Source organism: Macaca thibetana, chromosome 6 (assembly GCF_024542745.1).
Source record: "Macaca thibetana thibetana isolate TM-01 chromosome 6, ASM2454274v1, whole genome shotgun sequence".
Lineage (NCBI taxonomy): Eukaryota > Metazoa > Chordata > Mammalia > Primates > Cercopithecidae > Macaca > Macaca thibetana.
Genome location: NC_065583.1, coordinates 161,049,556 through 161,121,644, shown reverse-complemented (window position 1 = coordinate 161,121,644; position 72,089 = coordinate 161,049,556). Strand labels below are relative to the sequence as shown.

The 72,089-nt window shown below is 39.3% G+C and overlaps 1 long non-coding RNA gene across 1 annotated transcript; it reads right to left on the bottom strand.

Annotated features, from left to right (window-relative positions):
* Nucleotides 1–29,597: 29,597 nt before the first annotated feature.
* On the bottom strand, nt 29,598–70,911 carry LOC126957190 (uncharacterized). Its single transcript, XR_007726687.1, has 3 exons — nt 70,804–70,911; nt 70,451–70,543; nt 29,598–29,674 (listed from the first exon to the last, which is right to left on the bottom strand). It is a non-coding gene; the product is annotated as an uncharacterized LOC126957190 (long non-coding RNA).
* Nucleotides 70,912–72,089: the final 1,178 nt, after the last annotated feature.

Below are 72,089 nucleotides of genomic sequence, written 5' to 3'. Positions count from 1 at the left end.
ACAAGAACATTTCATTCCTCATCTAATCATTTGGAATTCACTTATAAAGTATTTTCAGGTTTATAGAAAAAAATTCATAAGATCACAATGTGCTTTGGGACAGCTTAAACTGAAAACTTTCTGTCTTGTGGACCAAAGCAAGTATTTTTTATTTTCTAGTCGCTCATTCTGAATAAGAAAAACATGAATGGTCTACATTTCTAATTAAGGCTCTAAGAATGTCTACTATACATTTTCTTTTCCCTGGAACCTTTCTGACAAGGTTAAGAGAGGCTGTGGTAATTGCCAGCACATTGCAGATTCAATTTGGTTTGAGGAGAGAATTTTAAAACCCAAGCTCAGCAGGCCAAACCTCACAAAAGGTTTAAATTTTGAAATAAAGGCCCAGGCCTGCAGTCATCTCATTAATACCCGTGGACTCTGCTTGTGTATGTATCTCAGCGACAAGCCCTATGCAATCAACTATAAGCTTCTACCAGTAACCTTTGTGTCTGGATATTTTACTTGAGGGGAAAAATAATAAGAGGCTGCTGGTTTTAGAAAAGTCAATAAAGCAGGTACTTCCAAAGGAAGAACTGATGGTGAACTTGTGAGGCACAGGGCCATTCTTGGAACTGACATGTCCCCAGGGTTACAGGACAAAACAGCTCAGGAGAGAGAATTCTCCCATGGTAATTTTGCATGAATTACACGGCACCTTAAGTGTTTCTAGGACACCCAAGAAAAAGAATTATTCATGCCTCCTTGATCATTTCAGCCTAACAGCATAAACCAGTATAAAAGAAGGGCTGCAGTGCAATGCTGTTGGGCCTGGAATGATTTGCGGAGCAGTTTTTCCCTCAAGAGACTCTCTAAGGGGAGTTGGGGATGGGGAAAGTTGCTGCAGGTTAATTGTGAAGCGGTTCCAAGAATTACAATTGGCATGCAGGCAGAAGGTATTAAAGGCGACAAAGTGTAGATGGGGAGATGCCTGGGTTAGGGAGGGGGAAAGGAGGAGTGTATAAAAGCCAGGATGTTGCAAAGGGTTTACTTAGCTGCCAGGAGCTCTGAAAGTGAGAAAATGGTGCATTACCAAGGTAGAAAATCACTTAGCTACCAAGAGCAAAGAAAGCGTGCAACTCAAAACCAAAAGGAGTTTTGCTGATGGAGGTGTGAGGCCAACTCTGGTACCCAGTCAAAGCGTCATTGTGCGTGGTGAATAAACATGAAGTCTTTTTGTGTGAATTGCTGACTTTATCATTGGTTTCAGGCAAATCTATCTTTGTGTTTTGACTCTTTCACTTTCTGTTTAAGCCTCTTTTACTAATACTTGATGTTCAATAGACTAGCCTGTCAAATAATATGCGCTGAGATTATCTATTCTTTGGAATGGTCCACAACTATTTTAGATTTCTAAGAACTGTGTCTTTTAGATTATATTTTGAGTGTTTCCAAAATAATTGTCTTTCTCTGTAAAACTCTAAAAGCTACTAAAAATAAAACATGTGAGAATCAATTACACTGAGAACTACATCAAACAGCTTCTGTTTGGAGAACTCTTTAGAGAAAGTGGGGAAAAAAGGAATTTTCATAGATATTCATTAATATTCATAGAATAAAAAAAGTGTAAATTTTTCATGCACATTTTTCCCGGAAAAATACTATGGTAGCAAAACAGGGAATTTTTAACCTCATCTTTGACTTTTTAAAAACAAAATCAAACAAAAAGATGACACTGTGAGCTTCTGCCTACTTGCTTTGTTCGGGTTTTTCCCTCTAAAATATCCTCTCTTCCCTTTTCTATGCATCCTAGGCCCTTTGAACTCACTGACTTTTCCCCTCCTCTGTGAAGCTGCTGTTTGCAATCCTGCCTATGGCGATTCAGCACTCTTATACCATTTATTTTCTTGTATAGTAATTTAATGTTTCATAAATGTGTTTTGTTTTCATAGGTAGGAAAAGCTCTTTGTGGAAAGAGAACCCTTCAAAATGATGATTATTTTTTATTTGCCTCTGAATTCTCCTCTCCATTCAGCTTTGCAAATTGGTGCTAGGGATGTATAGTCAATTCGTATTTATTGATTAAATAAAAAAATGCAGTAGCTGGAATGCTAACATAATTTCTTTAACAAAAAGTATATAAACCAAAGTTTATTCTCTGCCAAGACATATGTTTCTATCTACATGATTCATTTTATTGCCTCAGGTTTAAAAGCCCTAATTTCCTCTCCCCCGCAGGAAGGCATTGAATAAGAGAGATTTTAGAAAATCTTATAAGCATATGGTGTAACATGCTTGTCTCCTGTGCTGTAAATATTGGGAAAGATGCATGGCATTCACATTGCCACAGAAGTACAACACTGCACTGGTTTCCCCACAAAGAAAAATGAGTGAGTTTAGAACTTGTCAGGTTAGTGAACACACATTTCACTTTGCAAATTTCACCTGTCCATCACTTCATACAATATTGTGCAGGGTCTTCCTTTCCTAAGTATATACTTGAAACATTATCAAGAAGGAAGATATTGCCATAACCCCAAAATACTGAAACATGCTCTTTGATATTGTTCTCTTTTTGAAGTCACCCATCTTCCAATTATGTCAATATCTCTGCCCCTGTTGGCTCTTAGTTGATGGGCAAATGTTATACACTGTTCAAAATAAAAATGTAAAACTTATGCAAATCTATTTTAGTGAGAATTGCAAATCTTGCAAATGATTCAGGATTTCATAAAGTCAATGAAAGTGATGTTGGAGAAATATGATACCACACAGAAAAATAAACTCTACTTTAAATGTCTAAATTTTACGTCAAGAAACTTAAGTTAGAAAGAAAATATATAAGAAAATTCTTTCCTAATTTGGAGGTGGCAAAGGTCTCAGTAAGACAGAGAATCCAGAACCCACAAAAATAAGGACTAAGATCTTTAATCACACTAGAAGGAAAGAAAATATCATGATTCAATTAAGGATACAAAAAAATAAAAACCAGCAGGGCAGGCTAGGAGAGAGGATGAGTTATTAAAGGTTAACTTTATCTGATTCTAACACATTTATGCAGTGTTTATGGAGAGAGGCTATTTCCTCCCCTTTCCATTGTCTAGAGAGAAAGACACTAAGAGATTCGCTTACAAATTATAAGAGGTATCTGCAAAAAAAAAGATATATTTAGTTCCTGAGTTAAATGAGTACTTGGTCATTACGCTTATTAACCTTCACTGGTGTTATTCCTGCAGGGGACTGTGCATTAGAGAGCAATGGCACAAAAGCCTGACCAGGTGGAGAAGAAATGGGGTTACCTTTCTAGGTTCCTGATCTTGAGAGACATGGAAAATGGATCCTGCAAATTGTTGGTGGATACAGAGCCAGAGATCAAGATGCTAGAGAGAACCTGGATTTAGGAATCCTGATGCAATATGAGTCTCTATCAGAGACTAATTAAAATCTCTGGAGTGATTCATTCAAATTTGAAACAATGGCTGTTTGAAGTAGACGTTTGAGTACTGTTGGATAATTTTAATAGTGAATAACTCAAATCCTCAGAAAATAAAAATTGGTTAGAAGAATGAGCTTACTTGAGTTGTTTAATTTCTCTGTGACCACCAACTCTTTCTGTCTGATAATTGTGCAGGGGAATGCATGAAGAATTAATTTTGACACTCTTATCTTAGACCGTCACCCTAAGCCTGGAATGTATATCAGAAATATGGCCAACACACTGAGACGGGAGATAGGTGAGGTCATGTTGTCTATGCAGGAAATAATGATGCATCGGAAACTGAAAGTATTTTCAAACGACAGAACAGCTACCCAGGAAGAAAAGACATTTGAACCTTGGCTGACCCATCCTAACAGAAATCTGCAAGAGTAGTGGTGAGTGGAATGTGAGAATGATAGGCACTAGTGGAAGGCTTTAAAGAGTGTGCAGCGGAGGTCATCAAGTTTCCCGAGATAGGCAATACCTATGTAGCTCTAGCCACATAATACACTGGCTAAGTATTTTAAGAATTGCAAAGAATAAGAAAGAAGGCAACAGCCTCTCAGAAGCGTGGCTCCAGAACGTTTTAGAAAACATTGCTCTCACATGGCAGGATACATATTATCAGTTATTGGACTACTCTCAGTGAAAGATTGTTATGCAAATTTAGGCACAAGACTAATTCTTGAGCTTCCCAGAGCTGAAAGAAATGCTTAGATCATTATCTGGAACTTGAGATAGAGCCAACTCGGCTGTGACAGCAGCTCTGAGCATTGTTCAGTGATGAACTTGAAAAGATCCGTAATTAGAAGACTCAGTGTCCTAACATAAAAAGTGTTTCTGAGATAACTGCTGAGGATTTAGGGCAACAAAAATGCCCATGTTGTTGTTTTGCTTCTGAGGAAGATGGTTACTTCCCTGTAGCCTGCACCTAGGAGACTCTACTGCTAATGATGGAAAAAGAAGGTAATCCTGAAAACCTCACACAATGAGAGGCACTCAGGTGAAAGGGCTTTGATTTTCCAAATGATTAGGCTCAGCGGTGTTAAGGACCTCTTATTACACAGCCCACAGGAAGCTGAAGAAGGGGGTGTGGTAGACTGAGTGATATGGTTTGGCTGTACCCCCACCCAAATCTCATCTTGAATTGTAGCTCCTGTAATTCCTATGTGTTGTGGGAGGAGCCCAGTGAAAAACAGTTGAATCATGGGGGCAGTTTCCCCTACATTTTCTCATGGTATTGAATAAGCCTCATAAGCTCTGATAGTTTTATAAGGGGAAACCCCTTTCCCTTGGTTCTCATTTTCTTTCTTGCCTGCAGCCATGTAAGACACGCTTTTCGTCTTCTTGCATGATTGTGAGGACTCCCCAGCCACATGGAACTGTGACTCCATCAAACCTCTTTTTCTTTATAAATTACCCAGTCTCAGGTATGTATTTATCAGCAGTGTGAAAACAGACTAGTACACGGAGTAATCATCCCATAGCTGTCTGTCTTCATTGCATAGTCTCCAGAACTTGTCAACATTATGGGACTTTACAGACGTGACCAAGTTAAGGATCTTGGGATGGGAAGGTGATCTTTGTGGGCCCAATGTCATCACAAGTGTCCTTATAAGAGGGAGGCAGGAGGGTCCAAGTCAGCGCGGTGTGAGAACAGAAGCAGAAGTCACAGTGAAGCAGGACATTGGACCAAGGAATATGAGCAGCCTCTAGATGCTGGAAAAGACGGAGAAACGATCTTCTCTGAGAATTTCCAGGAAGAAGGCAGCTCTGCTGACTCATTTAGGACTTCCGACCTCCAGAACCATAAGTTAATAACTTTGTGTTGTTTTAGGCAGCTAGGTTTGGGGTCCTTTGTTATAGCAGCAGTAGGAAGCTAATGCAGGTGGACAAGACTAAAATCCCCACTGAGTGATCAGAACTTGTCAGTGAGAGAGGCTGACCACCTCCACACTGGCCACCCTGTGCTAGGCCCCCTCAGAGTGAATTCAAAGTTAACTTCACTGCTGATGCCCTGAGTTCCACAGCAGGGGTCAGGCCCCCACACAGGAGCAAGAGCTGCCTGTTTCAAGGTGATGTCATTGGGCCTGTTGCTTGGGGGCTGATTCTGACTTTGGTTAAGAAGAGAAGACAGCTAGAGGCTCACACTGCAGACAAGCCCTCTCTGTTGGATACACCCAAATCCTTAAATTGGGAGATCTGAGCTCAAGGAAACAGTTCACTCTTAGGTTTCCCTGGGTTCATCAACAAATTTCTCAGTATCAGGGAAATCCAAGAAGGAATTAGGACCCTTCAGAGTTGAAGAAGGCAGAATTGGAGTTGAAGAGGCTGCAGAGGAGGATCTGTCACCATGAAGAGAGAGGTCTAGAGGTGTAGCACTGCAGAGTCATCTGGAGAAGTACCTGGGAAATGCCAGATACAAGACCAGACATTGCTGTGCCTTTGAGAGGTGACCTGCACTGGTGGTGAAGGACCTTCTGGTGAGCCAACAATTTGGTCACATATGGTAACTGTGAACCAAGAGTGGCCTCTGGACAAGTCACACCCAGCCCCCAGGTTTACCAAAAGCCCAGCTCTCATCCTACCACCAAACTCTGCTCTATATTCTACAAATTTAGCTCTAGGTTGAAGCTTATTAATCCTATTCTGCAAAACACAGCTCCTTAAAAGACAGCATCATTGACTTCCCTTTCAGACCTCACCCTCACACCAAAGTGCATCCTAAAACCCTGGCCGTCTCCCTGGACAGTCTTGGAATAGGCTTGGGGGGATGCTGTGCGTGGATGGATCTGAGAAAATAGGGAGAATGAGAAGTCTTTGGGAATGAGTTATGTGGGAGGGGCAGTGGGGAATCAGTAAAATTTGCTACGTGATATCTGCTGTGCTCATAAGATCTTTAGTGTCAACTCTAATACTCATGACTGGACTATGCATTTCAGTTTCCCTTTAAGAGCTACACTAAACTGCTGCACCTTGGCCACTTCAGGTTTACTGCAATGTCTGCATGATACAAGTATTCAAATGCAGAGTGTAGCTTTAAAAGCACATTTGTCAGCCCCTTTAAAAATAAAAGAAATGTTGGCAAACATTTCACTTTTTTTAAAGTCATATTTAAGCAACCTGAGTGTTCATCAACAGATGAATGGATAAAAAAAAAAAAGTGGCATATACATAAAATGGAATATTATTCAACCATAAAAGAGAAAGAAATCATGCCATTTGCCACAACAGAAATGAACCTGGAGGACATTATGTTAAGTGAAATAAGCCAAACACAGAAAGACACATACTGCGTGAGCTCCCTTTTCTGCAGAATCTAGGATAGGCAAACTCGTAGAAGCAGAGAGTAGGATAGTAGTTGCCAAAGGCAGGGAGGTGGGCGACACAAGGCGATGTTGGTCAAAGGGTACAAACTTGCAGTTATAAGATAAATACATTCTTGGGATATAATATACAACATGGTGCTAAAGTTAATACTACTGTATTATTTACTTAAAAATTTCTAAAAGAGTAAATCTTAAATGACCTCATCATATGCAGTCACAAAATGATAATTATGTGTGATGATTGACATGTTGATTAACTTGATTATGGTAATCACTATACGTTATATACATATATCAAATCATCACATTATACACCTTGAATATATAGTATTTTTGTCAATTATATTTCAGTGAAGCTGGGAAAATGTAGTGTTTAAATTTCCAAGTCTTTATTTATTCAATTGAATTGAATAAATACCTAGTGAACGCTCAAAAAAGGATTTTGTTTCATTTTTTTTTCTTGATTTGTTTTAAGTTGATCACAGCCAGGCTGTTCACTTGGGCTGTGCATTTACATCCCCCCACTGCATGTCCACAGCCAAGGCCATTTTAAAGTTGAGAAACCAAGACTTGGGTCAAAGTCACTTTGTGCTTTCCATTGCATATATGTATCGACCTTCTGTAGAGCAGCCTAATGGTCTAGCCAGCCATTCCTCATTTCCTATTTTCAAATTACAATACTCACATATGTTTTGGGAGCCTCAGCACACCTATATTAAGACTTGAATGAAGCATTTTCTGTGTAAAGCAACCATCATTAATATTTGCAGTAGAAAGAAGCAGCCACACAAAGTGTGGTATGTCAAATTTACCAGCCCTCCAGAGGCCAGTTTCCTCACAGCAAATCCTAGTGCGTATTATCACCAAAATGCTGGTGCCTATGTTTCTAATGCATATAAAGACAGGCAGAGTACTCCTCAAAGAAAAAGAATAGAGCAAACTCAGAAAAATTCTGAAATAAAAATGTAATGGAATGAAATCCAAGGCAACCAAAAAAAGGAAGAAAAGAAAAGGAAATTCACTCCTCAGAATTCAGTAATAAAATACCAATGAAAACATAAATATATGTAAAAAGTATGCTGTTCTACCTAAATACTCAAAGCAATGGATTCCAACCATAGCTAAAAAGCATTGGTTCCTAATAGAGGCAGGACTCAAGTTTTACAGAATGATTAATCTGATAGTTAAACATACTTGCTTACAAAACCAAAAGCGGAGTGAAAACACACAGTGGCTTGCATCCCACAGAATGGGCCAATTGAGATATATAAACTACAAGAGGCTGGGTTTAAATAAATTATGGTTAAGTCAAGCAGACAAAATGCAAGGCATTCCAAGTTTTTCTTGGGAGGAGACCTCAATTGATCCAAGTGGCCTCCCAGGTCAAGCAGTTGCATCTTAGTTTATAACCACTGAGGAGGAAAGCCTCCCAAAATAATGCTGACAGAAAGGGAAAGGGAAAGTTTATAAAAGAAAAATGTAACATGACATGGCCAGTTAATTTGTTGCTGCCCTGTTCTTCACATCATCTACACCACAGCCAGCTGGCAGCCAAAGCCCTTGGACCATCTCTAGATGAAAAAATCAGGACAACCTGGAAGCTTCTACCAAGCAAAAAGTTTTTAAGACTCTTCTGTGTGTGAAAGAGACATTGGTGGATGCTCTCTTGAGGGGAGGGTGGTTGTGAGACACAGTTCATCCCTTAAAAGAATCTAGAAAAGCAGACGTGTGCATATGCACGCGCGCACACACACACACACACACACACACATATCTTTACTACAAAGCAGAGCCCATTCAGAGCCACGGAAGCAAAGACAAGTGCCCTGTGAGTTCAGGAAATTCTCAGTATCCTCAAGCAAAAGTAGTTTTACCCTCTTTTAAATTCCCATAGCATTTTGTGCCTTAGATCTTTTTATTAAGAGGAGAAATAACAGCAATGGCCTCATGTAATAAGAGGATGAATGTGTGAAATGCATGTGTATGAAGAATACCAAAAATAGATTCAGATGTAAATGTAGTCAATTTTAACAAAACAAGTATGGAGTGTCCACTATCTGTCAGGCACTGCCCCAGGCACTGCGCACAAAATGAATTTTCTTGTGCTCACTATGATATGGTCTTCTAAAATGTAACTTGGAAAATCATTTAGAGGCCAGGCGTGGTGGCTCATACCTGTATTCCCAGCACTTTGGGATGCCAAGGTGGCTGGATCACTTGAGGTCAGGAGTTTGAGACCAGCCTGGCCAACATGGTGAAACCTCATCTTTACTAAAAATACAAAAATCAGCCGGGCATGGGGGCAGGCACCATAGTCTCAGCTACTCAGGAAGCTGGGGCAGGAGAATCACTCGAACCTGGGAGGCAGATGTTGCAGTGAGCCAAGATCGCACTACTGCACTCCAGCCAGGGTGACAGAACAAGACTTTGCCTCAAAAAAATCCCCAGTTAGAAATGAAAATATGCACATCTACAGCCATTTGATCTTTGACAAACCTGAGAGAAACAAGAAATGGGGAAAGGATTCCCTATTTAATAAATGGTGCTGGGAAAATTGGCTAGCCATAAGTAGAAAGCTGAAACTGGATCCTTTCCTTACTCCTTATACGAAAATTAATTCAAGATGGATTAGAGACTTAAATGTTAGACCTAATACCATAAAAATCCTAGAGGAAAACCTAGGTAGTACCATTCAGGACATAGGCATGGGCAAAGACTTCATGTCTAAAACACCAAAAGCAACGGCAGCAAAAGCCAAAATTGACAAATGGGATCTCATTAAACTAAAGAGCTTCTGCACAGCAAAAGAAACTACCATCAGAGTGAACAGGCAACCTACAGAATGGGAGAAAATTTTTGCAATCTACTCATCTGACAAAGGGCTAATATCCAGAACCTACAAGGAACTCAAACAAATTTACAAGAAAAAAACAAACAACCCCATCAAAAAGTGGGCAAAGGATATGAACAGACATTTCTCAAAAGAAGACATTCATACAGCCAACAGACACATGAAAAAATGCTCATCATCACTGGCCATCAGAGAAATGCAAATCAAAACCACAATGAGATACCATCTCACACCAGTTAGAATGGCAATCATTAAAAAGTCAGGAAACAACAGGTGCTGGAGAGGATGTGGAGAAATAGGAACACTTTTACACTGTTGGTGGGATTGTAAACTAGTTCAACCATTATGGAAAACAGTATGGCGATTCCTCAAGGATCTAGAACTAGATGTACCATATGACCCAGCCATCCCATTACTGGGTATATACCCAAAGGATTATAAATTATGCTGCTATAAAGACACATGCACACGTATGTTTATTGCAGCACTATTCACAATAGCAAAGACTTGGAATCAACCCAAATGTCCATCAGTGACAGATTGGATTAAGAAAATGTGGCACATATACACCATGGAATACTATGCAGCCATAAAAAAGGATGAGTTTGAGTCCTTTGTAGGGACTTGGATGCAGCTGGAATCCATCATTCTTAGCAAACTATCACAAGAACAGAAAACCAAACACCGCATGTTCTCACTCATAGGTGGGAACTGAACAATGAGATCACTCAGACTCAGGAAGGGGAACATCACACACCAGGGCCTATCATGGGGAGGGGGGAGGGGGGAGGGATTGCATTGGGAGTTATACCTGATGTAAATGACGAGTTGATGGGTGCAGCACAGCAACATGGCACAAGTATACATATGTAACAAACCTGCACGTTATGCACATGTACCCTACAACTTAAAGTATAATAATAATAAATAAATTAAAAAAAAAAAAAAAAAAAAAAAAAAAAAAAAAATGAAAATATGCATATAAGTAGCTGACAGGGATGGCAGTGGTGACCTGTCTGGCGCAATTGCTGTGAAGACACCAGCTGCAGCGGGGAAGGCACGGCTGCGGTTGTGCACTTAGCAGAGCTGATGGAGGCCAGGAACAGGTGGGAGCCCTGTCCCCTACTGAGCTGGGAGACAGGAGCCCCATGCTTCTGAGTGAAGGGCAGCCATGCAGCTGCCACTGTGGACCCAGGCATTCCTGTGCTCTAGGAGGCCTGGGAAGTTTGGCTGCCCCTGCAGGCTTGGAAGTGCCTGCTCCTGATCCCTGGCCTCTACCTGCTCCTGGCACCTGGTCTGATTTTCGAGTAAAGTTGAAGCCAAGTCCAGGCGCTGCCATGACCTGGGCAGGTGTGCACGTGCTTGGGGCTGCACTGACACTCCCACTCCACCTCGGACCCCTCTGAAGCTTTGCACCAAGGAGCTCAGGAATGATGCCGGGGTGGGGCTGAGGGTGGCCTGGCACAGGCCTGCAGGCACTCCTCTGCACGAACAACCTGGGCTCCATGGATGGCATGTTGATGGTGGCAGGAGGCAGACAGGGTCCTGAGCAGAAAGGGGCCAGTCTCTAGTGAAACCTCACCTTCAAGCCAGGGACAGCCTGAAGTCTGAGGACTGGGTGCAGTCTGGCCCAGAGTGAGAATAGTGCTTTTTCCAGGCTTACCCATGGCTACCCATGGACCAATCAGCACACACTTCCTCCCTTCTGAGCCCATAAAACCTCCATACTCAGCCAGACTTGGACAGACGTTGGGACTATGAGCCGTGGGAAGAAGCTACTTACTGCAGGTATCCTGAGAGTTGTTCTGTCATTCAGTGAAGTTCCTCTCTGCCTTGCTCACCCTCCAGTTGTCTTTGTACCTCATTCTTCATGAATGTGGAACAAGAACTTTGGATCTGCTGAATAGCAGGATGAAAGAGCTGTAACACAGACAGAGCTGAAGCACACACCCTCACTTGCCACATTACAGGCAACAAGGAGAAAAGAGCTGTGACCCTTTGGGAAGTCCAGACCTAGGGGCTCACCATGCCACTATTGTGATACCCTCTTTGGGGCTCTGCAATTCCTGGCATCTCCAAGCTTCTGAGCATCACTGTATTTCCCTTGTCCAGACATAGGTACCTGTAGTGGAAGCTGTAGGCAGTACATCTGATCCAGCCACAGCCTCGCAGGGAGGTGGCATCACCTAGAGCTCCCTGCAAGGCTGTGGTGTGACAACACCTAGAGCTGCCCGACCCACCAAAGCAGCTGGTGTGGCTGGCTGTGTGTAGTGGCCGGACTTTGTGCTCACTTGTCCACACACCCCTCACTATTCCACACCTGCATTGCCCTTGGCAGGCATGGGATCTGGGCTGGTAGTGAGAGCCGAGCACAGCCTATCAGGCTGAGTGAGAAGAAATGTACCCAGTTGGCACAAGCAATACTCAGGCAGAAGGTGCCAGCAGCCACAGAGGTTTCTGGCTGGCAAAGTGACACCCCTAGGACCTTATGACATTTTGGGGGTCTCATCTGGGATCTGCAAAAGGATAAGTTTTGGAGTTCCTAAACTCTACAATAGACAAAATTAAAGAAAAATATTGAACCTCTGTCAGCCAGTTAAAAGAGACTAGCATGGCTGCTAGACTTAATACATAGAGGACAGGCTTACTAGAGAGGACACTGACGATCCCCCATCATCTGTGGGTGTTGGGAATGTTGGCTGTGTTCCAATCCAGTTTCCCTTCATGGAGGTCCAGCTACCATGTGAGATCAGAAGGTCCTGGAACAACTACAGGTATCTGACTGAGTCTACACTTCGGTGTTATCCAAAGGCACCTAGACGCTGGGCGCGGTGGCTCACGCCTGTAATCCCAGCACTTTGGGAGGCCGAGGCGGGCGGATCACAAGGTCAGGAGATCGAGACCACGGTGAAACCCCGTCTCTACTAAAAATACAAAAAATTAGCCGGGCGCGGTTGTGGGCGCCTGTAGTCCCAGCTACTCGGGAGGCTGAGGCAGGAGAATGGCGTGAACCCGGGAGGCGGAGCTTGCAGTGACTAACTCCAGTCGCCAACCACCCATTAGGGTGTCAGCACTAGGACTCCCAGTCTTTCCTATCTCCCTCCCTCTCTCCCTCCCTCCCTCCCTCCCTCCCTTTCTTCCTTCTTTCCTTTTTTTCTTTTACTTTTCTCTTTTATTTTCTTTCTTTCTTGACTGCCATGGCTGCTATCATCTTCTTTACATACAATATTAAGGATGTTGTTGTAAACCACAGAGATATTACTGGGTAGAATGAGCATTTGGCTTAGTCATCAGGAGTGTAAATCAGAACAATGTGGTTTCTGTCTATTCTTAGAAGTGAAGAGGATGTAACATTGAGAGATTTCTTTCCCCTGTTGAGGAAACCTATTAGCATAGCACAAGAGGCCACTTCCCCCAGGCATCTTCACCTCCTCTGCATTTAAGTTGTTTTTTCCCTTTCCTCCACCATATCAGGAGTCAACATAGTACCATGGAGGAGCTTTTCTATGCAAGGGATAAATTTTTTCTTTTGGAAGGCATCTTACTAGGCCAGGTCCTCAATTCCCAGGACTCCCTTTCTCTCCCTTGTTTGAGGAGGACCTGGTCCCACAGCTTCACCTGCTTATGATAGGGAAACAACAGAGAAGCTACCCCCTCCTGGATGCAATCTGGTGAGGCCTTCCTGAGACTAATTTAATAGGTTCATACACCCTCATGAGGCACCTTTTTGTCTCAAGCTTTGATTTGAAACCCTAGAAAGGAAAACTACATCTGAGAGACCAAGAGGCAGATGACAGCAGAAGTCTAAGGGCACAGTGCAGGCGAGCATGACTAATTCCTGCATATTAGTTCCCTTGCTTCATTGAAGAAGGTCATACTAACATCTATGGCATAGATGTGGTCTAGGGAACCCAAAGGTTGGAACCCAAAGGTTACTGACAATGGGATGATAGGCAGTGAGTGGGAGAGTACAAATATTCCTACCAACTAGGTCTCCCCACTACATAGGTGAAAGTCACACTTGCATCCATGTGCAGCACCTGCAAAGATTGCCGGGACTTGAGAATATAAGGATGGAAGAAAGAAATGGCACACCTTTTTTTCTCTCCCCCACACACCCTGAATATTTGCTGGAAAAAGAAAGGAACAAAGTGACACCTTTTCCCCCTCTTTCCAGATGGGTAACCAATCATCTCCAGCCTGCACTCTTCTCAAGTGCATCCTGAATCACTGGAACTCCTTTGAAACTCAGACTCTGGAGGAAAAAAAATAAAAATAAAAAGCTTTTTCATTTTTTCCTTCTCTGTCCTCTCTTCAAAGGTGGGTAATTGCATCTCCATACCATAGGACATTCCTCTCAGAGGCATCCCCCAAACTGGGAAAAGTTTAATTTCCCTAAACTTTAAACTGCTTGGCAATCCTTAAAGAAGGACAACTTTTCTTTGTCTGTTTCCCCTTCAAAGGACTCCAGAGTTGATAGGCCTCCATTGCTCGGGGAAAGGGAACCCACAAGCCTGACATACCAGCAAAAGGGTAAAAATTCTTACTAGTTGGATTTCTGGCTTCTCTCTCTCTATGCAAACTGGTTGTAGAAATGAAAAAAAAAAATTACTATATTTTCTGCCCCTCCATGAGTTCAAAGCTAGAAGTATCAGCCATTTGGCATGGCTAAGGTTAGGTAGTAAGATATTTAAAAGCACTTCTTTAAAAAGGAGCACTATGGTTACCAGCTTAATTAAAAGTGGATGTCCAAGCTATAAATATATTTAAACAGCCTTTATGTCTTTTCTCTTTATGGGTCTTGCTTAAAAAAGGGATTTTTCTTCTCAGCTGACTGAATTATTTTTCTCCATTTTGTCTTGCCACTCCTTAATGCACACATGAGAGTCCTTAAGATAACTTCTGATGGCCCGGGACTCCTTGGGAAAAACAGAGGAAGTGACACTGACTCCATTTTGGAAAAAACCCTCTGTTTTCCTCATGGAACTCCAGAAATTAGAGGTGGATATATTCCTCTCAAAATCTGTTTTTGTCTTCCAGCTGTGCCTGCTTATTAGGCCCTAGAAACTACATGTTTTCCTAGCCCTGTTTCTTGAAGGGCTTTACTCTAAGGCCAGTAATCCAATTAGGAGACTGGCAAATGAAAAATCTTGCAACTACTGGATCTTCTGTCTGTGTAGTTATATAGTTATATATGTGTTATGTGGTCAGACCTTGGCCAGTAATCTAATTAGGAGATTGGCAAATGAAAAATCTTACAACTACTGGATCTTCTGTTTGTGTAGTTTTATAGTTACATATGTGTTATGTGGTCGGACCTTGCGCTTGCTTGCCCACACACCCCTCACCACTCCACACCTGGCTTGCCTTTAGATCTGGGCCAGTAGTGTGAGTTGAGCATGCCAGGCTGAGTGGTCAGAATAAGCCCAGTGGGCATGAGCAATACTCAGGCAGAAGGTGCCCCTGGCCACAGAGGCTTTTGGCTGGCAAACTAACAAGCCAAGGATCCCATAACAACAGTATTTATTCTCAAAAGAAAAAACAGTTTCCTTTCTATCAGGGGTAAGACCTTCCTATACCATGTAGGTCACCAGGACCATGATTCCAGCTGAGTTCCCCATCCTCCTAAAATCTAAAAAATCAGGAATGGTGGCCTGATATGAATGTTCTGTATTTGAAAATGTTTAAGAGAGATTGCCAATTTATCTACCACCATAGGGATTCATAGATAAGCTTTGCTATTGCTGGGAGTCTATCACGGTTGAGAGTTCAACAAATCCATGGGACAGCCATATAATATTGAATGACTTATTATCAAACTCAGTTTTGTTGACTACATATTTCAACCACCATTAATATCTGAAGTCATGTCTAAATGGAGAATGGGTGAGCATACCTGCAGGAGTATGAGTCTATGAGAAACTATTTTAGTTTCCTGGAGATGATGTAGCAAATTATCAACAAACTTCTGTTGTTGACTTAATACAACCGAAACTTTTTCTCTCACAGTTCTGAATCCCAGAAGTATGAAGTCAAGATATTGGCAGGACATCCCTCCATCCAGAGGCTCTAGGGGAAAATACTGCTTTGCCTCTTTCACCTTCTGGTGGCTGCTGGCATTCCTTGGCTTGTGGCTGCATCTGTCTTCACATGGCCCTCTCTCCTCTGTGTGTCTCTCATCTTCCATCTCTTATAAGACCTTTGTTGTTGGATTTTGAGCCCACCTGGATAATCCAGGATGATCTCATCTTGAGGTTATCATGTAATTACACCTGCAAGATGTACTTTTTTTCCAAATAAGGTCACATTCACAGCTTCCAGAGGTTAGGCTATGAACATACTTTTTGGGGAGTGGGGATCATCATTCAACCCTCTACAGGGAGCTTTGTGGAGAATAACATATTCAATAGGAAGGGAGAATTCAGGCATCTAAGTTGATCCCCAAGACAATGGGTCAGAAATATAGGATATGTAATAGCAACAGGCTATGTATGGATTTAATTAATCCCAGTCCCTCTGGTGCTGGATCATTGGAATTTCTGTAATCATCTTTGAAAATCTCATTAAAATGAAAAGGCTAAAGGGCATGTCCACCCTCAGGATGCTGATGCTTTGAGTCTGCTGGTTCATAGCTTAGAAATAGAGTAGGGGAAACTGTGACAGTATCTCTCTATTATGAGGTTCTAGCTCAGATACTGACATATAGAAATAATAGCTGAATACATTAATGAATAATCAAAACCTAGATCCTAAGCTCAGTACCATCTTCAGGCAGCAACAGGAACCAGAGTTGTTTTAGAGCCATTGGAAAGGAATAAATGATTGGATGAGTGGAAAGTTTCTGAAACCTGCTGTTATTAACGTCAAGTTTCCTGGAGTCTTCTATTCATGAAAAGCCAAGTTCTGTACCTTACTTCATAGAAATGTCCCAGTGTGATATACTATAATCATATTTTGGCGATGAGGTCACAGCATTGGAAGTCAGGTCACAAGGGAACTAATCACATGCATTTCTAGTCACGCCACCTTGAGAAAGCAAGTTGTTTCCCACCAGCCTCACTGGTCAATGAATGTGCTTTAATCCATGTCCACAGTAAATGCACCTGAAATCTCCTACCTGCCAGTTTTAGCAGCAGAGCCACAGCACTGCCCTTCCCATGGTGTGTCTCAGAGTTTTCTGGGTCCTGAGTGTCTTGAGATCAGAGTCTGTTCTAGCTCTAGTCTAACTGCTTCTAATCGGAGTAGGGTGCAGGCAGTTTAGTAGGCTTTATACTAATCAGTTTTGTCTTATATGCCAAGTTCCCCCCAACCTTTACAGTGGGCCAAGGGGTTGGGACATTTGTTCTCTTGCAGTGCTCATGGTGAGCGCTGGCACTGCTGACCCTCAGATGGGAGCAAAACTCTGCAGTAGATGTTGGGTCCTCTTTTTTGTTTGCCTCCCTATTGCAACACCTTGTGGTAGCATTTCTTTCTTCAACCCATCTGCATAGCCACGTTCCTACATACAAGTGGGACAAGGTATCAGAAGTGTTGCCAACAAGAGACCTATCATCACTTCCTTTTGCTTTTCTGTGGCAATTCTCCTTGGCACCTTAGAGTTTTCCGATTACGTCTTAAGGTTACAAAGGGTCAGTTGAGTCCCTTTCCTATAGGTAGTGCATCACTCATTCTGTATCTCTGGCACATGATGATATGGTGATACTTGTTGTTTAAACAGTAACATACTTCCATGTTGGTTAGTCTATATGGCTTCTACCTTGAGTTTCTCAAGGTCCCGTCTCTAGCTCCTTCGTCTCCTCCCTTGTCCTCCCCTGACCTTTCCATTATTAGTAGCTAAAATTTAGTGTCCAGCACAGGAGGCATCCAGAACCCTGCTCCAGCTGTGTGGTTAATGTCTATTCTGCCTGTTCAGTGCCTGGCCCACACCAGCTGTTAATTTCTTGAATATCACCTCTGCATCTATGACCTCTGGGCACTTTCCTCTCCCCAGCTTCCAAGGAGAGCTATTCAGTGTGGTTTTCTGGGACCTGCTTTGCTGAGGAAGAGAGAAAAAAAACAATTTAAATCGCTGTTGGGCCCCTGCTACTTTCATTTAAGTTCTCGATCTCAGATTCTTGATCTCAGATTCTACATCTGCAAATTACAGGAGTTAAACTATGATCTCTAACCACCTGCCCCCAGCTCTGAAATCCTGTGATTTCATATTATTTTGAGAAAAAGAGAACATTAGTCCTAAAAGAAGTTAAGGAATGCTGGCTCAACAATCAATTAAGCTGGTGTTTATTGACTGCCACAGTATAGCCTTGGATCCTGTGGGCAACAGAATTCTGAACTTGTAGGTATGAAACCGATCTGGGATGCTGCCATTCTGTGGACTGTTCCAAAGAACAAGAATAAAGTAGCTGATTCAGAAGACACCTCTAATTTACACCATTCACCATTCCATTCCCTTAGGAGAGGTTATGAAGTCAGAGCCAGACAATCTCAATTAAAAAAAAAAAAAAGTACAAACAGGCAGAGAATGTCCCTGAATGAGACTATACTGATGGTTATTTGTTTGGCAGTTTCTAAGCTTGTCTCCTTTTACTGCTTTCTCTTTTTTTGCCCATAGCCCAAATTACTGGAACACAATGTGTCTATGTGACAAGTAAAAAGAGGCTTGCATCAGAAAGAAAATAAGTAAAGGACTTGGAAAATCCCTAAGCAACTTGTAACTCTCCTCACTTCTGTAGCAGTTCTAGCTTGCACCAAGGTTTTTGTGTGCTGACTCTAAAATGTCAACTGCTCATGGAAATGGGAAACCTGTTATCATGGCTCATGGTAGCTGTTTCCATTTATAGGGCTATTACTGAGATGCCAGGGATCCAAAAATTTCCATAGTTTAACTCATACAGAGTGACATGGAAAACAGAAAGAAGAAAACCTTGTAATAAAAACAAGTGGTTTTCCTATATAATCCTGTCCTCTTAATTTCACAGTTCCCTAACTCCTGCACAAAGCAGGGTAGCTGGGAAAGATGAGTACATTGGTATAATTTACTGTACAGAGTTTCCAACCTTTAGCTGTTGTGCTGATTTTTCATTTTAAAAAAAGAACAAGAGGGATGTGTCAGTATCATGTCATTGCTAACAGGGGTTTCACACACAGCTGGTTCCTAAGTTGGTATTTGACAAAACAGCTAACTGACTCAAAATATTCACAGAATCTACTTGCAGCTGGTTCTCAAGTCAGTATATTACAGACAGCTAATTGACTCAAAATATTTGCAGAATCATATTTATGTTAATTTAATATATGAGTAACAGTCAATGGGCTAAATTCTTAACATCATTAATACTTTAAGAAACAACTGAGTAGACTTAGAGGGATTTGACGACTTGGGCTGTATGATAAAATAAAGTTTATTTTTGTACTGGGTATTTCATGCTTTGTTAAACAAACTAGCCTGGTTTTCCCAGGCCTTCTGTTAGTGCCTGAATTTCTGGGTTCTCTTGAGCAAGGGTGTTGTAAGAATTACTGCATGTATAGCAATGCTGGCAGCTGCCAAGTGTTCAACAGTCATCAAAAGAACAAATAAGATGCTTATCCATATTTAAAACTGGATACCAAATAACACAGATCAGATGAAAGTGGCACTTTATGGAACAAAGCACAAGAGCATCTGGGATGTTTTCTCTATTTTTGGTCGGCTCATTTTAGGGAGGCGTGAGCTGAGACTAAAGAATTTCAGAACAAAGATGACAAAATTATTATAAACCAGTATGTATTCTGTATATTTTGCTTCAAATCTATGCCATTCAGCTAATATTTCTGCAGTGTCAATGGGTAAGATGTCATTTTTATTTCCTTGCTAGGCAAATCTTGGTACTATTCCCAAAGCGTAGAGTATGAGATTTCAGGTTTCAGATGTCTGGTTATCTTTCATCTCTTTCCAGTCTAGGGTAGAGTAGTGTTTGACTTGCAAAGGGTTAAATCAAATCATAGAAATTCCCTGGTGGTAATCCTGTAGAACTGAGCTCAGACTCACTCAGGAAAGAAATGGATGTGTCTTCTTGTTTCGAGGATAAGTGCATAGGACACTCCCCACAGGGTGAAAAGGGAAGTGGCATATGATTTGTTTTTATTTTTAATTGACAGATAATAATTGTATATATTTATGGGGTATACTATGTTTTGACATATGTGTGTATTGTGCAATGATTATATCAAGCTAATTAACATATCCATTGCCTCGCCTACTTACCATTTTTTTGCGGTGAGAACATTTAAAATCTTTGTCAGCAATTTTGAAATGCACAATACATTGTTCTAAACCACAGTCATCATGTTGTGCAATAGGTCAGTAAAATGTATTCCTCTTATCTAACTGAAACTCTGTACCCTTCGACCATCTCCTCTGTCTCTATTTCCCTGGCCCCTCCTCTACCAGTACATTAAGGTTTTCTAGAGGGACAGGACTAATAGGATAGATGTATATATGAAGAGGAGTTTATTAAGGAGTATTGACTCACACAATCTCAAGGTAAAGTCCCACAGTAGGCCATCTGCAAGCTGAGGAGCTAGGAGCCAGTCCAAGTCCCAAAACCTCAGTGCAGCCTTCAGTTTGTGGCCAAAGGCCCAAGAGCCCCCGGCAAACCACTGGTGTCGGTTCAAGAGTCCAAAAGTTGAAGAGCTTGGAGTCCGATGTTTGAGGGCAGGAAGCATCCAGCATGGGAGAAAGATGAAGGCTGGAAGACTCAGTAAATCAGCTTATCCCACCTTCTTCTGCCTGCTTTATTCTAGGCATGCTGGCAGTTGATGAGATGGTGCCCATCCACACTGAGGGTGGGTCTGCCTCTCCCAGTCCACTCACTCAGATGTTATTCTCTTTTGGCAACACCCTCACAGACACACCCAGGAACAATACTTTACATCCTTCAATCCAATGAAGTTGACACTTAACATTAACCATCACAGCCAGCCTCTGGTAACCATCATTCTACCCTCTATTTCCAGGAATTCAACTTTTTTAGGTTCTAAAAATAAGGGAGATCATGCAATTTTTGTCTTTCTGTGCATGTGTTATTTTGCTTAGCATAGTATCCTCTGTGTTGCCACAAATAATTGAATTTCCTTCTTTTAAAAGGCTGTATAGTATTTCATTGTGTTTATGTATATTATATTGTCTTTATCCATTGATCTGTTGATGGACACTTAGGCTGTTTCCATGTCTCAGCTATCGTGAATAATGCTGCAGTAAACATGGGAATATAGATATCTCTTCAACAGACTGATTTTAATTTCTTTGGATACATACCCATGAGTGAGGTTGTTGAATTACATGGTACTTCTATTGAGAACATACAATTGGGAAAAGACAGCTTCTTTGATAACTATTTTTGAGAAAACTGGATATCCACAAGCAGAAGAATGAAACTAGACCCTTATATTATACACAAAATGAACTGAAAATGGATTAAATACTAAAATGGAAGACCTGAAACTGTTAAATTACTAAAATAAAACATAGGGAGAAGTTTCTATGACATTGGTCTGAACAATAATTTCTTGGATATTTCAAAAGCATGGGCAACAAAAGCAAAAATAGGCAAACGGGATTGCATCCAGCGAAAAAGCTCTGGATAGCCAAGGAGACAATTAGCAGAAGGAAAGGATGATCCACAGAATGGAAAAAAACCATACACTTATTTGTAAACCATACATCTAATAAGGGGCTAATATATGAAATATACAAGGAATTCAAACAACTCAGTAGAAAGAAAGGGACTTCCATTCCTGAGTTACTTCTCTTAGAATAATGTTCTCCAAGTGGGAGCTAAGCTATGAGGATGCAAAGGCATAAGAATGATACAATGGACTTTGGGGACATGGGGGAAAGTGTGAGAGAAGGGTGAGGGATAAAGACTATACATTGAGTACACCACTCAGGTGATTGGTGCACCAAAATCTCAGAATCACCACTAAAGAACTTATTCATATAACCAAACACCAATTGTTCCCCAAATACCTATTGAAATAAAAAATTAAAAATACTGTTAAGAAAATGATAAGCCAAAGACTGGGAGAAAATATTTGCAAAACATGTATCTGCCAAAGGAGGACATATACAAACTCTATAAGAAGAGTTTTAAAAGAAAGAAAGACAGAAAGAAGGAAGAAGGAAGAAAGGGAGGGAGGGAGGGAGGGAGGGAGGGAGGGAGGAAGGAAGGAAGGAAGGAAGGAAGGAAGGAAGGAAGGAAGGAAGGAAGGAAGGAAGGAAGGAAGGAAGGAAAAGTTAAAAATGGGTGAAGGGCCTGAACAGATATTTCTCAAAAGAAGACATATGAATGCCTACAGATATATGAAAGAATTCTCAACATCACTAATCAACAGGGGGATGCAAATTAAAATGATAATGGGTTATCATGCCATACCTGCCAGGATGGTTATTATCAAAAAGTCAAAAGATAACTAGTGTTAGTAAAATTGTGGAGAAAAAAGGAACCCTAGTATACTGTTGGTGGGAAAGTAAATTAGTGTAGCTATTCTGGAAGTACCATCTTTTGAATGAACTCTCTCAGCCATCCAAAGCTTGGGACGAAAGGACAGGTAAGTATTATTTGAGGAGAAAACCTGAGAACTATTTGAAGCCTGGAGCTAGGCTGACAAAATGGTCTTCAGTGTTAGGTAATTGGACACGTGTGGGGCAGAGGATTCTAAAGAGCAAAAGAGGCACGAGGAAATTTTAGTGACACACTTTGTTTTAGGTCTGATTTTCCAGACGTAGCCCCTGGTGGAGGCACATTATGACTTTCATGACCCCCAGACACCCTGATTCATAATCGGTTAGTGAAACATACTGCTTTTCTGCAAAAGCCAAGATGTGTTGAACTGACTAGAAACAGAAAGGACAGTAAGAAGCAAGAAACAAATAAAGAAAATGAGAAAGAAGGCTGGCACCCATAGTATGGCAGTGGAGGTGGCCTGGGATGGGTGATGTACAGCTGACCCTATGGTTTAGGGGCACCTGGAAGTATTGATGCACAGTGGATCCTGTGATACTGGTGAGAATTTCGAATGGGTGATGCACAGTAATATGGTTTGGATCTGCGTCCCCACCAAATCTCATGTTGACACATAATCCCCAGTGTTGGAGATGGGGCCTGGTGGGAGGTGTTTTGGTCATGGGGGTGGACCCCTCATGGCTTGGTACTGTCCTCAGGATAGAGAGTGTGTTCTTGCAAGATCTGGTTGTTAAAAAAGGGTGTGGCACCTTCACTTCCTTGCTCCTGCTTTCACCATGTGACGTGCCTGCTCCTGCTTCACCTTCTGTCATGAGTAAAAGCTCCCTGAAACCTCCCCAGAAGGCGAGCAGATGCTGGTGCTATGCTTCCTGCACTGCCTGCAGAGCTGTGACCCAATTAAGCCTCTTTTCTTTATAAATTACTGAGTGTCAGGTATTTCTTTATAGCAATGCAAGAATGGCCTAAACACACAATAAACGCTATGATGACAAGGATCAAAAGAGGTCCACCCGAAATGTAGAATTCAGAGAGGATTTTTAATGGAGCATGCAGCCATCTGCACTTTAATATCATAGTCTCATTTTAGATATGGATGTTGGTATTCATGAAGGAATGGGCAGCAGGAATCGGTTTCTTCTTCTGCATCTGAGGATTCCTCAGGGCAGGTTTCACTGGGAAGCCATGGTAATTCATTGCAGATATGCATGCTCTAGCCTGGTGCCCAGTCCAGAGTACCTGTGTCAGGATCTGAATCCAGCACTGTGTCTTAATAAGCTGAATTACTGTGAACTGTAATAGTGAACTGCAGTCTGTCTGGTAGCTCAGGTCATCTCAGAACACCCACATTTGTGAGGACAGAGTATGCATCTAAGTCAGAAAACTTACCCATCAAGAGATGGCCAGTTAGTGGGGGTTTAGGAGCAAAAACACAAGTTTCCTCTTCCAAGAGCTTTCCTTCCCTGGTTTCCTTTAGTTTTTGTTTGTTTAAGAAAATGTCTTGGTTTATAGATAGTTAGAAATTCACCTACTTGTAAGAGTAATATCTATAATATTTTAAATATTGATAATTATTACACAGCATTTTATAATAATTATATTATATAATGCCCATATGTTATGTACATTAATATATTACTATATTAATATTGATCTAGTATTTTTAATGGAACTGGTAAAACTGTTCTATTGATTTTAAATATAGAGGAAGTAAGCTGCCTGATAGAAGCGTCTTTGGGTGTTTGATTCTCTGCTATATCCTATTGGTTAGAATAGTGCTAGGGACATAATAGGTGTGGAAGAATATATTAGCTGAATGAACATAGAGATATCTTTCAAGAGACTGTGCTTTGTACAAAATTATATTGATTAATTTCTCAATTCAAATTATTGGCCAAAGCAGATCTGGTAGCTAAAGACACTGTAAACTTGTGAAAAAATAAGTTAAAGAAAGGGGGAAATGGAAGGCAAAAACAATGCACTAGTTGTATTTTTCCATGACTTTGAAGTGTCTGCTATTGTTCAGACCAAATATTCTATTCCTGTGCTAAAACCAACCCATTAAAAGAAATCATTTGCTCTGGGCTAAAATGATTGAGAAATATGAATTCTAAAGTATATGTACTTTCTAAAATTTCAAGATACCAAGTCAGGGTTGAAAGTATTCAGCTTCCTATATCCTCAAACTTTCTTCTCTTTGTTTAGTGTAGCTTTTTGCTGTATAAATACGCTGAGAAAAATCAGATAAAATGTTAATTACTTAGGCAATCTAATACTAAAGAAAACAAGTGATCACTTACCACTATATGGCTAAAATAGAGATGAAGTAGACATAACCTTACATTTAAAACTGATTTGTTTTATAGTAAGTCACTCATTCTACAGATATTTCACGAGCAACTACTACATGCCATATAGTATTCCAGGTGTTAGGGATAAAACAGTGTACAAAACTGATAAGAATTCTTGCCATTATGACGTTTATATTCTGCAAAATTGTGTTTTCATAGTTTTATCATAGATTTTAAAAATATTCAGTAAAGTTACTATCTTCTAGAACAGGAGTCACCAACCTTTTTCTGTGAAGGGACAGGTAATAAATATAGTAGGCTTTGGGGGGCACCCTTTTCCCTCACCCGCAGGCTAAGTAAGCGTTGAATGCAGGGCAACCCCCTCTCAACAGCTTCTCCCAAGAAACAGCCAGCCAGAATGGAGACATTTGCTATGCAATCTTCTGTCACTGCACGTGCTCAACACACCACCCCACATCCAGTTCTTTCTAGCCCTGTTAATCCTCTTTATAAAAGACAAGCCCTGTCAGCCTCATCCTTGAGACACTTCAAGATTTTATGGCTGGGCATTCTCCATATTGCAATAGTCTCTCTCCCTCATGACAATTTTGTTTTTGAACAAAGTCTCTCCTTACCTAAGTCCAGTTTTGGTTTTTATTTGAGAGTTTGCTGACTTAACAAAAGGGAAATTAGAATACTTGCTTTCTCAACCTACAGCTGCAACCTCCACATCTAACTGACATGTCAGAGCCTTCTCTGACCCATGGAAGGGAAAACTTGGCTCCCAAGAAACTGAGCAAAGCTGTAAAAAGAAATGAGAATGTGCCCAAAGCGATCTTTCCCTCAGCTTTATAGATGTTAGTAACATTCCTTACGGAGACTTACACAACAACAATTTTCACAGGATCATGGTACTCTTAAGTTGCAGCATCATTTTGAGAGCAATCATTTATACTTTAAATAAAAAATAATTTTAAGGGTAGACAAGATTTTCTCTTTAAAAGCCAAACATCATCCAGCTTTTCAAAGTACAAATAAAAGCCACTGAAGCATTCTATAGGTTTCAATTTTAATAAGACAAATGTTGATATATATGTAAAAAAAAACTTCTTGGGATCGTCAATAAATTTTAAGAGTAAAGGGTTCTTGAGGACAAAAAAGTAAGAGTAAACCACTGTTGTAATCAAAACTTGAGTTGATTGTCTCCGGGCCTCATTGATCGATTTTTTTTGATAGACCCTATAAAGAGTCATTCCCTGTCTGGGCTCTAGGAGACACTCACTGCCTAGGTTTGCATCCTTGTAGCTCAGGAAGCTGGTGATAGCTACCTGAGGGATTTAACCAAAGTCAGCTTGCTTCATCTTTTGCAGACATCACATTGACATTGTGAGGTTTTTGCCAGGTTTTTTTATTATCATTATTTTTCCAATTATTTTTTATTTTTCTCTTTTTTTTTCTAATTTTGGTCTGTATTTTATTTCTCTCCATTTTTATTTTTTCTTTTCTTTTTTCTTATTCTTTCATTATTCTTCCCATTTTACTTCTTGTATTTTCTTTTTCTTCATGCTTTTTCTTTTTTGCCTTTTGTCTTTTATTTTTATTTCCTTGATTTATTTCTTCTGTCTTCTTATTTTTTATTCTCCCCTTTTATTTCTGATTTATCTTTTTCTTTTCTTCTCATTCATTTTTTTCCTTTTCTTTATGTTTTTCTCATTTTCTTCTTACTTCTTCACCATCTGGCCCCACCTGCACTAGAAATCCTTGTGGGCCTCACTCCCACAGTGCTGTGAGTGCAGGCGCCTCACCCCATCCCCCCGGTAACTGAGGGATGCCAGGGTCCAGCACAGCCTCACAGCGAGTCCTTGTCGCCTCTCCAGGTCCCTCAAAATCTGAGCAATCGTGGTACCTCAGGCGGAATCAGTTTCCTCATGGATGAGTCCATTTGCAGCTGCTTCTTGCTGGACAGCTCTGACAGGCAGGGCACCAGCAGAATTAGCCCCTTAGGCTAAAATTCCCCAGGGCTACCTTCCCTCTCTGCATGGCTCCAGCCTCTGTCTCTGACCACCGGGGATCCCTGGAGTGTCCTCAGCTAGGTCACCTCTAAGTTGGTCTACAATCTGCCTTGCAGGTATGCCAGAAGAAACCTGGATGAACCTGAAAGTGAAGGCTAAGGGGAGATGCTCAGGCCTCTCGTGGTGGCAGCAGAGGGAATAATAGAAAAAGAGAGTTTCCCAGAAGCCAGACCACACTCATTAGGCTTCCGATGGAGACCGAAGACCACCCACTCCACAGGGCCCCAGGAGATGAGGCAGGAGACTGGCAGATTCTGAGCAACCCCGGCACAAGCGCGCGTCGCAGGAGAGGTGGTCCCAGTCAGCCAGCCAGAGCACCGGGCGTGGAGGCATCTCACGGCCGCGCAGTGTCCCAGCGGACCTCAGGCAGCTCCCTGGCCTTGGAGATCCTTGCTTCCAAATTAGCCAGGCGGCTGCCAGGAGCTGGAGGAAGCAGCAGGAAAGAGCGCCTCAGCCCCACCTGGGCAAGACTGCAGAGACTGGCCTGAACGTGATGTCTTCCTTGCTGGCCCTTCTCCTCTTCCTTGACCTTCTGTGACTTTTTCTTCCATGTTGTAAGGGAAAAGAGATGTGTCTTTCTCCCACACATCCACCCGTGTCCAGAAACTCCCTCTCCCGTTCTCCCCCAGAGGAGCCGCAGGACGGGGAAGGATGGGCAGGGCTCTCCCTTGGTACTAAAATGGGAGAGTTCCCTCAGCCCCCTCACAAGACCTGCGGCAGGGGTGTGGCTTGCCCAGCAGCTCACACCCCCAGGGGGAGCGTGCAGAGGAGCAGGTGCAGAGGTTGGGGTGAGTGCTTTGGGCTCTGGCCTGGCACAGTAGTGTCTAGGGATGGGTGCCTGCAACCCTGGTATTACAAAGCTCTTTCAGCATTGCTGTCTGCAGACAGCTTGAGTGTTAATCAACTCAATGGACCGCCTGCCTTATCACAAGGGCGGAGTGTGACAGCCTTCTGTATCTCAAGCTCTTGTCCAGTGTCCCAGAAGAATCAGATCACAGGTGGGCTGCAAGGATGACTGCAAGGTTTTATTGAGTGGTGGAAGTGGCTTTCAGCGAGATGATGGGGAGCCGAAGGTGGACCGGTGAGGCAGATAATCTTCCCCTGGAGTTCCCTCTTTCTCCACGTTCTGAGCTTCTTCTCTCCTTCTCTGCTGCTCCGCCCTGCCTCTCCCTGCCACTGTTTGCCACACTGCTGCTCTCTGCTCCTCTTCACCATTCTCTGCCGCTTTCTTCCTCTGCTCCTCTTGATGTTCCACCACTTACGTGTGTGCCTGCTAAGGTCTTGGGTTTATATGAGCACAGGACTAGAGGCATGGCAGTCCAGAGTGGTCTTGGAAAATGCAACATTAGGGGCAAAAAACAGGAGTGCCCGTTTTCACTTAGGTCCGCGGGCACAGGCCTCAGGGTGGAGCCCTCACCACGGACTCCCGCCCTTCTCTACCCAGCACTTCTCTGCCCCCTTCCATATCAGTACTGCGGTTGCATGGAACATGTCACCAGAATTAACACATTGTTATTACCAAAAGAAAAAAGGAAAGGAAAAAAATCCCCACAGCTACCTTCTCTCTCTGTCCCTTGGGCCAGGGAAACTGGATATGTGACATGACCCAAGACAGCTGCTCAGGACACAGCATGCTGGGGCAGGGGAGGAATGTTCTAGTCAGTGCCTTGGGCTGAGCCCACTTCAGGTTTCTACCCTCTCCTCTCCAGACCACCAACAGAGGAGGCCTTTAGGGGCTTGAGGTCTGGGAAGCTGGGGGCCAGGAGTAGTGGGAGCTGCTCTGGGGCTGCTGAGATGAGGACGGGGTCACTGTCCCTGCTCCTTCCCCAGAGCTGGACATTCCCTTCCGCAGCTGCTGTGAGGACATTTATTCTCTTCCTCAAAAGTGGGTGCCATCCCTCCCCCGACCCCACTGTTGGGTAGAGGGAGGATGACCCAGGGCTAGGAGTAGGGAGGCAACTGCAGAGAGGGGTCGGCTGTCTCTTTGGTGCTTGGTCTTCATTATCAGCACTCATCTGGGCATGTGCTAATTCCACATGGGGACTTCTCCCCACCCCCACCCTTCTGTCTCATCTCTTGGCCTTGCCTCTGTTCCTGACACTGTTGCATCTCCATAGGGTGGGGGCAGACAAGGCCCAGTGGCTCTCACTGGGTCACCTTCACGGCCATGTGCAAGGGGAAGCTATGGGCCCTTGGCTGGGGGTCTCCCCTGCATCTCTTAATTTTATCTCTGCTGTTTCTGTTCTTGAGAAACTCCTGGAGGGAGTTGTGCACAGAAGTGGCCCCCACACTCACCTGAGTCCTACAGTTTTTGGTGATGGATTTTGTTTTTTATTACCTCATTCCTTTGATTTATAAGGACTCTGCCCCTACTCATCACATGTGCTCCCAGCCTAGGCTCAGCTGCAAATCGAGCCCTTGGGTCCCAGAAAGTGGTCTCACCAACTGCAGCCTTCTTATCCCACATCCTGACCACGAGCTCTAGCTGAAACTCTCAGAAACAGCCTAGTTCTCTGAGAGGGGTTGGCTGGGCTCAGCCCACCAGCTTCTGGACTCAGTTTCACCTCCGGATCAAACAGGTAATAAAGAGAATGTTGGCAAGGGAGTCTAAACATTATGCTGGATGCATGTTAGGGGTGCAAGAGAGGGAACAGCCATACCAGTTAGAAGGCAGTTACAGTTCAGAAAGAATGAGATAGTTTAAATAAGGATATCCACGAAACAGTCCAGATGCATCTCGGAAGCAGAATCAGCAGGACTTACTGGATGTGGAGACTGGTAGAGAGTCAAGGCCAGCTCCTAGCTGTCCAGCTTAAGCCACGGGGTGGATGAGAAAGACTTGATTCAGCACAGATTTACATGGGAAAACCAATGTTCAGTTCAGGACACATTAAAACTGTGTGGAGTGTGGATGCCATGTTACCATTTGGATATGTGACATTGTGTCTCAGAGGAGAGGTCGGGACTGAAGATAACATTCAGAAGCTTCAGCGTGGGAACAGTGTTTAGAACCATGGTGGACTAGACCATTTTTGCATTGCTATAAAGGAATACCAGCAACTGTGTAATTTATAAAGAAAAGAAGTTTAATTGGCTCACAGTTTTGCAGGTTGTACAGGAAGTGTGGTGCCAGCATCTGCTTCTGGTGAGGCCTCAGGAAGCTTACAGTCACGGCTGAAAGAAGAAGAGGAGCCTGTGTGTCACATGGTCAGAAAGGATGCATGAAGGAGGGAAGGAAGAGATGCCACACACTTTTAAACAACCAAATCTTGGATGAACTCAGTGAGAATGCACTCGTTACCATGGGAAGGGCACCAAGCCATTCATGAGGGATCTGCCCCCATGACCCAACCACCTCCCACCAGACCCCACCTCCAACATTAGGGATTACATTTCAACATGAGATTTGGAGGGGACAAATATGCAAACTGTATCACATGGCAATTGAGGAGACTATCATAGAGAGAGGAAAGAGAGTGAAGAAAGCCTGGACTGATTCTTGAGGAATTCTGACATTTGAAGATAAGGACACGAAAACTAAGTTGGAAAGTGATGAAGCAGAAAGGCAGGAAGAAAATAAGGAATGTGGTGTCAACAGAGGCTGGCAGCAAAAAGAACAGAGACAGGGCTTAGGGGATCAAAGGGTAAGTTCAAGGGAGGCACATGTGTAGGCAAAGGGGACACATGGGAGGTTTGGCCTTTGAAGACAAGAGAGGGCCTCCCTTTGTTTTACAAGAAAGAAGAAAGAAGATTTGTCTAAATCAGGGGTCAGCAAACCTGCAAAGGGCCAGAGAGTAAATATTTTGAGTTTCCAGGCCCATATGGTCTCTGCTACAGCACCACTGCTATGGCAGGAGGGCAGCCACAGAAAATAAGTCAACACATGCGTGTGGCTGGCTTCCAACGAGACTTTATTTATGGACACTGGAGTTGGAATTTCATAGAATTTTCATGTGTCATAAAATATTATTCATCTACTTTTTCCAGTTATTCAAAAATGTAAAAACCACTGTAAGCTGGTAGGCCGTATGAAAACACGCTGAAGGCCAGATCTGGCTGATGAGCCATCGTTTGCTGGGTCCCGGTCTAGATACTGGGAGGAACGTAGTAATATTTCTAAAACAATTGTGCATGGGGGCTGGGGGTGTGAAGGGCAACATGTTCCACTCACAGAACTCTGTCACTTCAGTGAGGTGTGAGTCACAGGCTTCAGCTGAGGTAGGAGTAGGCTTGAATTGCCACAGGCAGAGAATTCTTGAGAAGACAAGGAAGCTGTTTTATCGGAATAACACAGTGGCATGCAGAGCAGAGTGGAAATCCCACAGAAGCATGACGGTGTCAACCGATGGGAAGGAGTGAGGCTTCTGGAGGCTCTGACATGGAAGCTGAGTCTTCAAGGATGGTCCGAGATTGTGAATTCATTTAAAAGTGGGAAGCAGTATTAAAGTGTGAAGAGACCAAGAAGAAGTCATCATCTGCTACAACACGGCCGTTTACAAGTGACAATAATCACATTCAATAATTTCTGTTTTAAGCAAATTGCCTTTGAATGATACTAAAACAGAGATTGACTGTAGTGTAAAATGTCCAGACATCCCCCAACAGGCCAGTGGGCTGCCTCGCACACACATCTGGTCAGCATCTGGAGCGCACAGAGGAGAAAATTCATCATATTTGCTCTGCATGTTAAACTCGGGGGCAGCCAGAGAAGTTCTTGTTCGTTTCAAATCAGGCAAATTTGCTCAATTTGGGAACAGGATATATATAAGGCCTTAAATGCAAGTCCCATTTCCAGTTTCTGTGGAGTCTAGTATAAGCTCCTGGAGGATAATCTCACCTTCAAACCAGCTCAGCCTTTGTTCCTTCTGGAATGGTACAAGAAGAGTCGATGTCTAAGAGAGCAGAGCTGAGATTTCAGAGTAGGGATTCACAATTCTGTGTACTTAAATTTATATTTACATTTCAGAGTGTCTGGTAAATCAACATTTTTTAAAGGCAACATGTCGACTCTAGTTATTAAAAGATTTGTTCAAGAACATTCACATTTTAGGCTTTAAGATCTCTTTTGGAAATATCCAATTAAGTTCATTTTAAGTTGTAAAAGAAATACACACCTTTAGGGGGAGGTGGTTTTTAGGTAACGTGCATGTTTTGCAATGCGAAAAGAACTTGAAACGTTTATGGAGAGATGAGTTTAGAATTGTCTTTGCCTTGCACCTCATATCAAAATAAATCCTAGGCTCCTCCCTTTACCTAGTGTTTTCCTTAGAGGAAGATCTATTATTGTTTCCTTCTTACGATAAACTGGTTTTCAGTCTCTTTTTAAAATTTTTATGTATTTATTTATTTTAAGATGGAGTTTCACTCTTCTTGCCCAGGCTGGAGTGCAATGGCACAATCTTGGCTCACTGCAATCTCCGCCTCCCAGGTTCAAGCAATTCTTGTGCTTCAGCCTCCTGAGTAGCTGGGATTACAGGCATGCACCGCCATGCCCGGGCTAATTTTATATTTTTAGTAGAGATGGGATTTCTCCATGTTGATCAGGCTGGTCTCTAACTCCCGACCTCAGGTGATCCACCTGCCTCGGCCTCCCAAAGAGCTGGGATTACAGGTGTGAGCCACCACGCCCGGCCTTTTGGTTTTCAGTCTTTACAAACAAAAACACAGATAGAGGTAATAATGACCTCAGGCTTTGTAGAATTCCCACTGTAAAATGTCTATAATAAATCAATTAAAGCTATACACAGGGTGCAGATGCCAGGTGCCTCTGATTAGCAGACACTAACGGGTTGGAAGTATTATTAATAATTGGCAGGTCAGAATTTCTGGGACTGGAAGGAAGTAGTAACTGGTAACTAGTGTTAGTCTCTGAAGATGCACACATCACCACTCGAGACCCCTTTCACCGAGTGTTCGAACAAAAGAGAGAACAGATCACCTTTCTTCAAACTTTGTTTTAGTTTAATTGAATATTATAACAAATTAAAATAAATACAGCAAACTAAAACAAAAACACTGGACTTTTCTATGAGTGCAGATGGTGAAGCTGAATGCAGAGAGCTTAGCTTCTTTTCCGAAGGAGTCCTCAGATGATGAGAGGCAGGGTCACATGGGATGAGAACGGGAATCTTTATCTTCTAAAGTGGTCTTAGACCTCTGGACAGATGGTGTCCCAGGAAACTGACTCGATCTGATTTTGACAAATATCTTTGTTTAAATCTTCTGAAACCTGGAACATTAAAATAGCTTTGTGCTCCTTTTAATTTCTGGCAAAGAGAAATTGGTTTGGCTAAAGAGCTCTTTTGGAGGGCATTGGCATGTTCATATGTATAGGATTTGCCTTTTAGCCCAAGCTAAATAAAAAGTCAGACAATTATGGCTTTGGAGTTCTCTTCCAAGAGGCAAATCAATATTTTTTTTTAAAGGCAACATGTAGGCTCTAGTTATTAAAAGATTTGTTCAAGAACATTCATATTCCATAACCTCATGTCAGAAAAATTCAAGCAATAAGACATCTAAAGAGTGGGTTTTTGCAGCTTTACCCTTTTCCTTGTTAGCACTTCATAAAAAGTGACAATCCAAATATCCTTTGGCTTTTTTGCATTGACTTCTAACTCTTACCTTCTAGTGGCTTCTCTCTTTCGATGAGCACTCATGTATACTTTTTTCTTCTCTGTATTCAAGAGTATTTGAAACCTACTTTCCTTGTGAGAGACATCATCACTCTACAGAAATAACTGAATGATTTTTCACAGATATAGTACATAAGACCAAATAGTCACAATATGTGTCTTGATATTCTGCACATCACACAAAAATACGGATGCTATAAATTTCCTTGATTTGGTAACCATAAGTCCAAGGAAACATTAAATTTTATTTTAAGGGCCAATAAGCCAAATAAGGTTTTGCTTTTATAAACTAAAAAGCATTGGGGGTAAAGAGATAGCTTAAAGCTATTTTAAAAACAGCATTTCTTTGCATTTAGAAGTGGGGATGGCTAGGATGTGAAGGCAGAGATGAGGCCAAAATAGCTTTAGAGATTTTTATCTAACATTTCTAAAACTTGGAGTGTATTCTGTTAGGGATAAAATAGACAATTTCTTCTAATTTGAAGATAGGATAATTTGTACGTACAATCGAGTATGCTATGGAATTTTTAGTCGTTTGGCCAAATGAGAAATACAATTAAACTTTCCCTTGAGGGGGGAGATTTTTATTTGGGAAAAGGGAAAGGGCAAAGAGAAGTCATACTCTTCTACTTACAGTAAACCAGTTATAAAATTAAAGAAGATTATTTTCTTGCTTGTGGGGAGAGTTGTAAGAGAATAATGCATTTCTAACTTTCTCTAAATACAGGGACACGTCAATTTTTTGCCGTTTTCGTGCCAATTCAAAGCCAACTCCCATAGAGGCAACATTGCATAAGGAGATGAAATATTTTCTACTAAAAGAAAAACACTTTGAGTGTTTCCATATTTTGTTGTTGTAGAATGCTTTTCCTTTTAAAAATTCTGTTTTTCTCGGTTGTTTAGCCAAACTTCCAACCAGGCACATCTAGCATCAATGAAAGAAAATGTCTTTTTTAAAAAAACGGAAAGTTTTAGCCAAACCGAATATCCTGATTTTTGATAAGGAAGTCCCAGTAAGGATGGCTTCACGTTTTGTAGATAATTTCTCACTTTCATGTTTCTGTTGGAGGTCGAACGGGGTTGCTGCCTGCGTAGCACGGCAGGGGCTGTGAAGAAGCATGGCCTTAGCATTCTTTGGGAGATTCCCTGGTGTTGGGAATTCTTTAGGCAACAATATTACAATCCTGACTTTTGAACTACGCATCTGGCAGAGGATTTTCAACTCTTTTCTCACCCAGAGAAAGCTGAGATAGTGAAAGAAACTGCAGCAATGTCAAAAAGGATGAAAAGGATTGACAATAACGTTTTATTTTTAGAAAGCATTTATTTGAGCTTTACACTCCTGCAGGCATGTAAAGATAACCTCTTTATCCTTTTTGTTTAAACTGAAGAACAAAAACAGTTCCTAATAACTACTACTGATATCTACTCTCAGAATACGCTCATTAGAAAAAGCAGAAATCTTTTTAAAGCATCATGTTAAAGTTTGCTGTTTCGTCCAAATAAGAATGACACTATTTTAATATACTCACAAGTGGTTTAATCAGTTTAACATTTATAAATAAAATAAATAAACGTAAATGAATAAATAAGTAAGTTCGTTCCATGAGAGTATGTATTTAATCTGTTTTATTTACTGATGTAGCTTCGGGACTTGGAACAGTTATCTGGCACATGGTAAGCTTTCAGTAAGTATTTTTGTATATAAAGAAACAAATGAATATTGAGATTCGTCTTGCAAAAATGTACCCTAGAACTTAAAGTATAATAATAATAATAAAAAAAGAGGAGATTTGCAGGCTCCAAACTGTTTTATTTTTCAGATTACTAGTTTAGTCTTAATATATCTAGTGCATTTAATGTATTATTATTGTTGCATTTTATCCAATAAATGGCCTTCCTTCTGCTCTTCCTTCTTCACCATTTTTCTGTTCTACTTTGATGTTATATGATGATTTTTCCCCAGGCCATGCCAATACTCACAGTGGACAGGAATCTGTGACTCGCAAAAGCCAATTTCTGTGGTTTTCTTTTGTTTTTTCCTTTCTAGTCTCCAATCAAGTGATGGCTTTACCGAGGCATTTTTATATTTCTCAATTTGTCACCATTTTAATTTTAATCTGTTTTTCTACTTTTGTCGATTATTCTTAGCTTTGTTTTTCCATTTTCCTCCAATTTTCATTAGCTCAAATAAATATCACTAATATTCAATCTTGTTATCTTTGGTTCAGGGTATATGTGAGGATTTCTCCAAAGTAAAAACTACTTTCTTTCTTTTCTTCTTAAGTGGTAGTTTATTGTTTTGCATATGACCAATAGTTTAAGCTCTTTTTCATCTCTCTTTGTTCAAATTTGCAATTGTTGTTTACATTTGCAAATGTTGTTTCCAAGTGTTTGTGTTGCTCTTCATAACTCTGTTCTTATATGACATTTCCTTATATAAAAAAGCTTTATTGAGATACAATTTACATAAAATAAACCGACTGTATTTAAACTGTATAATTTGATGAATTTAAAAAAAAACGACCAGAATAATAAACAGATTCATCGTCTTTAAAAGTTTTCTGGTGACCTCTGCAAACTTAGTTGGGGCCCTCTGAACACCTCCAACCTGGTCCCTAGGTAACCACTGATCTGCTTTCTGTCATTATAAATTAGTTTGCATTTACTATAATTTTATATTAATACAAATGAAATAATACAGTCTGTACTCTTTTGTTCTTTAGCTTTTTTCACCCAGCATAGTTCTTTTGAGGTTCATCTTTGTGTGTGTGTATGTGTATGTGTGTGTGTGTGTGTGTGTGGTGTGTATAATTCAGTCCTTTTTATTCCTGAATAGCATCCTATTGCAGAGATGAACCACAATTTGTTTATATACTTATCTATTAATGGACATTTGGGTTGTTTCCCGGTTTTGGCTATTATAAATAATGCTATTATGAACATTCATGTACAAGTCTTTGCCTGGATACATGCTTTTGTTTTTCTTGGTTAAGTACCAGGGAGTAGAATGACTGAGTCATATATATGTGTACACGAATATATATATATATATATACACACACACACACACACATACACACACACATATATGCATATACATATATATGTGTGTATAGATTTTTTTATGAAACTGCCAACTGTTTTCAAAAGTGCTTGTAAAATTTTACATTTTTATCAATTGTATTTGAAAGCCCCATGTCTTCCATTTTCTCACCAAAATTAGTGTTATTAGTATCTTTTTAACTTTAGTCACTTCAGTGGGTGTGTAGTGGTGTCTCACCGTGGTTTTAATCTGCATTTCCCAAACAACTGATGATGTTGAACATCTTTTCATGTGCTTATTTGGCATCCATATATTTTCTTTGGTGAAGTGTCTATTCAAACCTCCTACCCATTTTTTAAATTAGATCATTGGTTCTTATTGATTTTGAAAAGTTCTTTATACGTTCTGAAAATAAGTCTCTTATTGGATGAAAAGTTTGCAAATGAATTCTCCCTGTTGTTTCAGTTACTTAACAGTAGCTTTTAAAGAGCAGATTTTCTTCACTATAATGAAGTTCAATGTATCAGGCTTTTCTTTTATGCATTATGCTTTTGGTATTTTACAGAAAATCCTAAAGAATCCAGGAAGAAACTATTAGAATAAATAAATGAATTCAGCAAAATTGCAGGATACAAGATCAATACACAAAAAACAGTTATATTTCTAGAAACTAGCAATAAATAATCCAAAAATAAAATTAAGAAAACAATTCCATTTATAATAACATCCCAAATAATAAGATGACTAGTGATAAATTTAATGAAGGAGGTGCAAGACTTGTACACTGAAAAGTATAAAACATTACTAAAAGAAATTACTAAAGCCCTAGAAAGATATTTTATGTTTATGAGAGGGAAGACATAATATTGTTAAGATGACATTATTACCCAAAGTGATCTACAGATTCAATGCAATCCCTCTCAAAATTTTAATGAGCTTTTTTTTTTTTTTTTTTTTTTTTGAGAAATGGAGAAGCTGTTCCTCAAGTTCACATGAAATTGCAAAGGATCCCAAGTAAGCAAAATAACACTGACAAAAAACAAAGTTGGAGGAATCACACGTCTTGATTTCAAAACTTAGTACAAAGCTACAGTAATCAAAACAATGTGATATTGGCATAAGGATAGACATATAGATGGAATAAAATGTAGAATCTAGAAATAACTTCATACATCTATTGATTTTTCACAAGGGTGCCAAAATCATTCAATGGGAAAAACAGTTTTTCCAACAAATGGTGCTGAAATAACTGGATATCAACGTACAGTAGAATGAAATTGGATCTCTACCTCATAAAATAAACAAAAATTGACTGACAAGTTGGTCAACAACCGAGAGTTAAAACTATTAAACTGTAAAAATATATAGGAGTAAATCTTTATGATCTTGGATTTAGCAAATTAATTTTTTAGATGTGATGTCAAAAGCATGAGCAACAACAACCACAAAATAGACAAATTGGACTTCATGAAAATTAGAAACTTTAGTGAGTCAAAGGATATTGTGAGCTTTGTTTTATAATGCATTTAAGTTAAATGGAAATAGTTTGATCATTTAGAATCTTGTTTATAAGACTTGTTAGAATCAAATCAGTAAGGCAAATTTTTTCACTGTTGAGACAAACCCCTTTGGAGTACTCTACCCATTGCCCCATGAATCAAGAGGTTTCCTTGCCACTGGGAAGAGTTACTATTCTTGTCCCTGTATATGTTGAGCTCTTGTTCCTATTCTGATCCTTTCATGCAGTTCTTTCTGTGACATGCACTGGTCAATGCTGAATACTCAAGGAGATCCTTTGCAAATTTTTGAGTTCTCTCTCACTGTGCAACCTTTTCACTTTGGGTACTCTTATATTTGGTTTCCCTAGACTCTCAGATTTGTCTTCTCACCAAGGAAGTCTGCTAGGATCTGCTTTGGTTACACCTGCTTACTCTGTGGACTAGAAATTTGCCTAAAGTTTTTGTTTTTAACAGTTTTATTGAAACATAATTCATTTACCATACAATTTACCCATGTAATATTTATATTTCAATAGCTTTTAGTATATTCACAGAGTTGTGCAATCATCCCCACACTTAATTTTAGACCATTTTCATCACCTTAAAAAGATGACTCAGTGTTTTGTTCCAAATGAATGAGGAACTTTACATATATTGTGAGTCTTTTAAGCCAGACTTTTCTCCCCTATAATACAGCATCATTTTTATCATATTTCAAGTGAATATTTATGTGTAGATCTGTTTGTGAGTTCTTTGTCCTATTCCATCAATTTATTCTTGTGCCAGTAGCACACTGTTTTAATTACTATAGCTGGACTATAGGTCCTAATAGCAGCTTTAAGTAGTTAAGAAGTTTTCCACATTTATCCTACTAGATTGCCTTAACTATTCTTGGCCCTTTGTATTATTTCCACATAAATTTTAGTCAACTTATCAATTTATATAATATTTCTTATTTAGATCTTTAACATTGTATTGAATTTATAGACATTTGGATGTTTAGATAATTGACAATTTTTACAATACTGATTTCTAATCCATTTAGCTTAGAAACTGTGGCAGTTTTCAGTGTACAGAACTTATATGGTTTTAGGCTTATTCTTTGGTATCTGATTTTTTATGTTATTGTAAACTGTTTCTTTTTGTATTTTTTTCATATTCAGCTTATTTTCAATGACTTGGAAAGACTTGCATATTGATTTTAACAGTTTAGCTAGAGATCATTTTAGATTCTCTAGATATACAACAATGTTATTTGTAAATGAATTTAATGCTTATGCCCTTCATTTCTTTTCCTTGCTTTATTGCACAGGCAGAGATCCCTTGTAAAACATTGAAGTGGTCATGTTGGGTATTTGTTTTTTAATTCCTAAATTCATGATCATTAAATTTAACATTTTCTGTGAAACATTCAAATAAATGCTGTTTATTTTTCATTTTCCTCAATTCCTTGCTTGCTAAGAGTTTTTGCCACAAATTATTATTGAATTTTATAAGATATTTTTCTGCATCTATTAAGATTATTATGTTTTTATCTTTTTAAAAGTTAATGTGGTAAATGGAATTAATTAATTTTTGAGTAGTAAATCTCTCTTGCATTCCTACAACCACCATGAAGTCCTTACATACTATCCTTAGTATACAATTCTGAATTTGATTTGTTAGTATGTCATTGGGCATTTTAGCATCCATTGTAATGAGAAAGATTAGTCTGTAATTTTCATGTCTTATAGGAACTTTGTTAGGATTTAGAAGCAAGATTGCAATGGTCTTATAAACAATTATGGGATCCGCACCAAGATGGCTGAATAGGAAGAGCTCCAGCCTCCAGCTCCCGGCGTGAGCGACACAGAAGATGGGTGATTTCTGCATTGCCAACTGAGGTACTGGGTTCATCTCACTGGGACGTGTCAGAAAGTGGGTGCAGGACAGTGGGTGCAGCCCAATGAGTGAGAGCCAAAGCAGGCCGAGGCATCCCCTCACCCAGAAAGCGCAAGGGGGAAGGGAATTCCCTTTCCTAGCCAAGGGAAACAGTGACACACAACACCTGAAAAATCACATCACTCCCACCCTAATACTGTGCTTTACCAAGGATCTTAGCAAACAGCACACCAGGAGATTATATCCTGCGCTTGGCTTGGAGGGTCCCACACCTATGGAACCTCCCTCATTGCTAGCACAGCAGTATGAGATCTAACTGCAAGCTGGCAGTGAGGCTGGGGGAGGCCATTGCTGAGGCTTAAGTAGGTAAACAAAGCCACCGGGAAGCTCAAACTGGGTGGAGCCCACCACAGCTCAAGGAGGCCTGCCTGCCTCTGTAGACTCCACCTCTGGGGACAGGGCATAGCCAAACAAAAGGCAGCAGAAACCTCTGCAGATATAAATGTCCCTGTCTGACAGCTTTGAAGAGAGTAGTGGTTTTCCCAGCACAGAGTTTGAGATCTGAGAATGGACAGACTGTCTGCTCAAGTGGGTCCCTGACCCCGAGTAACCTAACTGGGAGACATCCCCTACTTGGGGCAGACTGACACCTCACACCTCACATGGCCGGGTACACCTCTGAGATAAAGCTTCCAGAGGAACGACCAGACAGCAACATTGGCTGTTCAGCAATATTCACTCTTCTGCAGCCTCCGCTGGTGATACCTAGGCAAACAGGGTCTGGAGTGGACCTTGAACAATCAATCTGGTCTGTGTCTCTCAGACCACAGTGCAATCAAACTAGAACTCAGGATTAAGAAACTCACTCAAAACTGCTCAACTACATGGAAACTGAACAACCTGCTACTGAATGACTACTGGGTATATAACAAAAATGAAGGCAGAAATAAAGATGCTCTTTGAAAGCAATGAGAACAAAGACACAACATACCAGAATCCCTGGGACACATTTAAAGCAGTGTGTCGAGGGAAATTTATAGCACTAAATACCACAAGAGAAAGCAGGAAAGATCTAAAATTGACACCTTAACATCACAATTAAAAGAACTAGAGAAGCAAGAGAAAACACATTCAAAAGCTAGCAGAAGGCAAGAAATAACTAAGATCAGAGAAGAACTGAGGGAGATAGAGACACAAAAAACCCTTCAAAAAATCAATGAATCCAGGAGCTGGTTTTTTTGAAAAGATCAACAAAATTGATAGTCCGCTAGCAAGACTAATAAGGAAGAAAAGACAGAAGAATCAAATAGACACAATAAAAAATGATAAAGGGGATATCACCACCGACCCCACAGAAATACAAACTACCATTAGAGAATATTATAAATACCTCTATGAAAATATACTAGAAAACCTAGAAGAAATGGATAAATTCCCAAGACTAAACCAGGAAGAAGTTGAATCCCTGAATAGATCAATAACAGGCTCTGAAATTGAGGCAATAATTAATAGTCTACCAACTAAAAATGTCCAGGACCAGACGAATTCACAGCCGAATTCTACCAGAGGTACAATGAGGAGGTGGTACCATTCCTTCTGAAATTATTCCAATCAATAGAAAAAGAGGAAATCCTCCCTAACTCATTTTATGAGGCCAACATCATCCTGATACCAAAACCTGGCAGAGACACAACAAAAAAAGAGAATTTTAGACCAATATCCCTGATGAACATCGATGCAAAAATCCTCAATAAAATACTGGCAAACCGAATCCAGCAGCATATCAAAAAGCTTATCCACCATGATCAAGTGGGCTTCATCCCTGGGATGCAAGGCTGGTTCAACATATGCAAATTAATAAATATAATCCAGCATATAAACAGAACCAAAGACAAAAACCACATGATTATCTCAATAGATGCAAAATTGACTTTGACAAAATGGCTTTGACAAAATTCAACAGCCCTTCAAGATAAAAATTCTCAATAAATTCGGTATTGATAGAACATATCTCAAAATAATAAGAGGTATTTATGACAAAGCCACAGCCAATATCATACTGAATGGGCAAAAACTCAAAGCATTCCCCTTGAAAACTGGCACAAGACAGGGATGCCCTCTTTCACCACACCTATTCAACATAGTGTTGGAATTCTGGCCAGGGAAATCAGGCAATAGAAAGAAATAAAGGGTATTCAATTAGGAAAAGAGCAAGTCAAATTGTCCCTGTTTGCGGATGACATGATTGTATATTTAGAAAACCCCATCATCTCAGCCCCAAATCTCCTTAAGCTGATAAGCAACTTCAGCAAAGTCTCAGGATACAAAATCAATGTGCAAAAGTCACTAGCATTCTTATACACCAATAAAAGACAAATAGAGTGCCAAATAATGAATGAACTCCCATTCACAGTTGCTTCAAAGAGAATAAAATACCTAGAAATCCAACTTACAAAGGATGTGAAGGACCTCTTCAAGGAGAACTACTAACCACTGCTCAGTGAAATAAAAGAGGACACAAACAAATGGAAGAACATTCCATGCTCATGGATAAGAAGAATCAATATCATGAAAATGGCCATACTGCCCAAGGTAATTTATAGATTCAATGTCATCCCCATTAAGCTACCAAAGACTTTCTTCACAGAATTGCAAAAAAACTACTTTAAAGTTCATATGGAACCAAAAAAGAGCCCACATTGCCAAGACAGTCCTAAGCCAAAAGAACAAAGCTGGAGGCATCACGCTACCTGACTTCAAACTATACTACAAGGCTACAGTAACCAAAACAGCATGGTACTGGTACCAAAACAGAGATATAGACCAATGGAACAGAACAGAGCCCTCAGAAATAATACCACACATCTACAACCATCTGATCTTTGACGAACCTGACAAGGATTCCCTATTTAATAAATGGTGCTGGGAAAACTGGCTAGCCATAAGTAGAAAGCTGAAACTGGGTCCCTTCCTTACACCTTATACAAAAATTAATTCAAGGTGGATCAGAGACTTAAATGTTAGACCTAAAACCTTAAAAACCCTAGAAGAAAACCTAGGCAATACCATTCAGGACATAGGCATGGGCAAGGAGGACTTCACGTCTAAAACACCAAAAGCAATGGCAACAAAAGCCAAATTGACAAATGGGATCTAATTAGGTTCTGCACAGCAAAAGAAACTATCATCAGAGTGAACAGGCAACCTACAGAATGGGAGAAAACCTTTGCAATCTACTCTTCTGACAAAGGGCTAGTATCCAGAACCTACAAAGAACTCAAACAAATTTACAAGAAAATAACAAACAACTCCATCAAAAAGTGGGCAAAGGATATGAACAGACACTTCTCAAAAGAAGACATTTATGCAGCCAACAGATACATGAAAAAATGCTCATCATCACTAGCCATCAGACAAATGAAAATCAAAACCACAATGAGATGCCATCTCACACCAGTTAGAATGGTGATCATTAAAAAGTCAGGAAACAACAGGTACTGCAGAGGATTTGGAGAAACAGGAATACTTTTACACTGTTGATGGGACTGTAAACTAGTTCAACCATTGTGGAAGACAGTGTGGCGATTCCTCAAGGATCTAGAACTAGAAATACCATTTGACCCAGCCATCCCATTACTGGGTATATACCCAAAGGATTATAAATCATGCTGCTATAAAGACACATGCACACGTATGTTTATTGCGGCAGTATTCACAATAGCAAAGACTTGGAACCAACCCAAATGTCCATCAATGACAGATTGGATTAAGAAAATGTGGCACATATACACCATGGAATACTATGCAGCCATAAAAAGGGATGAGTTCATGTCCTTTGTAGGGACATGGATGCAACTGGAAACCATCATTCTCAGCAAACTATCACAAGAACAGAAAACAAAACACTGCATGTTCTCACTCATAGGTGGGAATTGAACAATGAGAACACTTGGACACAGGAAGGGGAACATCACATACCGGGGCCTGTTGCAGGGTGTGGGAACTGGGGAGGGATAGCATTAGGAGATATACCTAATATAAATGACGAGTTAATGGGTGCAGCACACCAACATGGCACATGTATACCTATGTAACAAACCTGCACGTTGTGCCCATGTACCCTAGAACTTAAAGTATAATAATAATAAAAAAATTATGAAGTGCTTCCTCTTTTTCTATTCCCTGAGGAATGTTATGTAATTTTGTTATTATTTATTTTTTAAAAGTTTGGTGAAATCATCAGAGAAGCAATCTAAATCTCAGTTTTGTTTGTATGTGTGGATGGTCAGAGGGTAGGTTTAATAATGGATTCAATAACAATTTAATTGTCCATTTTAAACTAACTAAGACAGTATAATTGGATTTTTTGTAACACAATGGATACACGCTTGAGGTGATGGATAAACCCATTCTCCATGATGTGATTATCACACATTTTGTGTCTGTATCAAAATATCACAGGTACTTCATAAATATATATATCTACTATGTACCCACAAAAATTAAAAGTAAAACATTTCTTAAAATGGATTCAATTTTCTTAATGGATATTAAACTTTTAGGATTTTCTCTTTATTCTGTCAGTTTGATAAGTTGTGCTTTTAGATAAATTTGTTTTCTATTTTATTCAAACTGTCAGGTGTAAAGTTGTTTACACTACTCTTTAATGTTACTTTTAATATCCATTGGATCTATATTGATTTCATATGTTTTTCTTGGTAATTTGTGTATTCTTTTCTTTTGTCTTTTTTCTTGATTAGTTTGCTAGGATTTATCAATGTTATTAATTTTATTTTAAGAATAAATTTAATTGGGGGCTTTGTTGGTTTTTCTCTAACGTAAGCTATTTTTTCTATTTTATTGATAGCTGAAATAATTATTATTTCCATTCCCCTTTTTTTAGCTTCAATGCTTTGTTTGCTTGTTTGTTTTTAGATTCTTGAAATGGAGGCTTAGATTATTTACTTTTAGTCTTGCTTCATTTTTAACACATAAATATTTTAAAGCCATGAATTTCTAAGTATTGTTTTGGTTGTATTCTTTTTTGAAATATTGCATTTTTATTAAGTTCAAAATATTATTTTCTTCATGTTTCTTCCTTGATCCATAGATTATTTTGAAGCATGTTGTTTAATTTTTTTTGCCTTTTGTAAGTTTTTTTTTTTTTTTTTTGAGATGGAGTTTCACTCTTGTCATCCAGGCTGGAGTGCAATGCCGCAATCTCAGCTCAGTGCAACCTCCATCTCCTGGGTTCAAGCGATTTTCCTGCCTCAGACTCCTAAGTAGCTGGGATGACAGGCACCCGCCACTACGCCCAGCTAATTTTTGTATTTTTAGTAGAGACAGGGTTCCATCATGTTGGCCAGGCTGGTCTAACTCCTGACCTCTGGTGATCCTCCCGCCTTGGCCTCCCAAAGTGCTGGGATTACGGGTGTGAGCCACCACGCCTGGCCAACCTTTCAGTTTTTGTTGTTTCCAGCTTAATTCCACCAATCAGAACATGCTCTGAATGGCTTCAATTCTTTCAAATGTGTTGAGGCTTTCTTTATAGCTTGGTATGCAGAAACTGCTAAGGGAGTAAAAATTCACACTGGAGTCGGAGAAAGCATTTGAAATTCATAAGTGGCTGAGATATGAAAAGAATTTCTACAAATGAATAAAGAAAAGGCAACATCTTAGAAAACCTTTATTGTCAAATTTGATATGTGTAAATGATTCTTCCTTCCTGACTATATTTCTTCACTCTTTATAAAAAATTTCTGAATCTTCTCCCACACTGACCTTTTCCTGGCACATATTCCTGTATCAAATGGAAGAAACTCCAAGGACTTCACCTTGGTTACACTATTCTATAATTTGCTCTATTTACTTTCACAGCTTTAATTTTTACCAATATTAATAATTTCTAAATCTGTAATTCCAATCCCATTTTTCTCTTGAGTTTCAGGAATGTATTTCCAATCTGAAGTACCTCAAACTCAACACTCACAAACCGAAGTTCATTATCTTTTCTCTCCATATGTGAGCCTCCTAGTGAGTTTTCTATGTTTAGTTAATAAAGATAAATTCATCCTTATGTTAATTTACGGCATAATTGCATAAGTTTTCCTTTTTGATAGCATGTATCACAACTTAAATTTTTTCATTACTTTCCTAATTATTGATCATTTGTCTCTTTGACTACTCTGCAAGCTTGGTGAAGTCATAAATCATGCCTGTTTGTGACGATCATTTATGTGTCCTCAGCATCAACTGCAGCCTCAGTTACATAGTGGGTCTTCAATAAATAGCTGTTGAATAAATGTGTGTGTAATATATGCTCTTCTCTATTCGAACTAAAGACATGTCTATAGGTCCATTACCTAGAGCAGTGGTCCCCAACGATTTTGGCACCAGGGACTGGTTTCATGGAAGAAAGTATTTCCATGGATGGGACAGGGCTGGGGGTGGATGCTTTCGGGATGATTCAAGTGCATTACATTTATTATTCACTTTATTTCTATTATTATTGTATTGTAATTTATAATGAAATAATTATACAACTCACCATAATGTAGAATCAGTGGAAGCCCTGAGCTTGTTTTCCTGCAACCAGACAGTCCCAGCTGGGGGGGATGGAGACAGTGACAGATCATCAAGCATTAGATTCTCAAAAGGAGGGTGCAACCTAGATCCCTCGCATGTGCAGTTCACCATACAGGTCACACTTCTGTGAGAATCTAAAGCCCTCACTGACCTAACAGCAGGCAGAGCTCAGATGGCAATGCTTGCTCCAGTCACCGCCTGCTGCCAGTCACCTCCTGCTGTGTGACTGCCAATCACCTCCTGCTGTGCGACCTGGTTCCTAACAGGCCACAGACCGGTATCAGTCCATGGCCTGGGTGTTGGTGGCTCCTGATCTAGACTGTAAATTTCAGACCTATTACATATACTGCCTTCAGAGAATTCAACCCAATAAGTTTTCTAGATTCAACTCTTTTTTTTTTTTTTTTTGAGACGGAGTCTCACTCTGTCATCCAGGCTGGAGTGCAGCGGTGGGATCTCAGCCCACTGCAACCTCTGCTTCCTGGGTTCAAGCAATTCTCATTTCTCAGCCTCCCAAGTAGCTGGGACTACAGGCAGCATATTTTTTTGTATTTTTAGTAGAGACGGGGTTTCACCATGTTGGCCAGGCTGGTCTTGAACTCCTCACCTCAGGTGATCTGCCTGCCTTGGCCTCCCAAAGTGCTGGGATTACAGGTGTGAGCCACCATGCCCGGCCAAGATTCAACTCTTTTTCACCCTTTCTATACACATGCCTTTTACTTGTGCAGTTTTCCAAATGGACTTATCCTTTGCTTTTCTTTTATTGCTTCAATTTTCTGGAATACTTTTCCATCCTGTCCTTCTAGCAAACATCTGCTTTGTCTTTAAATCAGACTTCAGTGTTACCACATATTCTAAACTTCTATGACCTTACCTTGAATAATTAATCATTTCTTATTGTTTTATTCTATACAGCTGGCCACAATAAACTATATTGGTTTCATTTATCTGTAAGTACATAAGAAATCACTCTAAAAATTGAGTGGTTAAAACAACAATTTTGTGATTTCTCCTGGTCCTTTGGGCTTACAGAACTCAGCAGCATGGTTCTTCTTTCCTCTCTCTCTGCTGTTGGCAGGAACTGCAGTAATCTGGGAGCTTGACTGCTTGGGTTTCCCAGATGGCTCACTCAGAAGGCTGCAGGTGGTGCTTGCTTTCACCTGGAAGCTCACATGAGGATGTCAGGTCATCCTTCACAAAATTTGGGCTTCTCAGAATGTAGACACTGGAATTCAACAGGAGGTGTTCGAGTGGCAGAAGATAAATATCTGAATCTCTACTAAGACATCTGAACATCAAATGGCAGATGATAAACATCTGAACATCTCCTAAGATCCTGCCTTGGAAATTACATGCTTCACCGTCACACATTCTGTTGGTCAATATGAGTTTCAGGGCTATCTCAGATGTACTATCTCAGAGAGAACTACACCAACACATAAATACCAGGAAATGTAATTCATTAGGGATGATCATTATACATTATATGTGCTTGTTCTCTCTTGTTAAATTATGAGATATTTGATAACATTCATTGTGTCTTTATTTATATAGCAGCAAACACATGCCTGGAATAATTATTGTTTGATAAAATACTTGTGGAATTGAATGGTCTTACCCTTCCTTCTTTCCCTTCTCATCACCAGTTGTGGATGTTCTGAGAGCTGCCTTTGGCCCTAGTTTTTCTCTCTTTCTTTTTTCTTTTCTTTTTTTTTTTTTTTTTTTTTTTTTTTTTTGAGACAGAGTCTCGCTCTGTCACCCACGTTGGAGTGCAGTGGCCGGATCTCAGCTCACTGCAAGCTCCGCCTCCCGGGTTCACGCCATTCTCCTGCCTCAGCCTCCCGAGTAGCTGCGACTACAGGCGCCCGCCACCTCGCCCTGCTAGTTTTTTGTATTTTTTTTAGTAGAGACGGGGTTTCACCGCGTTAGCCAGGATGGTCTCGATCTCCTGACTTCGTGATCCGCCCGTCTCGGCCTCCCAAAGTGCTGGGATTACAGGCTTGAGCCACCACGCCTGGCCTGGTTTTTCTCTCTTCTTCCCAGTCTCAGCTGTTTATTATTCCCATCTCTGTCACACGACTGTGCACGTCTTCCTCCACTTCACAGCAAGGTTTCCGCCATGTGGGATTGCTGGCACCAACAAAGTTCCAGCCTTTTGAAAGCAAAACTATGGAATCACTTCTACTTTTTTTTGCTCTCTTTCATTTCTATTTCTTCCTAAGCTTCGTTATGTTGTCCTTTGAGATGTCATGAACCTGTTCTCATTTCTATTCTCCAAGCCCAGGCAATCATCCCGGAACACCTAGAAGAGCAGTCCTGGATTATTCTCACTATTCCTCTCTCTAATGAAAACGAAACTAAACACTCTACTTAATTGGTTCCTTGGAAACACTAGCACCATCAAAATTTCTCTTCCGCTAGCCCCCCTCAGATCAGAAAATGCCAATAGCAATTGGTTGCCTACCAGTAACTCTTTAGTCCCTTAGGGTAATGGCCAATGTTCTACAGACTCTGCCTCCTCTCCACCTGGCCAGTCTCATCCTCTACCTTACTAGAAACCCCAGACCGGCCCAACTCTTCCCTAATTCCCGAACTCTACATATTATTACATAGAGTTGTTATTATGGGCCCATTATTATGGCCTTAAACCTAGGCTTTCCTCAAGGATTTAGATCCATTGTTGTCTTGGAATGCTTGGAAATTATCTTCAAACACCAGAATATTTAGGTTATTTTAGGAGAAAGATGAGGGTTTGTAATTAAAAGATTCAGGGAAATATTTGATTAAAGAAAAATCATTTTAATAATTGTTGGAATTCTCAGAGATTTTGGCATGTTTATTTTGGTATGTTTGATATTGTGTCTCTTCACAAAATTTAGTGTGCACCATTCTCCAAATTTTCTTGAATGTGGAAACCCTTTTAGGAACACAACGAATTACTTGAAATCTATAAAACATGCCTGGGAAGCTAGCTCCTCCAGTGTATACCTATTACAACTCTTCCTTAATATTTGTGGCATTGTATTTATATCACAGATGACCTTGGGTACTTATTTATAATCTGTTTTTGTTTCTCTTTTATCACCTAGCACAGTACTGTTATACAGATGGTATAAAATAAGTATTTGTTGAATGAATAAATAAACTTTCCATTTCATAAATGAAGAAAGTACGGAAATTTGAGACTAACGTTTCCTGACTTTTACTTCAATAATCTACTGAAGCATTTGATGGCTAACTGCGTACCCAAAATTAAAGTTTTTGATGTTGAAACCAAATTTTGTGATCTCTCTGGGATTTGGGTGGCATTTATCTCAAAATACCATAAAAGGACCAGTTCCCATAGCAGTCAGACAAAAATTAGTTAGACAATGCTTTCATTTTCACTGGAAATGTGGGCAATTTCTACCAGGATAATCTCATTATATCTTCTAATGTACCTGACATTGCAGAACATGACAGAAATTTGAAACTATGAGCTGATATATTGCAAAGAGACAGAAATAAAGAAGGAGGTGACTTTTTTGACTACTTAAAAAGAATCTATTTCACCTTTCCAATTGGGTTGTAACTATCATGATTCAAAACATGAAAATAAACATGGAATTAGTACCATTATGTGTAGGCCCTTCTCTTAGTCAAGTAGTATTTATTCAATCAATAAACAACTATTTATTCAGAAATTATTCTCTCTCCAGCTCTGTGGTAAGTGATGTGAAAAAGACCAGGCACCATCAAGTGTACAATCATAATAATGATAGTTGCTAATGAAGAAAAGTAGTGTCTCTAAGCATGCATATAACAGCAAGACCCTAACTTAGTTTTTGGGGTCATAGAATGCTTCCCTAAAAAAGGATCATTTATAACGAAACGTAAAGGATAAATTAAGACTCTACCAGAGAAAAATGGTGGGAAACTAGGAGAAGCGTTCTAGAGAGTAGGAATACATGTGAAGGCCCTGATGTGAGAGGACCTTGGAGAGTTCAAGAAACTATCACAAAACAGCAGAAGAATATCAAACCAAAAACAAGGTAGCAAGTGCGAGAGTTTGGGTCAATAAATAATATCAATAGCTAATGTCACCGGTTCCTCTTTTTTACCCTCATCACTTTCTTAGAGTAAAAGAATTTACATTTTTCTTTTAAACTACTTTAGGGAGGGCTTTATTGAAAAGCACTGCTGGTAAATAGAGTAAATGGTTCTGAAGCTTATTTCTGACTCTTTAGAAAACTTGGAGCTACAAAACAAAGGTTCAGAACTAGTGAGGTTACAAATGTGTCCTGGGAATTTGAGCATGATTGTCGAGTTAACTGGGATGCATGGCTCAGTGCCAACATCAGTGAGTCCTGTCAGCCTATGCCGGATTTCCCCCATAATTGGAATAGCATTCATTTTCTTCCTTCAATTATTTTCAGTGTTGCTGAAATAGTATATGCCCCTCAGTAGTATATGGCAAGGGCTGGGAGGTAGAGGATATGGGGAAATGTTGGTTAAAGGGTACAAACTCTCAGTTATAAGATGAGTACCTTCTTGAGATCTAATGCACAGCATGGTGACTAAAGTTATTAAAGATACTAAGGTATTGCTTACTTGCAATTTGCTGGAAGAGTAGATCTTAAGGGTCCTCATCACACACACATACCCGATAGTGACTATGAATGGTGAGGAATGTGCTAACTAATTTAATTGCAGTAATCATTGCACAATGTTTACATATATAAAATCATCACTTAATACACTTTGAATAAATACAATTTTTATTTGTCAAGTAAATATTCCAATTTTTTTAAAAAGAGATTTTTTAAACTGGAAGCTTGAGGTATTCTAAGAACAAACCAATGTATGCTTTAAATGCATATGTAAGCAAAACAATTTACTTAGCATCACTCCAAAGGTTAACATTAATTACTTCTAATGAGTGGGATATGGATAGTATTTTTTTTTATTTGGCACAATGCATGTTCCAAATTTCCTTCAATAATTATGGATTAGATCAGTAATAAGGAAGCACAATCATCTCTTAAGAATTGCTTTAAAAAAGACAGTGTGTTAAAGGGCACTTTTCCTAGTGACTTAGTCAGGTGACCAACTGTCTTTAAGGGTACTCTCTCAGAGGAACCTCTCTATAATCAAAGAGATAGCTTTGCAGTCAGCATCCCTGCTATAGTGGACCGAATGGTCTTTTAATCTCACCATACTCAACAGCTTCTAGATCTCAGTAAGTAACCACAATACAATGTGGTAAGTTCCATGGCATGGGCAAAGTTCTAGGAGAACACTGGGGATAATATACTGTTGGCCAACGTCTACATGGATTCAATAGTTTCAGGAAATATTAGGTACTAATGTTTACTAGAGAATATATAGACATAGATATGATATAGATAGCTATAGGATTGCTTCAAGTTTAACTAATCCATACTTTTTTAATGTTTCTGTTTCGTATTTAGAAAAATACTTTGTTTTCTCATGTAGTGTTAAGGTTCAAATATTTTCACACTAGCACTGCTGAAAGTCTTCAGGGACAAATACGATCTTCAGGTGAAAGGTTTGATCATAGCTATCTTGATAAAAATTGAGAAATAAGAATAATATAAGAATTTATATGTTTGCAAAATGCCAGACATATATATTTTGTTAAAGAGCCCTCAAGAAGTCAGACAGATTGTCACCAACAATCTAGGCCATACGCAGTGCAACCTACCCACACAGATATTGCAGAAACATGAGAACCTGCACTCTCACTCTCAGCTTTCAACCCCACTCCAGATGATTTTGATCTGGTAAGTCAGCATACAAAACTGCCATTTTGGCCGGGCATGGTGGTTCATGCCTATAATCCCACCACTTTGGGAGGCTGAGGCAGGCGGATCACCTGAGGTCAGGAGTTTGAGATCAGCCTGGCCAACATGGTGAAACCTCACCTCTAGTGAAAAAAAAATACAAAAATCAGCCGGTCGTGGTGGCAGGCACTTGTAATCCTAGCTACTTGGGAGGCTGAGGCAGAAGAATCACTTGAACCCAGGAGGCAGAGGTTGCAGTGAGCCGATATCATGCCACTGCACTCTGGCCTGGGCAACAAAGAGTGAAACTTCATCTAAAAAAAAAACCCTGCCATTTCACAAATGTCCAGCATCATTGGGGATATAATCAGAATTATATTTATGCTTCATAATATTTACAGTTTTCAATAAGACATTACAAGATTTGTTTTAAGCTATAATTTTGATGATGAATAACTAAATTTTCATCACAGCATAGCGTCCTTATGAAAGCCAAGATTAGAATTGCAGTATCACTTTGAAAAGTTGTTTTAGGCCAGACACAGAGAATTGATCTTAAGAAAATCTCCAAACTTCTTAAATAAGACAACAACGTGACCAAGAACTGTACCACTAGTGTAAAGTAATAAATACATTGGTATCACCATCGAGGAATTAGTGGGCTGTTTGTGTTACCACTCACCTAGTCCCTTGTGTGTGGTCTTCTCTTTGCTTTTCCTAGAGTCTAATTTCCCCATTAGGATGAGGCCATCCTTGTTAAGTACAACAGAAAGCTCAACTGCATGCATACTGACTCATTTGTTCCAAAGGTTGATTACTGATTTTTCAATATTGTTTGAATAACAAGCAGAAATTACAGCCACAAAAACAAAACTAAAATGTTAGTACGGACATTTCTCCACCAAAAAAAAAAAAAAAAAGTTTTAGATATTAACTTGTTGATTGAATTGACGTAAATAATCATCAACCACTCATCCTTGAAGTAGCCATCAGGCATTATGACTTTGTACTGAGAAACGAGATGATTCTTGGATAGGGAATAAAAACACCCAAAGATGAGTGGTTCTTTCTTTCTTTCTTTTTTTTTTGAGACTGAGTCTCACTCTTGTCACCTGGGCTGGAGTGCAGTGGCCTGATCTCGACTGCAACCTCCGCCACCACAGGCGATTATCCTGTCTCAGCCTCCTGTGTAGCTGGGATTACAGGCATCTGCCACCATGTGCACCCAGCTAATTTTTGTATTTTTAGTAGAGATGGGATTTCACCTCCTTGGCCAGGCTGGCCTTGAACTCCTGACCTCGTGATCCACCTGCTTCAGCCTCCCAAATGCTGGGATTATGGGCATGAGCCACCGCACCTGGCTGATGAGTAGAACTTCTTATGCAAGCCACAACCTGGGTAGAAACTGAAGTCAGATTTGATTCCTTGAGCAGTCATTTATACAGTTTGCTCTGTGAATGAATCCATCTCAGAGAATTTGGAAAATCAGTGATACAGTAGTACAATAGTGAATTGAACTTGATATTCTTAAAAATAAAGAGAAAATCACCTGGAAAGATCGTTAAGTCCCCTGGAAGCATTTTAAAATCATTAACAGGCTAGTACAACGTCTGGTCAACTTCTCGGAACATATACTGCCTAAGATCATCAGAATGTCAAAATTAGAAATGAGGCAAGGAGATGTTCTAAGCTACTGAGCCAATGACATTGAATTGGTGTCAAAATGAGGAGAAAAATTAAAAGGCACCCATTATTCTAATAATAAAAGCCTTATCCTTTAAAATAGACTAAAAATTATGGAAAGAATAAACAGTTAATTATTATAACATACAATGAAAGAACAACTTTATTCTAAATCAGGGATGGGCCTTTTTTTCCTGTGAAGGCCAGTTAGTAATACCCTCAGCTCTGCCAGCTCTGTAGTCTCTGTCAAAATCACTCAGTCCTGCTATTGTAGCACAAAACCAGTCAAAGACTATACCCAAACAAATGGGCATGCTGTGTTCCAATATCACTATTGTTTTTCCTTTTTTCATAAAAACTGCCAGCAGGCTTGATTTGGCCTAGGGACTGTAGTTCGCCAACTTCTGTTTTAGGTTATAGCAAGCCTTAATTGTTAGCAAAAGCAGATCAAGAGAAGATGAAATATTAAGCATTTAACTGTTATGAAGCAACAAAGTTTCATAGCGATTTGCAACAAAGGCAGAGTTTCCAAACTTCTGGAAATAATAGCAATTTAAAATTTCAGCATTTAAACGTCGATCTAGATCTGCATCATTCGATATGGTAGCCACTAGCCACATGTGGCTATTTACGTTGAAATATAAATTAATTAAAATCAAATAAAATGTTATATTGAGTTCCTCAGGCACATTCGCCACATCTCAAGTGGCTTGTAGCTGTGTATTGGACAGCACAGAATATAAAGCATTTTCATCACAGTAGGAGTTTTATTGGACAGAATTGTTCTAGACGCAGAGAATTTAGATGCAGAGAAAAACAAAAAGAAAAACAAAACAAAACAGAACAAACTGAAGCTACAAACCACAGGGCAGTTCAGAGGGAGCACCAGTGGCAGAGCTAAATTTGATAAGTCAACAAATAAAAGAAAATAGAGCTCTGGAAATGCAACAGGTAGTAAGACCAGATAGAAGCCATCCCAGTTAAATGCAACATCATTTAAAGAGACTTCTGATGCCACTGAACTCATTTAATGATTTTCATTGACCATACATCCTTGATGTTATCAGAAAAATAAACAAGAGGCCAGGCACGGTGGCTCACGCCTGTAATCCCAGAGCTTTGGGAAGCCGAAGTGGGTGGATCACAAGGTCAGGAGTTCAAGAAAAGCCTGCCCAGCATGGTGAAGCCCCGGCTCTACTAAAAATACAAAGATTAGCCAGGTGCGATGGCAGGCACCTATAATCTCAGCTACTTCAGAGGCTGAGGCAGGAGAATCATTGAACCCGGACAGCAGAGGTTGCAGTGAGCCAAGATTGCCCCAGTGCACTCCAGTCTGGGTGACAGAGTGAGACTCCATCTCAAAAAAGAAAAGAAAAGAAGAAAAAAAAAGAGAAGAAAAGAGAAGAATAATAAATGAGACAGTTTTGTCTTGAAGAGTCAAAGTTGTAATAGGAGAGAGAATGCCAAACTCCTGTCTCCCTTTCTCTCTTTCTCCCTCTGTCCTTTCTTCCCTCCTTTTTAGATAAACTGTCTCATTCCAGAAAGTATTCATAATAGCTTATAAATAAATAAATAATGTGCTCATTATCTGACCCCGGCATTTAAGTTTGGGAATAGTTCTAAAATTAATTTTAGAAATAATGCACCCAGTCCAAAGTATGATTATGATTAATGAATAATTAACTATTTTCTAGAACAGCTCGTATAGACTAGCTCATTCATTCACTTCATACAACATTACTAAATGTCTATAATGCATCAGGTACATGTTGAATATTAGATGCAGAAACGATTGGAGATAATATTCAAAACATTTAACAATCAGTATGAAGAAGCCACTGGCCATTCAGAAATGCTTCTCAACAAATCAGAATGTCTGCAGCCTATGTGTCGCTCCAGTGTAGATATCAGCCCTCCTAGTGGTTCCTAAACTAGGGATGTTAACAGTAAAAAATTGCTTAGTAAGGAAACATCTTTGGAGTAACCATCTGAGGTTCCTTCTCTTGGTACATGTCTTAAGTTCCTAGGGTTGCTGTAACAAAATTACCACAAACAGGGCAACTGAAAACTGCATAAACTTATTTTCTTAGAGTTCTGAAGACCAGAAATCTGGAATCCACATACTTTTTAAAGGCTCTAGGGAAGAATCCTTTCCTGCTCTTTTACTTTCTGGTGGCTGTACGCATTCCTTGGCTTGTGGTTACATCAATACAATCCCTACCTCTGTCTTCACATGTGTGTGTTCTCTTCAGTCTGTTATAAGTACATTTGCCATTGGGTTTAGGGCCCACCCAGAAAGTAACTTAAATATGCAAAGGCCCCTTTTCTAAATAAGGTCGCTCACAAGTTGTGGGGGTTAGAACATTGGCATATCTTTTACAGGACCAACTTTTAATCTGCTATAGTATTGTCTTAGTCAACTCAGATTGTTGCAACATAAAACCATAGGCCAGGTGGCTTCAATAACAAATATTTACTTCTCTCAGTTCTGGAGGCTGGGAAGTCCAAGATCAAGGTGCTGGCAGATTCAGTGTCTGGTGAGGTCTCACTTCCTGTTCAAAGGTGGCAGTTTTCTCTGTGTCTTTCCATGGCAGAGAAAGGAAGAATGTTCTCTTGGTACTGTCATATAAGGACACGAATCCCATTCATGAGGGCATCACCCTCATAACCTCATTTGATCCTTCTTACCTTCCAGAGGCTCCACCTCCTAACACCATCACATTAGGGAGTAGGATTTTAAAATATGAATTTTGGGAGGGAATACAAGCATGATAGAGTTCATAACAAGTATATGCAGAGGTCATCTAGGTTTCTGTTATGCACAGTTTCCAGTGGCCATCTTTTTAACTCTCTCCCTTTCTCTTCCATGGATGGTGACCCATGTGTGTGTCCCAAAGCTGCCCATCTAAACTTAGAAGATAAGATGCAAAAGGGTGTTTAAGGAGAATTTTCTGATGAAGCACACTGGATAAAGGAAGGCATGGGGCTTCCTGAGCCCAAGAAATTATTTGGGAGGTTATTGCACTGTTCTAAAATGAGGTATACGATATTCTTGATGAACATAGATGCTAAAATTCTTAACAAAATATTAGCTAACCAAATCCAACAACATACCAAAAAGATAATCCACCATGATCAAGTGGGTTTCATACCAGAGATGCAGGAATGGTTTAACATACATAAGTCAATAAATGTGATACATCACATAAACAGAATTAAAAACAAAAATCACATGATTGTCTCAATAGATGCAGAAAAAGCATTCAACAACATCCAGCATCCCTTTATGATTAAAACTCTCAGCAAAATTGGCATACAAGGGACACACCTTAATGTAATAAAAGTCATCTATGACAAACCCACAGCCAACATAATACTGAATGGAGAAATGTTGAAAACATTCCCTCTTAGAACTAGAACAAGATAAGGATGCCCACTCCCACCACTCCTCTTCAACACAGTACTGGAAGTCATAGCCAGAGCAATCAGACAAAAAAAAGAAATAAAGGGCATCTAAATCAGTAAAGAGGAAGTCAAAGTGTCGCTGTTTTCTGACAATATGACTGTTTACCTTGAAAACCCTAAGGACTCCAGGAAGTTTCTGGAACTGATAAAGTAATTCAGCAAAGTTTCCGGATACAAGATTAATGTACACAAATCAGTAGTTCCTCTATATAGCAACAGTGACTAAGCGGAGAATCAAATCAAGAACTCGGCATTTTTTATAATAGCTTCAACAATAAAAAATAAAATACTTAGGAATATACCTAACAAAGGAGTTGGAAGATCTCTACAAGGAAAACCCCAAAACATGCTGAAAGAAATCGTAGACAACACAAACAAGTGGAAATACATCCCATGCTGCTGGGTGGGTAAATAGAATCAATATTGTGAAAATGACCACACTGCCCAAAGCAATCTACAAATTCAACACAATCCCCATCAAAATACCACCATCATTCTTCACAGAATTAGAAAAAACAATTCTAAAATTCATGTGGAACCAGAAAAAAGCCCACATAGACAAAGTCAGACTAAGCAAAAATAACAAATCTGGAAGCATCACATTACTTGAGTTCGAACTACACTATAAGGCCATAGTCACCAAAACAGCATGGTACTGGTATAAAAATAGGCACATAGACCAATGGAACAGAATGGAGAACCCAGAAATAAACCCAAATACTTACAGCCAACTGATCTTCGACAAAGCAAACAAAAACATAAAGTGAAGAAAGGACACCCTTTTCAACAGATGGTGCTGGGATAATTGGCTAGCCACATGTAGGAGAATGAAACTGGATCCTCATCTCTCACCTTATAGACAAATCAACTCAAGATGGATTAAGGATTTAAATCTAAGACCTAAAACCATAAAAATTCCAGAATATAACATTGGAAAAACACTTCTAGACATTGACTTAGGCAAGAATTTCATGACCCAAAACCCAAAAATAAATGCAATAAAAACAAAGATAAATACCTGGGACCTATTTAAACTAAAGAGCTTTGCATGGCAAAAGGAACAGAGTAAACAGACAACCCACTGAGTGGGAGAAAATCTTCACAATCTACACAACTGACAAAGGACTAATATCCAGAATCTACAACGAATTCAAACAAATCAATAAGAAAAGAAGAAATAATCCCATCAAAAAGTGGGCTAAGGATATGAATAGACAATTCTCAAAAGAAGATATACAAATGGCCAACAAACATATAAAAACATGCTCAACATCACTAATGATCAGTGAAATGCAAATCAAAACCACAGCGCAATACCACCTTACTCCTGAAAGAATGGTCATAATCAAAAAATCAAAAAACAGTAGATGTTGGCATGGATGCAGAGAACATGGAACACTTCTACACTGCTGGAATGTGAACTAGTACAGCCATTATAGAAAACAGTGTGGAGATTCCTCAAAGAACTAAAAGCAGAACTAACATTTGATCCTGCAATCCCACTACTGGGTATCTACCCAGAGGAAAAGAAGTCATTATTCAAAAAAGATACTTACACACGCATGTTCATAGCAGCACAATTCACAGTTGCAAAATTGTGGAACCAACCCAAGCCCATCAATCAACCAGTTGATAAGGAAACTGTGAGAGAGAGACAGAGATATGACATATATATGTGTGATATATGTACATATACAACATGTGCACATATATGTACACATATGTGTGCATATTTGTGCACATATGGTGCATGTGCATATATGTGCATGTATGATATGTGTGCATATATCACATATGTGATACATATGAGTACATGTATCACATATATAAGATACAAATATGATCTATGTACATATATCACATATATATGATATATGTATATATGATATATGATATATATGTGATGAAATATACAGCCATAAAAAAGGAATGAATTAACAGCATTTGCAGTGACTTGGATGAGATTGGAGACTATTATTCTAAGTGAAGTAACTCAGGGATGGAAAATCACACATTGTTTGTTCTCAATGATATGTGGGAGCTAAGCTATGAGGATGCAAATGCATAAAAATGATACATTGGACTGTGGGAACTGGAGGGAAGAGTGGGAGAGGGGTGAGAGATAAAAGACTACAAATATGGTGCAGTGTATACTGCTTAGGTGATGGGTGCACCATAACCTCACAAATTACCACTAAAGAACTTAGTCATGTAACCAAATGTCACCTGTACCCCAATAACTTATGGAAAAATTAAAAATAAATGAATAATTTTTTAAAAATAAAATGAGGTATAAATTTAGAAAACATGCTTTTTAAAAGTCAAATACTCTGTATACTTGCTTCAATTATCTCCTTTAATTGTTGGTTCAGGAAAATTATGTGAATCAGAAATTAGGAGACTAATAAACACAAAGGAAGACAAGAGGGAGGATGGGGGTATGTGCAGATGATGCAAAACTGGGTCACTAGAATGCCACCACAATTAGCATGGGAATAAATATACATACCAGAAGTCTCCAAAGGATGCATTTTTGACATAATTAATTGTATTTGCTTTGGAAATCTGAAGTGGATTTGGTCCTCATCTGGATGCAATTGAGTCTTCCCAATCTGAGGCTAGTTTTTTTTTATTTTTTGTTTTATTTTTTTGCTGATTTTAATATGCTGCCAGTGCCAAAAGTCCTCTGGGTAAATATATCAGATTTATAAAAATGCCCAACAAAATCAAATTAACCAAACACTGCTGAATGAATGACTCAGGAAATGTGGCATTTTCCCTGAATAAATAATTTTCACTTTCCACTATATTTAACTAAGACAAAAATAACAAAGAAAAAATGTGTCCAGATCCAAACACTTTAGTGTGTTTATTATGACCATGTGTATAATACAATATCAGAATTCCACATACAGGCAGGTGGAGAGGGTGATCCATGATCTACATTATTTGAAGTACTCTCAAAATACTTTTTATGCGCTCCACATTTTTATACACTGTTCACAGGGATTCTCTGAAGGTTAAAATACTATAGCATGTGAGTTAGAAAAACATTACAGGACCCTCAGGTTAGGCTATAGAAAAAGTTTGATGAACAGAAAATATATTTTAATTCTGCTATTTACCAGCTCTTGAAAGAGGATATTTTTGAAAAGTGTTCAAATTTATCAAGCAAATCAGTGCCAGTTTCTTGGGAAGAAGCAAGAAGGAACAGCTAGTGCTGGTGACTACTTTTAGAACAAACTCGGAAACACATTTATCAATAGTGAGTCAGGGAGATGAAACATATTTTCAAAATTACTTAACCAAAATGGTTTGCATAAATTACTTAGATCTCTATGTCTACATTCATGTCAATATATCATAACCTCTTGTTAATATATACATTCACGTCAGCTTCACTAGGTGTTGTGTTGCATAAAGCTCTGTTAAGTTCCAGGAAGTCATGGAAGTGTGACAGAGATACAGGTGGAAAAGGGCCAAACAGAATGTAGTTGCTACATTGGGGAGAACTAAGAAAGGAAGAACATTATTTGGGTTGTATGATGAGGATGTTTTATGTATACCGGAGAGCTGCCTCACCAAAAACTAAGAGACAAGTGAGAAATGGTTTTGCTTATAGCTTCACATAAAATACACAATTTTCTTGAAAATCAAAGCTATCCAACATCGGGATAATTTGCCAAGGACCTACAAATGGTCACATCAGATTCTTTGCTATCACAATCTTTTCCAGGGACACTTCTTCAAAATTTTATTAAAGACATTTCTAGACAACAAAATTTAGAGATGATCTTAAAAATGGATATTCCAGACTCAGTTTTCAGAAGTAGGTTGGATGTAGATTACTCTAACCATGTAGATACAATGTGTACTTTTTATTATTTGATCAACGTATTTTTCTAATTGTTTCTTGCCAGTATATTTAAATTAATTCATTTTTATGTTAACTTTCATAAATTCACTTGTTAATTTTAATAATTAAAAAATCTTATTTGACCAAGGGAACAATTATGTTTTGTTGGGAAAACATGATCATTTAATGCACAACCTCATAATTACATTTGCCTTCTCTCTTTCGTACTGAATTGCTTCGCTTTCCCCTCACTTAAGCATGGGATTGCAAAATTTGATAAAGTGTTAGCATGTAAACTTTGCTCTAGGCTTGTTTTCTAGAAAGTCCAGGAAAAGAAACAGCCTCCAAAATTCTTTTTCTATTTAATGACTCCCCTGGCCACCTCCAATTTTAGCCCACTTGCCCAAGGCCATAACGGTAGAACAGAATAAAACTCAGAGCCAGACCTATCTGTCTCTCTGTTATCACCATGCTCCCACTAACCAAAGATTTACCCCTATACATCTATTCTTTCCCCATCCTAGTTGCATTCCAAGAAGGCTTTCCTGTCTCTCCTTTGCAAGCAATTTTAAAAAGAAGAAGAAAAAAAAAACAATAATTGCCTTTTTTCTCATGAACAGCTGTGGGCAGAACTCGTCTTCTGCTGCTCAACAAAGGGAAATAAACACTCAGGCATTTGTCCTCAGAACAAATGAAGGTCTTGCTACAGAATGTTTACTGACAAGCCATTTCCTATTTGAAATTCTTCCCTCTCTTGGTTTCTATCTTGCTATCTACTATTCCCATTGCTGTTATAATATAACAGACAGTATTTATAGAGTATTTTAATATAACAGTATTTATAGAGACAGTATTTTAGTGTGTAAAATGTGTAAAATTAATGACTAAATGTGTAAATTTGTAAAATTAATGACTTTACCTACTCTATCTTCTAGTTTCAAAAGTTACTTTGCATATTCAATCCTGTCCCCACCCAAATTCTTGGGAACTTTCTCCATCTATGCCTTCTCCCCAAATCTCTTTAAAGTGTCCATCCTAATGAGAGCAGGAAGGCATTTTAGATCCAATTAAATCAGCATAAACTCAGATTCTGTATATAACAGCTCCTGAGTATTTGGGCATTCTCCTTTCCCCAGTATATAGTTGTCACGGAAATTGGCTGTGAGCTCTTTGGGGGAAGAAGAATTTGGGAAATATCTATCCTATTTATTTGTCTTATCAAGCCACTCTTTCAGTTATGTGGCTCTGGGTCTGTGAATTAACTTAAATCTAGAAACAGGTCAAGGAACCTTGAGTTTCCATTACAGCTGTTGGCATCATCCTTCAGCTCATTAGACATCAATTATTTTTGATTACATAAATCAAGCAACACGATCACCATCTAAACATCTTTGCCTTTTCTGCCCTCTCCAAGCACCATTGCCATAAATCCCTGTAGACCAAACACTTTGATTCCCACTCTTGTTTCAGCCTTACTATCTAATGTAGAAATCACATCTATTTTTGTCTCAGACAATGAAGTCCAAGGCTTAACCAGGCTGCCATCTAGCCTGGTTACAATGGAGGGTAGCAGAAACAAACCCTGAGAAAATTGAGACATATTGAGAGACCTTGCTTCAGGTGAGGCCTTTGCACAGTTTCCAGGCAAGGAGAGTTTTCTCTTCTGGTATGTAGTAGAATTCTGGAGAATTGGGGGACTGAGATTGTATGACTTGCCAATCTAAAATCTCCCATTCCCATACTTTTCATATCAGGTTTGAGCCTTATTATAGAAGACCTGTGTTGTACATTTAATCACTTTTGTAACTCTGTCACACCGATAATCAGATATCAGTTCTCATTTTCAACACAGTCTTCCCTGTGTCTGAAGGAAATGAATATTCCCTGTAAAGCTGATATAGAAACCTCTGGGCTTTCAGAGTGTGATTTAGGTTAGCAATTTAATGCCCCAAGCCTTTTATTTTCTTCTTACAAGTCCTCCACTGCAAACAGAAATATCCACTCCCCACCACCATAATTGCTTTATTGATTTTTATTTATTTATTTATTTTTGAGATGGAGTCTTGCTCTGTCACCCAGGCTGGAGGACAGTGGTGCAATTTCAGCTCACTGCAGCCTCTGCCTCCCTGGTTCAACCAATTCTCCTGCCTCAGCTTCCCGAGTAGCTGGGATTACAGATGCATGCCACCACACGCAATAATTTTTTTTTTTTAATTTATTTTTGAGACGTAGTCTCGCTCACCCGGGCTGGAGTGCAGTGATGGATCTCAGCTCACTGCAAGCTCCACCTCCTGGGTTCACACCATTCTCCTGCCTCAGCCTCCTGAGTAGCTAATTTTTGTATTTTTACTAGAGATGGGGTTTTACCATGTTGGCCAGGCTGGTCTTGAACTTCTGACCTCAGGTGATCCGCCCACCCTGACCTCCAAAAGTGCTGAGATTATAGGCGTGAGCCACCATGCCTGACCCCACCATAATCTTTATTATTACCATATCCCCCATACCAAAAAAAAAACAGCAGTCACTTGGCCTCCTAACGTCCTACTTTCCAACTATATAATATCTCAATTATCAATAGGTGAAAGCTTTAGTAATTGTTACTACCACATTGACCATCCATATTACCTCCAGACAGGTGGGAAATCAAGCTCAAAAATCCCATCCCTATGACTGCTTTCTATGACTGTCTTCATCTAGATACCTGAGCTCTAAACTGATTAGTTTAGAGCAAAGTTTACACTCTGATCTAGTAAAGCAAGAATGAAGGGAAAAGGGAAGCCAAGAAAGAAGAAAACGAATTTATGTTTGTGATTTACCAAGCAGATCATAGCGTCGCAGGAAAACCCAACTGGTTATGTGGACATATGGAATGTCCCCAGTGAGGCAATATGAAGCTCATCTCTCAGAGCATTCCATTGTGGAGAAAGAAATGATCAACGAATCCACTCAAATGTCCTCATATTTAATTGTTCAACATCAGTCTGTCTGTGTAGCTGCTGAGGAAGGCAGGGTCTCTGCAGCTCCAGTTGGGTAGGACCTACATGCTAGGGCTCCTGCACTGCCCATTGCTGAAGGTGCTTGCACCTAGTAAAGATTTAAAAAGCAATGGCATTAAGAGATAAGACGGCATCATGGTGGGGGCTTTATCATCATAGGAGAAACATGAAACCCATTTGCTGATTCCAAATGGACCACAAGGCAGGGCAAGTTTCCATGGACCTTGGAACAGCCAGGTCTGAGCAAAGCCGTGGAAGTGCGTGGACTGGGTCCAATAGCTGCGTATGATGTTTCCATTTTTGTCAGCCCAAATTCCAGATATTTAGAAATTGCTCCTTGTGAGATGGAATGTCCTTTAATATTTCCTCTTGTGGCTTTGGAACCAATATTACTTAGTGAGTGATTCAAACTCTGGCTTCTCTGTATCTTCTGATATTTTGTCCTCCCATTATCAGAGAGCATTGAAGAAAACTAACCTCAATTGAGCCTGACCTCAATGAGTAATATGTCAGTGGGAGAAACAATAAACAAATAGATATGTATATTATACTGCCATGTTATAGGATGCTAGGAAGTAAAGTTAAAAAAGATCAATGGATAGAGAGTGAGAGATGATGGACATAGGCAGTTGGGGAAGGCTTATTTGAGGAACTGACACCAGCAGAAGAGATGAAAGTTAAAATGACATTTCATCAGGAGCATTCATTCAACACATCTTTGTGGGTGTAAAGGACCCATCAGGTATTGGAAATCAGCTGTGGAAAGGACACATATGTTGCTGCTTAGGAGTTTACAGTCTAGGACTTAATAGAAAAGCAAGGGAAAAATAAGTAGATGTATGGGTTAAAAATGATTACAAGGTTGTGTGTGATAACCTCAAAAATTTGTCATATGTGTAAAGATTTACCATTTTGTGATTGCGTTTTGCACACTACAAAAAGACTTCACTTTTAGTAACAATGGTATTTATATGCCCAGAAAATATTAACATATAATGAAGATGGAATGAACTTTGAAGACTAGTCTCAGAGATTTCAGTTATTCTGTGCTCTTGAACTTAACTCAGAGGCTGCTATAATAGGCTTTCTCCTTTAATTATTTCAACAAAGAATATTTCCTCAAAAATGGTATTTAATAAACTATAGCAACTTTTTCACAACTTCACTTTGTTTTAGGCTCTATGATATCCTAACTATTCATATACTTAGGCAATCATATGATATCCAAAGTATTCACAATTATCTGTCTGGGCACCTGAACTGCCTGTACCATCCAATATAAGTAAAAATGTATTTAGTGTAAAGGACTAAACATAACAAATACATAAAGGATGGAAAAACCAGCTGTATTTTTGGTTTATGAAATGTCTCAATTTATTTTTTAAATAGTTTGGATTAGATAAAACCCAACTAGGTTTTGCCAAGAACGCTTCCCTCTTAATTTTTGAAATCATGCACAATTCTGCAGAAATTTACTCCATATGTTTCTATTTCATTTACACTTAAATCACAGAAATATAGCTCTTTGTAAGATCCATTTGATGTTCAAGAAGCCATTTGAATTAGTCCAATACGGTTCTCTTTAAATTAAGATATAACTCGCATACCACAAAATTCATCCATTAAAGGATGCATTCATTAAATCCATTTTTTTTTTTTGTATCTTCTCAAGGTTGTGCAACCATTACCACTATCTCGTTCCAGAACCAATTCAGGTTTAAAATACAATGTGTTCATGAAGGGTGTTGGATTTTAACAGCAGGAAATTTATAAATGGGCAGCATGGTGAGGTTTACCTTGATACTCCTGGTCTAAAACTTCATGTGTAGGTGAGAGACTTGCTGCAGCCATAATATCATATTCATAAATCAGAACAATTCTGTATTTCACAAAGTGGCTGCAGGGCTCAGAGGTTATCACAGTGATGCATTTCTTTACACTGAGTAATGCACCACTGTGGCTCAAGTTGAACATTCTACTGCTTTCCTCCTCAGACCCATTCCCCAATGACATTTTTTGACAGCCTTTTGACCTGGAAAATCCAAGACCACTGGGTCCTGATCGCACAACTTTTGGCTCAAAACAAAAGGTTCCCCTGGCTCTCACTTATGATCCCATCCAGCTAAACCACTGCCAGAAAACTGAGAGACTACATAAGGATGATTTGAAGACAGAATGTTCCCTTAGTGACCTCTGTGTATTGAATTTGGAACTTTCTGCTTAAGATGGAATGAGAATAGTGAGTCATAAAACGTAATTTGTTATCTCAGTGAGGCTTTTCAGATGGTATTTAAGGACATTGCACTGTCAGTTTCTTCAAGGATAAAATAAAGATTCCTGTCAAACACTGATATCCCTCTTCATCAAGTTTAGTTCTCAATTAGATACATTAGACTTGGAACATAGGAAAATAGTGTTAACAACAGATGAAATAAAAATAGCATGACATAGTGCATTTAGCCATAATTCCTAGCATTTACAAGTCATGACACCCAAGTTTTGAAAATTTGGTGTTCTCAGACCTCACTCCTTTATTTTACACAAAACAAAACACACTGATTTAAAAAATTATTTTTCAAGCATCATGTTATTTATTGAAATAATCGAACTGTGGGATTTTGGAGATTTTCCTTCATTTTTAAAACCCAGCTTCCTATTTATAAAATGGGAATAACAATTGCTACTGAACAGAATTAATGTAGAATAAATTGGATGATAGCCTGCATATGAAAAATCCATCAGCACAGCCCCTGGCTCACCAAAGGTAAATAATTATTGAATTTATACTTGAGTCCTGGCTAGTAAGTTGACTTATGTTTAGACAACTAGAATTAGTTTCTATATTTGTTGTTCCAGGAGATAAAGGAGTGTTTTAGTAATCACTGTTTTTTTTTTTTTTTTTCTGTGAATGCATTGCTTCATCTATAAAATAAACACAGTGTCAAATAAAAAGTGGTTTGTGTGTTTCCTATTAAGCATTTCATAATGAAACCACCATTTATTACGATCACTATGAACTTGTGGTAAGAAAGTTCTTCCAATATAGCCAAGAAGTTTTGGAAATTAATTTGATACAGTATCTCATTAATTGTCGTCTTTTCCTATATCACGTTTAGGACAAATACTCATGGTCTACAAATTAGGCAAGTTTTGCTATGCCCTGTTTTTTCTTTTTATGTCCCTAACTTGGCAGTGCTTTTTGTCTACATGGCAACAAGCTGTCTGCATGAAAAGTAAAATATTCAATCATCTGGATGTTTTGTCTATACAATGCTACATGTTTTGATGTTACGTAGACAAAACATCCAGATAATTGATTTTTTTTCTTTTCATCCAGATGTTCTGGCATTATTTATTCATAGCTTGTGTCTAGTTTACTAGCTATTGAAAAAGAAAGAGAACACTAATATAAGAGGTTACTTTAAATGACACAAAAAACATATTGTACATTAGATCACAGGTGGGCGGTTTTTTGGCATTGAAATAATTCATTGATTGAATACCTACAGTATTTACTCTGCATTGTTGTATTTCACATATATGAGACATTGCACAGATAAAGATTGTTGGATATACACTATGTCATTTAAAATACTGGTTACAAACTATTTAGGATGGAGAGGGACAAAGCAAGAAATCTTACTTTGATGAAACAAATCATTTGAGGTTATCACTATGTAAGACACTAATAATTGCTTACAAAAGCCATTCTGAGCTCTATTTTTTCTATTTGTCTTCTAATAATGATATGGTTTGGCTCTGTGTCCCCACCCAAATCTCATCTTGAATGTAATCCCCATATGTCAAGGGAGGGAAGTGATTGGATCATGGGGTCAGTTTCCTCCATGTTGTTCTCATGATAGTGAGTTATCACAGGATCTGATGGTTTTATAAGTGTTTGAAAGTTCCTCCTTCACATACTCTCCTGCCACCTTGTAAAGAAGGCACCTGCTTCCCCATCCACTATGAGTGTAAGTTTCCTGAGCCCTCCCCAGCCATGCAGAACTGTGAGTCAATTAAACTTCTTTCCTTTAAACTACCCAGTCTTGGGTATTTCTTGATAGCAGTATGAAAACGAACTATATAAATATCAAGATTGAAAAGCCAGACACTTTGCTTTCTTGGCCTCTTAGTTATGGGTGGGTGACCAAGTGATTTGATTTTAGATAATGAGGCTGTAAAGGGAAGTGTATTATGGCATTTCTGAGAAACCTAGCTTGCTTATTGATGAAAAGAATAGATGCAAAGAAGAGCTTATTCGCTTTGCTCCTTCCTTAGTCTTCCTTGGTTAGGTATGGGAGTGATGCTAGAGCTGCAGCAGCCATTTTGCAATCATAAGCATGAGGAAAACCAGCAAGAAGAGGAATGAACAATATAAAAGAATAGGCTGATATAAAACCATAAGCTGGAAAACCCAGCAAGAAGAGGAATAGAATGATATAAAAGAATAGGTTCTTGACACCATTGTTGCTGATTTAGCCCTAGTCCTCCCACCTTCAAACTTTTATTAATACCCTTATGTTTGTAGCTACTGTTAATCATGTATTTTGTTATATGTATCTGAAAACATTCCTAACTGATGCAGGTATTATGTCCCTTTAATGCACAATAATACTATAGCAAAGATTGCTAAACTGCCTTGTTCAATGTCATAACTGCAAAATTAGTGAGAAAACCAGGCTGGAGACCAAGTCTCCAGGTTCCTGTCACCAGAACACACTAGGTTTCTGAAGGCATTAAGTATTCACCAGCCAAATGATCAGGACTTAACTCAGAGGGAGTTAAGGTGCCACTGATCAATAAAACTAATACGAAAACTGTTCAAAGATACTTAAATCAGCATAGTGGATTCCTTTTTTTTTTTTTTTTTTTTGCTAAATATGAAACGTATCAGAGCAGCTTTTGACTTTTTGAAATCTGTAGAAACTAAGAATCAGAACTTAATATTTAACACTCTGTTCCAACACAATATTCTCTAGATCCCTCAAGAAGTTAGTTAGCTCTTGAAGAGTTTTAGTGGCGTGAGAGCATGTCGAACGGGGGAAAGAAAAAGCATGGGTTTTAAAACAGTCAGATATGTATATAATTCATATATTTGCACTTGCCAGAGATAAAATCTCAGGACGGGTACTTACCTGCCTAGTTTTTTCATCTTTACTATGGTGCTAATTCAATTCACCTCTTCAATTCTTGTGAAGATTAATTGGAACAATGCATACACAGCACCTAGCCCAGTGTCTGGCAAATAGGTGCAACTTAAATAATAGGAGCTATTGTTCTTATGGACTAACTAAGAAACTGTCAGGTCCAGATGATGTAATACGAATGCCCTGAATAATCAGTCAGTCACTCTCCTCTACCCAGGTGACCTTCTCCAGTGTGACCATGATTAGATTAAACTTGAAGGTCTTGATAAAAGACCTACGCAACAATTGTGTGCCCACACATGTACCAGGGATTCAGCCACTGTGGCTTGCATCACCAGCATTGGGTAAAATCGTGGCTCAGGTTAACAATGTATATCACCTGATTACCCAGTCTTCTGGCTATAAAGATCCGAGGGAGCCATCCAACTACTTGAAAGCTAGATTCTGGTTTTGGTTGACATAATCACCACAGTGAATAATCTAGTTCCATTCTCCATTTAACAAGCCTCTTGTCAAAGCACCTTGCTGGTTTATACCCTGAAAAAGGAAATTAAAGTACTAATGGTGAGCCAGACGCCACGGCTCGTCACACGCACACAGCAAGCTCTGAATTCTAGTGAGCTCTTGTTTCAGTAAATTCAGCTTACTGTGTCTTTTCACAAAATAACAACTAGCGGGAAGTTATTTCTGTTCTGAATTCTCAAATGAAAAATAAAACCTTGGGCTCCAGCTGAAAGGTGGAACCTGCCATTCGATTCCTAACACAGGGAGTGGAGTTGCAGTGAGAAAACATGAAGCCAGCTCTACAATTTTTGCATTGTATAATGTTTTCTATGAACTTGGCAGAAGCCCTCAAAGGAAAGGCAGTTGGTGCTTAGGAACTAGCCTTGATTTTCTGCTTGGGACAGTGAGTATCAGGAATCCATTCTTAATGAAAAGCAAACAGAGGATCACTACCTTCCCCCATACATTCCTTACATATTTATACTTGAACATACTCTGTGGAGAGAGTGTTTCTTTCTTTCTTTCTTTTTTAATGCATTCTGCATTCAGAGGGTGTGCACTGGAAAGCCCCATCTGGAGGGTTGGGGCTAGAATAGCAAACTGGAAGTTAACCCTTGCATGCAACTATATTCACACTAGCTTGAATGTGAAGTACCATATGAATGGGGGGTATTGTGGCTTATTAAGACATTTCAAAGAAAGTTTCAAAACTAATTTTCAAATGTTATCCTTAGGGATACAGAAGCGACTCATCCTCTTCTATGGCTAGGCAATCTCTTTATTTCTAATGTAGGCTTGTTGAAATGGAAGAAGTTCTGAAGAGATGTCAGAGCCACAGTCCCTTGTTGTGCAGCTATATTCCCATGAGCTTACCTCTAGTGGGTTCAGTTTTCTCATTTCTAAAAGACCAGCAGTGGCTCCCCGATGTGTAACCAAATTCTGGTGAAGGATACTGTATGAAATCACCTGAAAAATATAAAGTACCATAAGAACGGGAAGCATTATTTTATGGCATACAAAGATAACTTTCAAATATTTATGTAAAAATAGACTCTTTAATTAAACATTTGATTTTGAGATACTTATAGATTTACATAAACTTGTAAGAAATAATAAAGAGAGTTCTGGTGTACCTTTTGCCCAGTTTCTCCCTGTCTTATTCAGCTCACTCTGCCATAACAAAACACCATAGATTGAGTAGCTTAAACAGCAGAAATTTATTTTACCGTAGTCTGAAGTCTAGAAGTCCAAGATGAAGATGCCAAGATGAAGATGCCAGCATGGTTGGTTTCTGCCGAGAGCTCTGCTCCTGGCTTGCAAACAGACACTCTCTAGCTGGGTCCTCACAGAGGAGTTAGAGAGAGAACAGGTGTCTGGTGTTTCTTCTTATAAGGACACTAATTCCACTACGAGGACTCCTCCCACAATCTCAATTAAGCCAAATTAAATCCTAGAGGTCTCACCTCCAAACACCATGACATTTGAGATTAGAGTTTCAATATGTGAATTTGGCAGGGGACAAATTCTTTCCATAGCATTCCTAATAGTAACATCTTGCAAATCTATAGTAAAATATCACTGCCAGGATATTTCCACGATGCAGTCAAAGCCCCCAAAATTTCCATCATCACGAGGATCCAAGTTATCCTTTTATAACCCATCCCATCTCCCTTCCACCCTCACCTCTCCTTAACCTGAAACCATGAATCTGCTCTCCATTTCTATAATTTTGTCCCTTCAGAAATGTTATAAAAATTGAATCACACAGTATTAACCTTTGGGATTAGCCTTTTCACTAGGTACGATTTTCTGAATATTCCTCCAGGTTGTTGCATGTATCAATTTGTTTCTTTTCCTTGCTGAGTGCTGTTCCAGCATATATATACCACAATTTGTTTAACCATACACCCATTGAAAAAATATCTAAGTTGTTTCCAATTTGTGAATATTACAAATAAAGCTACTATAAATTCATATACAGAATTTGGGGAATATAAGGTTTCATTTTTCTGAGATAAACACCCAAACATGCAGTTGTTGGGCCCCATGATAGAGGCATGTTTACTGTCTTTAAAAAAACGAAATACTGAAAAACTGTTTTTCAGAGTGGATACACCATCTTAGATATCCAGCAACAATATATGATTCAGTTTTTCTTTATAATTGCCACCATTAGGTGTTTTCAACATTTTAAATTTTAACCATTCTGACAGGTGTAATGTTTCATTGTGGTTTTAATTTTCACTTCCCTGTTTGTCATCTGCATATCCTCTTCAGTGAAATGTCTCTTTATGTCTCTTATCCATCATCTAATTGCATTGTTTGTTTGCTTTTACTACAGAGATTTGAAGGTGTTTTTTAACATTCTAGATATGAGTTTTTTGCCAGACTGGTAATTTGCAAATATTTTCTCCCAGTCTTCCCACTCTTTCAACAAGATATTCCACAGAGCAGAGACTTGAATTTACATTTAATTATATTTTAATGAAATGTAATTTACCATACCATTACC